This window comes from Lupinus angustifolius, unplaced genomic scaffold (assembly GCF_001865875.1).
Source record: "Lupinus angustifolius cultivar Tanjil unplaced genomic scaffold, LupAngTanjil_v1.0 Scaffold_120_37, whole genome shotgun sequence".
NCBI classification, from domain to species: Eukaryota; Viridiplantae; Streptophyta; class Magnoliopsida; order Fabales; family Fabaceae; genus Lupinus; species Lupinus angustifolius.
The window spans coordinates 7,072-79,160 of NW_017725048.1; the positions used below are offsets into that span (position 1 = coordinate 7,072).

The following is a 72,089-nucleotide window of genomic DNA, read 5'->3' on the forward strand; positions in this document are numbered from 1 at the left end:
GCATGAATTACAAGAAAAAATTATATCTAAATTTTCATTTTCTAATTTCAGATCATCTAATTCTTTTTGTAGTCGTAATATTTTCTGATCATTTAGCAAAATTACCCTTTTTCTATCGACACTAATTCTTGCTAATTTCTTTAGTTCTTCATGCATTTTGACATAAGCATCATATAAAACATCATATGAAGGAGAATGATCAGAAGAGGATGATGTGTCAGAATATACTTCATTATCAGCATCCTTTGTACTACCTGACCCGCAAGCCTCATCTGTTATAGTCATTAGGCATAGCTTGGTGGTGTCCTCTTCATCTAAGGTGCTTGATGTCATTTCTTCCTCCGGTACATCCCAGACAATGTAAGCTTTCTTCGATTTGAAGTCCCGGGAAGTGCTCTTTTCGGAATCAACTTTCTTCAGGTAAATGGGACATTGGAATTTCATGTGACCCGACTTACCACATCCATGGCAAGTGAAGCGCTCTTTATTCTCGCCTTTTCTTGTTGATTCTCATGCCTCTTTCTTTTGAAAACGCTTGAAACCTCCTTTCTTCTTCAAGAATTTCCCAAACTTTCGTACGAGAAGGTTTAACGTTTCTTCATCAATGTCAAAGTCAGAGTCATTATTATCTATCTCTTCACTATGTTGTAATGTTGTAGCTTTAAGAGATATGCCTTTCTTCTTGCGGTCTTCATGCATGGTCAAACATCCAAGCACCATCTCATGCTCTTGAAGCTTTCCGAATAATGTTGCCAAAGGCATAGAATCAAGGTCCTTAGATTCCATGATTGCAGTTACTTTAGGTTGCCATCTCCTGTCAAGACAACGTAAAAATTTATTAGTTAGTTCACCTTTGGAAAAGATTTTATCAAGGGCAACTAGATGATTACGATAAGAGTGAATCGTTTTTGCATATCGCTAATTGATTCACTTGGTAACATACGAAATAATTCGTATCCATGTGTTAGCACATTCAGCCTTACGCGCTTGACCTCGCTAGTGCCCTCGTGAGTCACTTGTAAAGTGTCCCACATATCCTTGGCACTTTGACACTGAGATACCCGAAAGAATTCGTCATATGATATGGCCGAGGTGATTATATTTTTAGCGTGTAGGTTGTATTGAACCTTTTTGCGCTCCTCATCGGTCCACAAACTCTGAGGTTTTTCTTTCGGTTGTCATCCACTAAGTGAAGTGGGACGAATGGCCCGTTGATTATGGATTCCCAAATGGTCGAATCAATGGCCTCAATAAAGATCTTCATCCGGACTTTCTAGTAGGCGTATCCCTCACCAGTGAATATGGGAGGGCATTTAATGGATGCGCCATCACCACCAAAGGGGTTGGTGGAGCCCATTTTAGTTCCCTTAGGATCACGCGGATACGGTTGAGCTAGCACGTCGTACTAGCTCTGATACCACTTTTTAGGTATTAGTGGCCTAGACACACCTAAAACAGGGGGGTTGAATAGGTGTAGCAGTTATCAATCACCACTTCCCGCACCAAAACCCACTTCTGGAAAATAGCCCAGGTAATCGATTAACTAGTGGGCTTAATCGATTAACTCCCAACAGAAACAGAATTACCAGATCATCTTCTTGCACAATTATTTACCAACAGATAAGTAGAGATACAACAAATATTTTTATGCAATACTAACAAGGATATATCAAGGTATTAGTATGCAAAATATCAGCTTCAAACATGAATTAAAACACTGAGAATTATAAAAGAGATTAAGAGAGAACAACTTGCACAAATGGATTTTTATCCTGGTTCGTTTGTGGGTCCACTTGCAAACTACATCCAGGCCTCCCCTTCTGATCCCGAGAGATTTTCTTCACTAATATTGAAACGAATGTATTTTTACATGCACACTTCCAATACACACACTTAGACGCTCCCTTCTTGAATCCAAGAACCCACTTTCTTGGTTTGACTCGCCTGAGAAAACCTTTCTCGCGATCCAGCCCCAACCAAGATCCTTGCTCTAAATTCAAGACCTCCTAGCATTGGTGAAGATTCACTCTATCTCAATGGTCGTAAGACACCAAGAGACTAAACCCAAAGTATAAAAACAGTATACAAAAAACGAGTTTTACCAAGCACTAAAATTCTCAAATTACAACAAAGAAAAACTCAAAGATTAACACACTCTCAAGTAACACAAGCCATCATGCATATGTTAGTTAATACAAAACAGTATATACAAAATATTTCTCTTAAAATCTCTAACAAGAATGCATGAACATGCAAGAAAGAATGGATGAGATTAAGCATATGAAAACAACATGTAATACACCATGAACAACGTCAACTAAGCATGTTAATCTCTCTTCCTCACACATGCATCTCTCTTCTGCCTCTTATACAGTAAATCACAAAAATATGCTCTCTAATCAATTCTAAACAATAGTATGCAATGCTACACGTTTTTGTAATTTGCCAGAACTTATACAAAACAGATTTGACCCTTCAAACCGTTGCATTCAGTTATACAGTTAAAATAGAAAACAGTTATAACAGAAAACAAACACGTTAATTGATTAAATCACCACGTTAATCGATTAACCAACATATATTAAAACGTGATTAAATAAATGGTAAACTACTTATACGTTATGCTTGACTTCTATACATGTTTTAGTAATTATATTATGCCTAATATGCACATATAATATGTATGATTAATGCATGAATATATAACAAACTAGATGATATGCCTCATGAATATGATGTGACAATATTAATGGCTTGTGAGACTTGCATCTAGGGTTACTTCACTTATACTCACTAACTAAGGCACACATCCCAGACTACTTAGAAATATAACTCTATTGATATAATCTAATCTAGATATGACCAATGAGTTCTATGCATATTGATTGTTGAGCCATCTTCAAGCTTTAACTAATTCTTTGTCTTCATCAAAAGATAGGCAAAATATTGCTAGTGCAATCCTTGACACTTTGCATTTTCAAGCCGTATAAAGGTCTGGCAGTGATTTACATTTCCAAGCAAAAAATTGTCGTAAGTTTGCCGCGTTCCAAGTATGGGGGATTTCTTTCTTGCTAGGTCTTCAAGCTTGTAGGCCCCCTTGTTGGTCTTGTTGGTTACTCGATATGGCCCTTCCCAATTGGGTGCTAGCTTGTCGTTTTTTTTCCAGATGTCAGCCCTTCTGAGTACTAGGCTGCCCGTTTTAAATTCTTTTAGTACCACCGTTCTATTGAATTTTTCGGTGGCTCTTCTTTTGATGACTGTCTCTTTGATTTTGGCTTGGTCTCTCTTCTCTTCGATATAGTCTAAGTTGTTCCTCAAGATGGTCGAGTTGATTGTTTCATCAAAGTGTATTGCCGCCATGTGGGTTCACTGATCTCCACTAAGATCATAGCCTCGGACCCGTAAGTAACGTTGAAAGGTGATTCCCCGGTGGTGGAGTGAGGAGTTGTATGGTTAGCCTATAGGACATGATGTAACAGTTCTGGCCATGCTTCTTTGGCTTCTTGCAATCTTCTTTTTATCCTATGGAGGAGGACTTTGTTAGCCACTTCCGCATGACCATTTGTCTGAGGGTGTTCAACCGAAGTGAAGTATTGTTTGATACGAAGGCCTGACAGTAGTTCTCTGAACTTCCGATCATAAAATTGAGTTCCGTTGTCGGTGACTATTGTAGCAGGGATCCCAAACCTTGTTATGATATTTCTCCAAGTAAATTTTCAAATGTTGGCCGCCGTGATGTTGGATAAGGGCTCAACTTCAATCCACTTAGTAAAGTAGTCAATCGCCACTATCAAAAATTTAAGTTATATGGTTGCTGGTGGAAATGGTCCCAAAATATCCATTCCCCATCTGCAAAATGGCCATGGGGCCATTGTTGTAGTTAGCTCTTCAGGAGGGGCTTTGTGGAGGTCAACAAATAGTTGGCAGAGTGTGCATTTCTTGGTGAACTCAGAGGCATCTTTATCCATGGTCGACCAATAATATCCGCCTCGGATTATCCTCTTAGTGAGTGACGTTGCACCAAGGTGATGACAACTCCCTTCGTGGATTTCTTGGAGGACATACCGAGCCCTATCGGGGCCAAGGCATTTAATTATAGGAGTAGAAAATCCCCAGCCATATAGACAACCTTGCACCATAGTGAACCATGAACTATACCTGAGGAATCTTTGTATGTCCTTCTGATCCGCTGGCTAGTCGTTGTTTGACAAGTATCTGATGATTGGGTCGGTCCAGTTGTCTAGGATCTATGTTTTCTCGACGACCATGACACTTGGTCGTAGGATTGTTCCTTGAACCACTGATCTATTGTTACCTGGGCTCTTCGTGCTTGCTAGCTTGAACAAAATACCACCCCAAATATCCTGCACCCTTGGGACGTGCTAGATGGAAGTTGTTTCAAACTTGGACATTAATTCCTTAACCTTGGTAAGGTATTTTCCGAGTAACACGTCTTTTGTTTGATAGGCCCCCGTAACTGAGAGACGACGAGTTGAGAATCACTGCAAATGAAGACTTTTCATGCCCCGATTTCTTTGGCCAACTGCAAACCGGCAATGCATGCTTTATATCCTGCTTGATTATTTGATGTAGGAAAGGTGAATGTTAGTGAGTGATCAATGGTCATCCCATGACCATTATCTAACAAGACTCCTGCCTCGCTGCCCCGAGGGTTAGATGAATCGTCAACATATATGATCCATATTTGCTCGAAACTACCTGGTTGTATGGTCAATTCGACAACGAAGTCGGAAAAGACTTGGCTTTTGATGGTCGTCCTAGGTTCGTACCGTATATCAAATTGTGACAGTTCAATGGACAAGGAGATCATCCACTTGGCTAGCTCAGGCTTATGAAAAATCTATTGGATAGGTTGATTGGTTCTGACCACCACTGGATGGGATTAAAAATATTGTCGTAGTCGTCTTGTTGTCACCAAGAGGGTGTAGACGACCTTTTCTAACTTCTGATACCTAAGCTCTAGGCCTTGTAATGCCTTGCAGGTGAAGTATACTAGGTGCTGACCATCCTCACTCTCTTTGATTAGAACGGTGGCTACGGTCCCGTCTCTTATTGCCAAGTAGACATATAGTGTCTCAGAAGGTGCATGCTTAGAAAGCATGGGAGAAGTGGCTAGGTATTATTTGAAATTTGGAAAGCCACTTCACAATACTCCGACCAAATAAAAGTGTTGCTCTTTTTTAGGAGCTGGAACAGCGGGAGGGAATGTTTGGCATATGCTGGAAGAAATCTGGCCAAAGCTGCCAACTGCCTATTAAGTTGTTGGACTTCTTTAACTGATCTTGGGCTGCACATGTCTATGAATACTCGGCACTTTGTTGGGTTGACTTCAATACCCCGACTTGTTAATAGAAATCCCAAGAACTTGTTGGCTTCGACTCCGAGTGTACAATTTTCTAGGTTGAGGCGCCTATTAAACTTGTGTCGTCGGCTAAAGACGACATTCAAGATAGTCACATGATCTTCCGTTGGTAGACTCTTGGCGATCATATTGTCCATATAGACTTCCATGTTCTTTCCAATCTAATATCCAAAAATGGTGTTCATCATTCTCTGGTATGTGGCCCCTACATTTTTCATACTGAATGACATGACCGTGTAACAGTAAGCCGCTTTGGGTGTAATGAAGGTGGTCTTGTTTTGATCTGGGGGTACATGAGAATCTGGTTATATCCCGAATAAGCATCCAGAAATGACAGAAATTGGTATATGGAAGAATTGTCAACAAGATGATCGATGTTTGGGAGGGGGTATGGATCTTTTGGTCATACTTTGTTCAAGTCTATATAATCCACACACATCCGCCACTTTCTAGATGATTTTCTGACTAGCACAACATTTGACAACCAGGTAGTATATGTTATTTCTCTGATGAAGTCGGCCTCTAGCAGTTCTGAGATCTTTTGAGTAACCTCAGTTGTTCTTTCAGCGCCCATCTTTCTTTTCTTCTAGGCCACTGGCCTTGCCCATGGATTTGTCGTGAGTCGGTGGCAGGCAACTGAAGGGTCAATTCTGGGCCTATCTGCAGTAGACCACGTAAAAAGATCTTTATTGGTATTTAAGAATTTGATCAGTTTGGACCTCTGAGCTTCGTCAAGTGTACATCCGATATACACCAGATTTTCCTTTAAGGGACCGAGTTGAAGGGAGGTTTTTTCTCTTTCTTCCTAAGGTCGTAGGTCTTTTGTATCTGCCCTAGCATCTAGCTCCACTAAGTGCACGCTCCGTTGTTTTTTCTTGGGGGTGGTGCCCGTACTGAAGTGTGGTTCGGCCGAAGACTCATCTGATAGCAACTTCTTGCACTCTGCTGGTCTCCCCTAACCGTGCATACCCGGAGGTCGGATGAGAGAAACTTCATGCAAAGGTGTGGGGTTGAGACTATTGCTTTGAGATGGTTGAGTGTTGGTCGACTGAGTATGGCGTTGTAAGCCGAGGCACAGTCGATGACCAAGAACTTTGTTTGAATCATTTGGGTTAGAGGTTGTTCTCTGAAAGTCAGCCATATATCAACATAGCCTCGGGGGTGGTTCCTTGTCCAGTGAAACCGACAAGCTGTTGATCATATGGCAACATGTTTATGTCTTTGAGTTCCATCTTTGTGAACAAATCTTGAAACATGAAGTCCGTTGAACTACCTTCATCAACAAACAAACGTCTGACCTTTTTATTATTCATTTTGGCGGTGATGACGGGGGGATCGTCATGACCGCGAACGACGTCTTCATAGTCACGGTCGTCGAAGGAGATAGGGGGTGCCGCCTGGTTGCCCTGATACTGGCGAGGTTTGCGGATAGTTGATTGCATGACCTCCCAGACATACCTCTTCAAGGTTGGCCTTGATGTACCACCAGTAGCGAACCTGCCAGATATGGTGTTGATGTCCACCGAACTGTGTTGTCGCCTGTTGTTGGAGCGATAGTGGTCTCTCTCTGGTATATGTTTGGAGGATGTTCCTATTGATTGGGGGGGCGTCTTCAAGGAGGAAGGCGGTGGTCGCTCTTGGTGAGTCCGAGCTATAAACTTCTGGAGGTGCCCGACTTGGATCAGGTCTTCGATAGTGTCCCTCAGCTAGGTACACTCTTTTGTTACATGGCCAAAGAAGGTGTGGTAATCATAATATTTGGAGCGGTCTTGGGTCCCTAATCTTCTGCCTGAATTGGGTTTGAGGAGTTAGACTAAGTGGGTGGCCATAATTTCTTGGAAGATTCTAGTTCGGCTAGCATTGAGAGGGGTGTAAGAGTTGTATTTAGGTTTTTGGGGTTGTCGGTGTGGATCATCTCGAGGGTGTTCGTGTGGTTTTGGTCGTTTGGCTTCCCGTGAGGGTAGTTGGTATTCTCTATGCTTGATGGGTGGGCGGTTAGGATGAGTTTCTTCCAGATTGATAAATTGTTGAGCCTTAGATCAGAGTTCTTCCATTATGAGGTCTGAATATTTATCCTATTCCTGCTTGAAGAGGCCACCCTACAAGCCTGTCACTAGAATATGCACCATCACCTCTAGGCTTAGGGTGCGAACCTTCATGACCTCCGACCCACATTGTCTAACATTAGAATAAAATAGAGTCATTATTATATATTGGCCTCAACCCAACCTAAATGTTCCTAGAAATTCTTGCTCCAATTGGACTATTTGTATCTATATGCATTAGGATCCCGATTCATAGATCACACTATTACGATTGCAAAAATAATGAAAGAAATTGATTCAATTGTCAAATGCTCCTATAAGAAATAAGATTGACTACAGATTCAAGCAATAACACATGATTTCAGAAAACCGTACGATTTAAGAAATCTACTTATCCCTAGCTGTAAGTGACTTTTAAATATGCACTCGATTTTATTATAGTTGATATATTCAAATAATTGTATTCACCCATTAATACTAGGCACATGACTTATTTGACTAATTTTGAATGTTAACAATGAGATAAAAAATTGTTCAATAAAAGTAGATCATTTCATGTACTACTCATTCTAATTTATCAATAAAATATTAATTTTTTTATATTTGAATAAATTAGTTTTAAATTATATTTTTTAACAATTAGAAATAGTGTCACAAAGTAAAAATATTTTAAAAAATGATTATTGGGTCAAATGGACATCAAAGCCCACCACCTACCAAATGGGTAGGATTGGACCTAAAACCAAAACGAAACCTAATTGGGTCGAGTTCCATACGACGTCGTTTATCATCCCCTCGTTCTTCTTCTACCTGCCCTATTCATTTTGCCTTTGACGTTGATAACGACTCAACTACAAACTCCAGTGTAAATTTCTCAGTCACAAAAATTTCTAACTCTCTTCTTTTCAGGTACAAATGTACGTGGAATAATTCTTACATTTCAATGCTTCATTTGCATATTCTTTTTTTTTCCCACCCTAAGTTCGTGTTGAAGAATTATGGGTTGTCTTCAATTTTCGATTTTTAATTTTTGATGTGGTAGAATCTCTTTATATTGTTTTGTTTGCTATTTCTGAATTCAATTTTGCTTACCTAGCTAGAAATATTTTGGATAATTATGAAGGAGCTATAGAAATGGTGAAGTTTAATTCTCCATTTTGTAAATGACCATAGTGCGATGAGAACTCCTTTACAATCGAACTCACATACAAGAAAAATACGTAGAAACTATTTTCAATTTTTTTTAATTATTTATGTGTGAAAATTATGATTTAAAATAATAAAATTTGAGTTTAGTTGATTTATTTGCTGTTTGTTAACATTTGTTGGGTGTGTGAATTTAAATGAGTGTAATTTGATAATGCCAATTAAGAATTGATACTAGTTTGGTATTTGTGAGTTTCGGGAGGCGAGGTTATGGAATTGGTAACTAAAGCTTGTACTTTTAATCTAATATTTGTAAATTTCTTGAAGTAAGTAATAGCAAACTATTAATTTAAGTAAATTTAAGGCTCATTTAGTGCTATTGCTAGAATACAGCAATAAAAGTAGGGTTGATGTAGCCCAAATCATGAATAGCTATTTCCTGGTTGATATATTCTTATTAGGCTTGGAAGCTGTATGTGCTCGGTGTGATTATCAAATTTTATAAAAATGATTAACGTCAATAAGGTAGATAAGAAGTTTTACTATTTTTAATCTCTAATACTCTTTGGAGTTCAGCGCCGTCCCCTGCATGAATGAAGTCAACGGATGCCGCTATAGTGTTTGGTGGGAACCATTAAATGTAGGATGGAGCTATATGATAATGTAGAATTTACTTTTACGGAAAATTATTTAATGCGTTGTTACAAGTCTACAAATATGGTATATTAAACAAAAAAAATTTGTATAAATTCGATCCTTAGTTTTAGAGTAGTATATATTTTATCGCTCTTCATTATGTATTGGCGTTTGTTGCTTATTGACTGCTTATTTTTATATTTGCAGCTTTCAATTTGCCTTTGGGTGGTGCCAAATCATTATTTATTCTGCTCTTCGGCAAGTTCAGGCCTGTTTTGCTTACTGATTGGAATATTGTGGTATATAAGTTTGTGCAGCATTGAAATTCTGTCATTGACCTTGTGCATTTGAGTAATTTTTCTGGAGGAACACAATCCTGATAACCAAAGTCCTTTGACAGGTGGACAAAGTATGTGGTTGCTTGAAGTTGAAATTTAAATTGCTAACTCAGGTCATATTGATATCACCAAGAAACTTCCAAGATCCTCATATTTTGGCTTTCAATTTGATCCAGATGTCAGAAATTGACACGGCGGTTATCAAACCTGAGGTATAATACCTTTATGTATAAGTTTTTTTTATATTTTAACATACATCATCAATAGGGCGCTATAGCGATATAATCATGCCAGAGCTGACCCTGGGTGCAACAGGGTGACTTGTAGTGTTGTGTTTTAATATGATGTGGATTGCAGGCACTTTGCGACTGTCATGTCCGTTACACCAACAATGGGAAAAAACCCATCTCTAACCATGCGTTTCAATCCCATATTCATCCCTTCCATCACTCTTCTTACCAGCCATGTTCATGCCTACTTGAATGGCATTTAGGCAGCCGCCTAAGCCCCCATCTATTAAGCATGGGTACTTCTAAAATGGTGTCGATACGTATCATGTACTGGCACATGTTGGGTACTAGTGGGTATGTACCAGATTCGTACCAAGTTTTATAAAAAGAAATAATGTATTTATAGACATTCAGTAGGACAGGATACTCATTTTGTGTGGATCGTTCCAAAACTGACATTTTATGCTGGAAACCTTGGGCTTTTCCCCTTTTTCTTATAAGCCACACATGATACTGAATCTGGTAGTCACATTAATGAGTCTCTCATCCTCATATCTCAGCCGATTGTGGGTCTCAACATCTCCTCTTGATTCTGAGACACATCCTCTGTTGGTGTTGATCCTCTATACCTTTCTTACATATATTTGTTTACTTTTCCCATACCTAAGGTTTTTGATAAATTGCATACCCGTACCCATATCCGTACCGGGTAACAGTACCATTCTGTATCCATGCAACTAACACCCATACAATATCCTTGTATTGTTAGTATTAAATATTAACGAGTTACACTTGTTAATTTACGTGATAAGTTATACATGCATAGTTTCAGTCACTTGGGTTTGTTATGCTATTTTAGAACAAATTCGTCGCAAAATAATAATTGCTATCTATTCTTAGTCTCATCTTTAAATTATTTCTATAATTTCCTTAACCAAATTTATAACTTAATAACTATATATTTATTGTCATTTACAAGCATTGTTTCTTGGAAAATAATGATTTTCTTCCAGTCATTTCTATCTATTCCTAGACTCAATTATTGCATTATATGATTATCAGCATGCTCAGATTATTTTTTTGTTTTCTTACCAAAGCAGGTGGATTTCATTTTTCTTTTCTAACTAGTAACTACCTTTCCTAAATAAGTTGTTGGTACAACTGTAGAAGTTGTTACCATGTGACTAAGACATCACAGGTTCGAGTCGTGGTATCAACCTCAAGCAAATGCATGGCCCCCTACTATAGACCTATGTAGTGCGTCTGACTCTAAACATGGCCCAGTGTCCAGCTACATGTTTCTGGCCAAATCTTGGTACCTGGTTTTTCGACCAAGATCTCCCTTTCACATGTGACCTAATCTGGTCTTTTCAAAAGATATTTATCACTATACTCACTTTATTTTTTGTTTTCTTTACCACAACAAATAAATTTCCTTTTTTTCCTAACTCCTTAACCCAAATAAGTTGCTAGTGCAATGATTATAGTTTTTTTGGGTACTACCAAGGGTATCCCCTCACCCTTTGGGTAAGGAATTAATCCCTTTCAGAATGCGTGACTGTCCCTCCCAACAAGTGTCGTTCATATGAATCGAACTCTTGACCTTGTGGTTATCCTGGGGATCTAGTGGGGCCATATAGCACTAGACCAATACATTGTTGGTAATGGTTATAGTTGTTATCATGTCACTAGGAGGTCACAAGTTCGAGTCAAGGTAAAAGCCTCTCTAAATGCAAGGTAAGGCGGCCTACTATAAACCCACATAGTGTGGCCCGTCTCTTCAATGGAGCCTGTGCATACGAGCTTTATAGCACCACATCACCCTTTTTTATTTATCCCAAACAACTTTAGTCTTTTTTCTCCCAAGTTTCTTGGCCATCTACTTATCTCCTCTCTCCTCCTGCCTTTGCATTTCTTATTGTCCATTTCCATATTTATTTAGACTAGGTTCCTTAAAACTAAATCTCCAAGGCCCTGAAATATCTAAACATGGCCCAGCGTCTAGCCACGTGTTTTCTGCCAAATCCCAATAGCTGGTTTTGTAACCCAGTCCTCCCTTTTTCTAGCCATGTCCCACCATGGCTGAATGGCTTTGTTACAATGGTAGCTTCTTGAAGAAGCCTTTCCTCTTTCACATGTGACCTAATCTGGACTTTTGTTAAAAATAAAACTTGTATTCCTAAATGGGAAACTTATTCTAAAACAAAAAACATCACTGCCATATTTTAGTAATAAATCTCTTACTTTACTTTGCATAATGCTGTTTCTTTTAAGACTTAATATTAGTACTTAAAGTTATTCATAATATGGCTAATATAAATGATGATTTTTTATTACTGAAACTCTGTTGATGGTACTAATTTCTTTAACCTTTACAATTATCAATTGATTATATATGATGAATGTCCTAAATTTTGAGTACTTCTGTGTTGTGAATCTTTATCGGTGTGCATTATAATTTATTTATATTATATACAGTTGTACACAATCATAGGTATAGCTACCATCCTGGTACTTGCTATCCCTTTGAAGTGCTTTTTGGATCAATCGGTCCACACTGTGACCCGAAAATGATAACTATAAATCATCAGCTTTTAATATTTCATTGAAGTTGTAGTCTTTTTCTGTAATAATATGCTTAAGTGTAATTTATTCATTTGACCTTTATTCGTGAACAACATATTTTCTTATGTATGGTTCATTTATCCATTTCGAGGAATATTTGATACTGTATTGTCACTGCTCTATATTCTGTTTTAGGTTTCGTATGAATTGGAATACATATGTGCCTCTATAGGTTTAATTCCATTTTGTTACTTCTACAAATTGGGTTCCCACCCACACGTCAAATATCACAGCTTTTGAAACTATGGTGGATTAAATTTGTATTCTATGTTTAATGTGTTATTGTTGACATTTGAAACTTGTGAATTTATCATAGGAAATTGTGTGAATATAAAGTGTCCTTCAGTTTTCGGTCTTGGTTGTTTAATATTGAAATGATTCTTTGATCTAGTTTTCAACTTTAATCTCTTTAAGGGTGGAGAACTGGAAATTGTCGGAACTTGGGATAGATCATCGATTGAAAATTGATTATGTGTGCATGCATATATAACAGGGACTCAGGAGTTTCATCGGTGTATCTTTCGTTCTCTCACACACCCACACACTCCAAATTTCAAAGCATATGACATGCAAATTCTTCTTGCCTTGTGGCTTATATAGTTATACGTATCCTTGCATTCTCTTTTCCTTCAATCCCAAATTAAGTTTGTGTAGTCTTTTTTTACTTTCTCTTGTCTAGAATATCAAGATTGTATATGCTTTAGTCCAAGAAAACTTTCATGCTAGAGAATTAAGATATTGCTTTACTTGCTGTTTATACTGAATCTGAAACCATTTTGTTCTTTATTTCATTTTCAGATGATGAAGCCCTATATCTGGCTCCAAACTTCTGATGGTTCAATCCAACAAGTGGAGCAAGAAATTGCAATGTTTTGCCCGCTAATATGTCAAGAAGTAATACAAAAAAACATGGGTTCTTCTAAGAATTGTGCAATATGTCTTCCTCAACAAGTCAATCCTGCTATGTTGAGCTTAGTTCTTGACTATTGTCGATTTCATCAAGTACCAGGCCGATCAAATAAGGTATGGGATATCATCTTTATACAAGGCAAGTTGATCTAACTCCAAATTATGAATGTGAAAGGGTTATATGACTTGGAGATTATTCTTTCATTTAGGAACGAAAGTCTTATGATGAGAAATTCGTTAGGATGGATACGAACAAGCTCTGTGAAGTGACGTCTGCAGCAGACAGCCTAAAGTTGAAGCCACTGGTCGATCTTACCAGTCGTGCACTTGCTCGAATAATTGAAGGAAAAACACCAGAGGAGATACGTGACATATTTCACATTCCTGATGATCTTACAGAGGTGTCTAGTGCTTGTGAGAACTCTGTATGCCGATTATGTCTTCTTTAATTTTCAATTTTCATTTCTTATACATTATTCTTACCAGGAAGAGAAGCTGGAGCCCTTGAAAAACATAACTGATGACCCAAGGATCAGGCTTTTGAATCGATTGTATGCCAAAAAGAGGAAAGAACTAAAAGAACGTGAAAAGTTGACGGTAACAACATCAAATCATTTCTTACTTTATTTTTATCACATTTTATCCAGCACACTGTCAACTTATTCTCCAGTTGGGTATTTGTGATTGATGTTTATGTTGATAAGAACAGTGCTGATATGTGTTGTCCTTGATGTATGTCAGCCATGAAAGCAAACAAAGAATCTTTGTAGTTTTATGTTGGCGTCACCATGATGAAGCATGATAACCACTTTCGATAAAATGTTAATACTTTGTTTTTATAAAACAACAATTTGATAATGAGTTAACGGCGAAGAAAAATAAATAACTTACAAAGAGCTATTATCTTTTCAATTTCTAAATCAAACTTAATATAAGGAAGTTATAACTTAGGAGTGCCAGGAAGCCTTTCATTGCGAAACCTTTCTGTAGTAACAATAACAAAGATAGGATGCAGATTATTTTATATCGAAGAACAAGCAGAGGCACTGCAACAGAGTATCAGAGTCCACTAACAAAAAAACTGGCATTGAAAGAAGGTAGTAGGTAAAGCTGAGATGAATATTACTTGAAGAGAGTTTTGTACAGCTCTGAAGATTCCACTGATGTTGAAACTCCATGGAGCTTAAACAGTGAAATATCTTTGGCATTTTAGCCTTCGTGTGAGGGAGTAGGTGATAGGAGACAGGATAGATATTTAGATCCAATTGTTATTTTCAGCCACAGACAAGGTTGTTGAAGGATCCAATTTTTTTGCAAGTTATGAGCTCATTGTTTAAAAATGTGGAAAAATGACTTATTTATCTGTTGTCTGTTGCTGTTTCTGGGATGCCAAACCCCATTGACACTACTTGACATCACTCGCATTGATGTATTGTTCTGTCCTTCGAATAAGTTGACTTTAATTCTATTGGTCCTTGCATGTTTCAGAATGTTGAAGCTGAAGAACGTGTAGATGAGCGTTCTGTTGATGACCTTTTGTCTTTTATTAATGGAAAGGACTCGGGTAAGTTGAGCATATAATCCTCTTTTTATTGTGTTTACTTCATCTATCTTTTTAGGTCCTTGCTAGTGAATCCCCCCTTTGGATGAGGGACTAATCCCCTTTGGGGTCTTATGGCTGCCCTTCCCAGAAAGTGTCACTTTGTGGGATCGAATTTACCTACTGTCTAGCTTTGCCTAACCGCTAGACCAAACCTTGTTGGTTCATGCTTTTCTGTCTATAGATTGATGAAATTCATAGTATCTAATCCCTGATTGGTGAATACTTTCCATTTGATTTTACCTGTTGGTTAAAGTTTTAAAATTTGAATACTAGGTAGGATAGATAGTTAACGGTCCAGTAAGGGTGGTCTATAGGTAAAGATGGTGGCATTCTAAAATTGAGAGGACAACCTGTAGGCTATAGCATTTTTAGATGATTAATTATCACCGTCTCCGACAGGTTTATCACAGACTAGCCAAAGTATCCTGAGTTAGGATGGTGCTAACATCTGCCTCCTTTTCTATATTAGAATTATTTTACCCTTTAAACTAATTTCAAAATAGAGAAATACTAAAACATTTCTGCAAAATAAAACTTTATAATTTCATGAAATTGCCGTAGAACATATTTGTGAAATGTTATGATTAATCCTTTCAGATCATAATTACTAGGAAAAACAACAAATTATTCCAAAACAATTAACTTAGTTCCTCATAGGTTTGAATTTTTATGTTCTTGGTGCTGAATTCCATTAATGATGTGACAATGGCACAATGCACATATATCGTCACATTGTTTTCTTGGGTTAGATTGTCTGAGATATATAGCTTTTTAATATTTCTCTTCTGTTTCCCTTTTAATTTTAACCGGTGGTGAATAATCTTGTTTCAGATCAAAAGGGGAATAAAACTTCCAAAAATAAAAAGAAGAACAGGCGGAAAAAAGAACAACAGAAGAATTCTTCTCTGAAAGAAGCATCTGAACTGAATAAGGAGGTTGTTGTAAATACTCAATATTGAATGAACATAGTCATTGGTTTCATTAGCAATATCAAGTATTTATTGCCTTTTTCTTGTAATAGGAGGTAAATGGTAATAATATCAGACACCAAGGTTCTGAAGCAATTAGAATCGGCCAGACCTCAAACTTAGACTATACAGAAGATGGGACTTTTAATGATATTGTTGACTTTGATGACGGAGATATAGATGATGAGATCGATCCTGCGTTAAAGGAAAAAATTGACAGGTAGGGCTATTTTCTTACTCAATGTGTTATGCTATGTTGTTTTAATTTTTATTTTTTGGTGGATGGTTATCATTATCTATAGCATAGTTGCAATCTTAGGTCACTATCACTTTTATGCTTAGTAGCATTGGTGCGTAGATTTTATATGTACAGCATCATATGAAGGAGATAAGGCACAAAAATAATTGAACATTATCCTTCTCTCTTTTATGGTATAAAAGGAATTGAACCTCTGACTTCTGAATCTAGCCACAATGTTCAAGACTTGACTTACCTTTCATTTTTCCCTTTTCAGTGTGTTTACGCTAATATGCTTCTAAATGACGCACACTAAAATTTTATTTGAATGGATCACCTTTGATTCAGGGAAGTGGAAGATTTTGCCCGCCGATTGAATTCGAACTGGCCAGAGAGGATGCAAGACTTCTTATCATCGGGGCGAGAAAGGAATACAACACTTTTGACTACCGACAGGACTGGTTTTTTAAGTCGACATGCATGTACGTTTTTCTGTGTTTCATTGTTTTCCCTTATCCATCACATGCTCTGTAGTTTAACTATAAATTTCATTAGTGCAAGTTTGCTAAAAACGTTTTATTTCCTCGTTTATTTGAAGTATATCTGAAAAATGTAGTTGCATAATAGATATTTGAGGTCTTTGATTCTCCATCTCCCTCTTCAAAATTAGTCTTTTTTTCATTCTTGTTTCTTTTTGCACCTTCTGCATTTTGGTATATTAGTGTTGATGACATTTTTTCACATTTTTTATGTATATACTTCATGCTTTCAATCTGTTAGTTTGTCTTTACAACTTTAGGACCATAATCTGATACTATTGCCAGAAACATTCCCATCTCACCTTTATGAATTGCTTAATTTCTAATTTTTTTGTGTTTATTTGAATAATGCTTGAATTCATCTGATGTCTGACTTGATTTATAGTATAAACACATTCGTAGTGATAATTTTTTTTATATGCTACCAATGGTATCCCGCCACCTTTTGGTAAGGGCCAAGAATCGAACATTTGAGGCTTTGACCTTTGGTCGTTTTGGGGATCTAACAGGATCTTACACTACTAGACCAACGTCTTGTTAGTTTGAATAGTGATAATTGCTTCCCTGTTTTATTTTTGAGAAATTATTCTCTAAATTCAGTATACCTATTTCATTCCAACCATTGTAATTTCTATTAACAACTCATGAAATATCTTTCTTTTATCAGGACTGGACTCAGAAAGGAAATGAATGTTTACAAACCTGCCTAGACGGTAAATGGTTTCAACAGTTTTGAGAGATGCTGACAAGAACTAAGAAAAATGTTGCATCTCAGTTCTTTTTTTTATTTTTGTATTTTCTCTTTCATTTACCTTGTTTTATTTAATTCTTGGCAGTTTATTTATGGAGTTTGGCCCAGGCACAATTTTACTCTGGGTTTCTCTTGTACTTTTTTGGGTACATTGTAATATTTTTGGTACATCTTTTGTTGTACTTTTATATAAAAAAAATTAAAAAATAAAAGACTTGTATGAAATACATTATTGTGCATTTACAATACTTTGTAAGGAATACAATGCCACAGTACTTTGATTGCATGAAGTACATATACTGTCCCACAAAGTGTGTCACTTGATTGATTAGTTGAAAAAATATACATTTAACTTAAAAGTTTAATAATTGTTTTTTTTCAATTATATCAAGTAACATGTGAAGTAACACATTTTGTGGGACAAAAGATGTGCTCTCATGGTTACTTGTGATTGTGCAAGTTGCTTCTGTTGGGTTTTGCATTCTTCATTAATGCATTGTTTGGTTTAATAGAGAATGCAAAGAGAGAATATAGAAAGAAAGAATCAGGGTAGAGAATAGTGAGAAAGATTACGTTTCAAGGGTGGCTTGACATTATAGTAACATGGAAGAATTTGAAGAAATAAATGAGGTTTATAATAGACAATTATATACCTAGTAGCAATAATAAATTGTGCATAAAGATAAAGAATTCTAGTGAATGTATATAAATTAACACTTTCTTTTCATTTCATCCATTCCTTTCTCTTCCTCAAAACTGAAGAAACACTGCCTTTTCCTTGAATCTTCTTCAATTTCTTTATTCTCTTATTGGTGTGGATCCATCAGATTCTTCAAGTAAAGTTGCTTACAACCATGTGAACCAACTCAGGCTTACACTTCATGGTTTTGGAATCTTTTGCTTCGGTTAGAGGGATAGTATTGATTTAACAGTAGGCTTGCCTGCTTTGTGACTTGAAGGTCGAGTTCCAATCCTGAAAAGTCTATTCGCTTGTGAGAGTAAAATTATGCTATCTATTATCTCTAGACCCCACTAGTGGGAGTTTCATGGATTAGGTCAATCTATATAGTTACTTATTTGCAAAGGGTTGAAATTGGTCCAGAAGCATTAAGAAAATATCCATGTATGTAGGTTCTTCATTTTGTCAAAAGTTGGGTTGGAACTAGTTTAATGTTGCTACTGGAAAAAGAATGTAATTAAAAACATGGGTCTGTTTGTTCAAGATTCTTAAAGTGATTGTCCAAAATCTATTTTGATAGAAATATTTTTATGAGATTCAGCCTCTTCTAAGAGCTGATTTCCAAAACAAAAATGAAATGAACACTTTTATTATAATAAATACTTAAGCAAAGGCTGTCACATGTCATTTTTAGGTGTAGGAAAAATAAGTGACTCGGCTGTAATAAAAAGTACTTATTTGGGTTCATTTTTTTTGTTGGAAGATTCATTCACATATTCATAGGTAAATGATAATTGACTTTTAAATAAAAATAATAATGTAAAATTTTTTTTACCCATCATTAAACTCTCCTTGGTATACTAAAAATGTTTATCTAAAAAAGTGAAATTCAAGCACAAATGTTTAAGCCGAATGTGTCTAGAGAATACTTATTAACGAACGGACCCTATTGAATCATGCAATGGGGAATGATAAATTGAACCCATATCAATAATAATTTTCAACCAATCCACATAATTAACAATTCAACTGAGCTACAAAATAGCACCATCATTAATTTTCTTATAAACGTCAATTGTATTTATTTCTTCTGCATGTAAATATGAAATCAACAGTTTTAATCATTGAAGCAATTTCACACAACCTTGAATATGAGCGATATTATATAAAAGGATTTAATACATATACACTAATAGTGTAAAAAAAATTACACTGTCAACAAATCATCTACCATTGATTTATTAACTATTTTTAACTCTTAAACAAAAGTAATACAAATCAATGATGGATGATATACTAAACAGAAGCCTCCTAGTGTTAATTAGCCAGCTTGAGTCAAATTTATTTTACACGTATTAGTAATAATAAAAGTAATAATTATAATTAGAAAACTTGGAGTCAAATCTAATTACACTGGAAATAAAATTAATACAAGTCATTAGCTATAGTAAACAGAAGCCTCCTAGTGTTAGCAGCATAACACTTTGCTCATTGCATTTGCTTGGCAAAGACATGATTTTGAGGATGCCCTTTATATTCTAAGCTGCTAATTTAATTCCATACTATTATCATATATGATTTGGTTACAAATGTTGCATAATAATCTCCTAAAAATTACTCTCACTCTCATGTAAACTAATACTTATGAGTTATGATACAAGTTTGCTAGGGTTCAATGGTTAAGTAATTGTTGATCATCTTCAATATGAGGACAAGCCCTTTTTGGTTCTCCTCTGCTCCATAAAATCTTCAGCTCCCCTCTCTTTACTCCCAATGATATAAATGTCCCTGCATTTATCATATTACATAATGAAGTTTCATAAAATGGTCCTAACTTTTCACTAATAAGATCTTGAATGGAATTTCCTATTTGATTTATAGGATTAGATTATAAGGTTGAGTTCTCTCCTTTTTTGGAAGAGAGTATTCCCTAACTGATTCCAAATCAGTTCCCTTTTCTTATTTTCTTCCAAAAGTCACTACCCCCACTACTCTATCCTTTATTTATAGACATACAACTAGGACTGACAATGAACCGAACCAATTCGGTATTCGTTCGAAACTCGATTCGTTATTTCACTCGCTAAACTTGGTTCATGAACCAAACGAGTTGAACTTGAGCTAAAAATTGAGCTCGTTAAATAAATGAGCCGAACTTGAGTTGAATATAGTTTGACTCATTAGGTTCATGAACTGACTCGATATATTTATATATATATATATATATATATATAAATTAATTTTTATGTTTATATGACCTAAACATTATTTTTTATATGTATAAACAAGATTATGATTATATATAAAACATTTTGTCGTATTTTTTAAAATTTAATTAGTTATTTAAGTTGTCTAAATGAACCATTCAAACTGAACCGAACAGTTCGCGAACTTTAACCGAGCCGAATTCAAACTAAAAAAATAACTCGTATCGAGTTTTGAGCTGAACCAATCCTTATCGAGCTGAACCGAAATGAACTCTGGTTCGACTCGATTCGGCTCGATTCCAGCCCTACATACAACCACCCCCTTAACTCATTATAACTGACTATTTTTCCTCTTTTATCATTTTTCTCCTCCTCACATACATTTTTTATAGGAGGTCTTACTCTATTCCAATCAATATCCCCCTAAAAGAATTATCTTGTCCTCAAGGGGAAAAGATGGGAATTTCTCCTGCAACATTGCTACTGTTTCCTAAGAGTTGTTGCAATCTGCTAGATGTGCCCACTTGACCAACACTTCAACTTGCCCTTGCTGATCTTCTTTCCAATCAACTATATCTTCTGGTTCTACTTCCAATTCATATTCCTCATTTAGCATTGGAGGGAGCGACTAAGGATTATGACTAGGCTTTAGGGCCCTTTTAAGTAAAGATACATAGAAAACCGAATGTATTTTAGCATGGCTAGGGAGCTCCAACCTATAAGTCACTGGACCGATTCTATTCAACACCTTATAGGGACATAATATCTTGCTGTGAGTTTAGTAAAAGGTCTAGACGCCAAGGATTTCAATTTATAAGGTTGTATCTTGAGGTACACCCAATTCCCCTCCTGAAACTCCACAAGCCTTCTATGCTTCTCAGCCATTTTCTTCATCTGGTCTTGGGCCCTAAGTAGGTTCTATTTAAGCTCTTCTAGCAACAGATCCCTTTGATGCGTCAACTGATTCACATCTTCAATCTTAGATGAAAACTCTCCAGCTTTGAGTAGCATGGGTGGATCTCTACCATATAAAGCCTTGAAAGGAGTCATACTCGTAGAACTATGATGGGTAGAATTATACCAGAATTTTATCCAAGACAACCACCTTAGCCATTGTTTGGACTTAGAGCCTACAAAACTTCTCAAATAATTCTCCAACCATCTATTAACAACCTCTGTTTGGCCATCAGTTTGAGGATGGTAGGCAGTGTTGAGTTTCAATTGAGTCCCAGCTATTCTAAAAAGTTCCTTCCAAAATTGACTTAGAAAAATGGGATCTCTATCTGAAACTATGGATGATGGAAATCCGTGAAGCTTAACTACTTCACTTACAAACAGAATAGCCACCTCATTGGCAGTGAAAGGGTGACCCAATGCATAGAAGTGAGCATACTTAGTGAGTCTATCTACTACTACTAGTATAGTATCCTTATCTTGTATCCTGGGAAGCCCTCCAATAAAGTCCATAGAAATGTCCATCCAAACTTGTGAGGGAATTGGTAAAGGTTGCAACAGTCCTGCTGGTGTTAATGTAAAATATTTCACCCTCTGGCACACATCACACTCTTCCACAAACCTTTTAATATCCTTCTTCATACTAAACCAGAATAAACACCTTGCTATCCTCTTATACGTTCTAAAGAACCCCGAGTGTCCCCCCATAGGAGTTTCATGGCATTCTTTCAGAATAAGAGGAATTTTGTTAGAGTTGCTAGATACCACTAACTTGCCTTCGTGCAATAACAATCCTCCTTTGAGTTGAAAGCCTTTATGAGCATCTGGTGCTATGATTAGATCTTGGCAGATCTGTTGCAGTTTGGAATCTTGCTGAATTCCTAAATTCCATTCTTCTATATCCCTTACTGAAATCAAAGAAATAGATGCAAACATTCCCTTCCTAGATAAAGCATCTGCAACAGAATTTTCTCTTCCAGGCTTGAATTGTACCTCAAAATCCAGACCAATTAGCTTGACTGCCCATTTGAATTGTTCTGCCGTGAATAATTTCTGATCATTAAGGAATTTGAGACTCTTTTGATCAGTTTTGATGATGAAATGTCTGCCCAAAAGATAATGCCACCACTTCTGGACAGCTTGCACCAGGGCCATTAATTCTCTCTTATACACAGACTTCTTTTGAGCCCTCCATGATAAACCCTGACTCTAGAAAGCTAAGGGTCTACCTCCATGCATCAAAACTGCCCCCAACCCCTTGTTAGATGCATCTGTCTCCACAACAAAAACTTGAGAAAAATCTGGCACTGCTAACAGTGGAAGGTTAGTCATAGCCGTCTTGAGGCATTCAAAGGCTTCACTAGCTTGGTCATTCCACTTATAGCTATCCTTTTTTAATAAGACAGTTAGAGGTTTGGCTAATTTGTCATAATCTCTAACAAACCTTCTATAGTACCCTGTAAGCCCCGAGAACCCTCTCAATCCTTTGATATCCTTAGGCAGTGGGCAAGAACTGATAGCCTCCACCTTGGACTGATCCGCCTCCACTCCTTTACCTAAGATAATGTGACCCAAATACTCTAGTCTTACGTGAGCAAAAGTGCATTTTTTTCTGTTGGCTTTGAGGGCATTTTCTTGCAATACATTCAATACCTACTGCAATTGTGCCACATGAGTAGGAAGATCCTTGCTAAATACCAATATATCATCGAAGAAGACCAAAGCAAATTTTCGTAGAAAAGGCTTCAATATGTCATTCATCAAGGCCTGAAAAGTAGAAGGAGCATTGGTGAGGCCAAAAGGCATGACCACAAACTCATAATGCCCCTCATGAGTCCTAAAAGCCGTCTTTTCTATGTCCTCTTCCCTCATCCGGATTTGATGGTAGCTTGACTTTAAATCCAACTTGGAAAATATCTTAGCCCCACCCAATTCATCCAACAATTCCTCTATGTTAGGAATGGTGATTTTGTTGAGGGCTCTATAGTCTACACAGAATCTCCATCCTCCATCTTTTTTCTTTACCAGGATAATGGGGCTGGAATAGGGGCTGATACTTGGCTTGATCACCCATGCTTCAAGCATCTCCATCACAAGCTTTTCAATATCAGTCTTCTGGTAGTGAGGATACTTATAGGGCCTCAAATTTGGAATATCAGCACCCTCCTTCAAGTGTATGACATGATCATGCCTTCTCCTTAGGGGAAGGCCTTGAGGATCCTTAAACACTTCTTGATACAAATCTAACACTGTCTCTATCTCTCTGGGAATCTCCTGTTCCCTGGACTCCACAAATTCAGCTTCTACATACTAAAGCATCCAACCGTCTCCCTCTTCTTTAAGAATTTGCATAAGGGCCCCTAGAGATAATTGAGTTTTAGTTAATGGTGGATCTCCCCTAATTGTATTTGTAGCCCCATCCTTGTTGAAAGTTAATTCAAATCTACCAAAATCTGCTTTAATTTCCCCCAAATTTACCAACCATTCCAAGCCCAATACCAAATCCACCCCTTTCAAACCAAATAAATAGAATTCTTGAATTATTTCCAATCCTTGCAATAGCAGTTTCAATTGAGTACATTTTCCTTGACAATATATTTTGTGACCATCCCCTAATTCCACTAAATACCTAGGGGTAGGTTGTACAAGAAGTTCTAGCTTGTCCACCAATTCTAAAGAGATGAAATTGTGGGAAGCCCCACAATCAATTAGTATCAACACCTCCCTGCCTCCTAGATTTCTAGAAACCTTCCAAGAATTGGTTGAAATAAGCCCTGCCATAGCATGCAGCGATAATTGTAAGGATTGCAAGGTGGCACCTACAGATTCTCCAATTTCTTCTTCCCCTCCTTCCTCCTCCTCCTCCTCCTCTTCTAACAGAATCACTCTAAACTGTTTGTTCTTACATCGATGTTCCCTGCTATAGGGTTCATCACATCTAAAACATAGCCATTTTTCTCTTTTTTCTCTCAATTCGGCTCCTGTAAGATGTTTGAAGGTTCCTCCTCTACTCTTGGAACTATCAGTAGTATGTGTCATGTTCCTGTTCACTGATGCACTTCCCACAAAGGATTGTTCATTCCTCTGTTTTGCCCCATATTTGTTCTCCATTGTGATGGCTTTATTAGGGAAACTACTTCTAGTAAACGTGGTACCTCTAGAAGTTTGGCCCGAACGTACCTTCCCTTGTAATATGGTATTCTTCTATTCTATCATGATTGCCTTTTGGATCACTTCAGAAAGATTGGGATGTTTGTAAAGTCTCACCTCAACCCTGATTTCATCCTTGAGGCCATTCAAAAAAATCCACATATTTCTCAAATTCTTCAACGAAGTCCACCACAGTCCCCGATTGCTTTAGTGCTAGTAATTGCTCAAAGAGATTCTACACCATGGACGGTTGAAACCTTCGTACCACTGCCACTTTGAATCCTTCCCAAGATGAATGAGGATTGCATTTGCTCCACAAATGATACCAACTGAGGGCTTTTCCTTCCAATGTCAGCAGTGTTGCCTGCATTTTTTCTGCATCAGTGACCTCCTTCAATTGAAAATATCTTTCAAGCCTATGAGTCCACCCAAATGCATCATCCCCCGAGAAAATTGGAATTTCCAATTTCCTCCACCGTTCCCTCCCATGGTTACCACGAATTTCATAATCCCCTCCAATTCCACTGGCTTCATCATGAGAATTGGTCAATTGAGCAATTCCCTTCTCTAATCTCTTCAACCTTGCTTCATTCAATTCCAACCTTATCCTTTGTTCCTCTCTTTCTCATCTCATCTCTTCACGTTCTTGGATCCAATCCTCAGCGTTTCTAGCCATTTCTCTTGTAGACACCATGCGCAATCAGAAGATAGAAGATAAGAAGATAAGAAGATATAAGGACAGATTCAAGATCAATAAGATCTTGAATGGAATTTTGTATTTGATTTATAGGATTAGATTACAAGGTTGAGTTCTCTCCTTCCTTGGAAGAAAGTATTCCCTAACTGATTCCAAATCAGTTCCCTTTTCTTATTTTCTTCCAAAAGTCACTACCCCCACTACTCTATCCTTTATTTATAGACATACAACCACCCCCTTAACCCACTATAACCGACTATTTTCCCTCTTTTATAATTTTTTTCTCCTCCTCACATATACATTTTTTATAGGAGGTCTTACTCTATTTTTATCAGATCCTCTCCAGTACTAAAATATAATGTAAAAGGGGATTTTGTTGCTTTTAAATTTATTTGTCGAAAATAATTCAAAATTAGGACTGGTAGATATTTTTTGGGTGCCACATTATAGTCATCTTCGTCCGGTACTAGAGAATATCTGTACTTCTCTTTCACATGTCATATGCTTTATCCAAATGTCTAATAGTTCACTTGTCCTCATAACCAATCAATTTGAGCTCACATGTTTACACTTTTTTTCTTCTTAAAAAACACTTTTTTATCAAAAAATAAATAATGTCTGATACTTATATTGTGGTTTGGTTAGGTTTTTATTAAAAATGTTTATCTAAAAAAAGTTGAAATTCAACTTTTAAGAGAAGTTGAGCATCTCACATAAGCATTTGTCAAAAGAGTTTAACTACTTTTTCTTAAAGCCTCAACAAATGAACCCTTTATCAATGGGATGTCATGTTAGTTATATGGTCCTATCTACATTATTGTGGTACAGTCTATCAAAAAACTATACTTTCAATAAAATCATTTCACTTATTTGTCCCACACCCATATAAGAAAATGTGACAATCCTAGCCTATTTTGCAATCTAATCAATTAAGTGAATCTGATAATTTTACTTACCAAGTGTAAATGGGACTATGTAAAGCAAAGCTGGTTGACCATGCCCATCCATTAAGTTTAAGGCCACATATGTGACAAAGAGACCTGCACATGGAACAAGTTCAAGGAATGATGTTAAAGAGAATGGTGATGGCAACATAAAGATGTCACCGGATATTGTTAAACCAAAACATTGTGCAATTGGATCTTTATTATATATTTTCGATGAACTCGTTCTTTTCTAAGTCAAAGAACATGATTTATGATATGACATTGTTCGGTTCATGTAGCTGACTCCATCTAGTGGGATACAAGGCTTGGTTGTTGTTGTTGCTGCTTATGCTGACATATTAACTACCTCCAAAATCATAGATATCATACCTAAACCATAAGCAGTCATTGCCCACACGAAGTATCCAGCCCGGAGATTCTTCTTTGCCAACCAATCATACCTGTAAAGTTGTTGATATTATGAAATATTTAAGTTCATGAACTGTGTTAACATGATACAAACCATTCTCTTCATCTGCCTAACGAATTGGCAAAACAATTCTTTACAAGGATATACTATGTATTTTATGAATTAAAGTTGAATATTATTCGTATAACGAACATGAAAAGGGGAGGGATGTATTGTAAGATCCATACATGACTTCTGATTCAACGTTACCTCAGTGAAAATGCTACTAGAAGCCCTGGTAAGAGTATGTCCCCAAAACCGATGATGCTGTAACCGCCCCAGGGATCAAACAAACGCGGAATCTTGAGTAGCATGGGGATACCATCTTCTCCACTCTTGTCACCTCGAGCTACCTGACAAAGTGAAAATGTTAGGTTAATTTAGATTATAAGATGTCATGTTTACAAGGCGAAAATTAAGCTTTTTAAAGAATGGTAGAGAACGGAGATTTTTCTTCCGAATACTCACCACTATCATCACACTCTCATGGAACCACCATTTAGAGACAAACACCCAGCAGATATCATATAAGAAAGCACAGCTGAGAAGAACAGTTCCAACCTGATATAATAAAGAAATGTATACATTAGTGTGCAATTGTTGTTCAGAATAAAATTCGAATACTATCGGGCAAAGCCATCTTCAACAGTTTCACCTATATATATATGCCCCATTCGTGCATCATATCTTTAAATTCACAAGTATCATAGACATGCTTTCTGATAACCAAAAAACACTGAAAAAATCATCTATCGAGAATTCTTTACCTTGAGATTTGGTATGCGGACAATCTGAAGAACTGTAATTATCAACGTGATACCCTGAACGGAAGGAGGTAGAAACAAACGGTAAATATGTTATTATTTCACCTCATAGTTAACGTATTGAAAGTTTACAAGGTTGCCACTGAGTAAATTAAGTTTTATACAGAATTTCCAGGTTTAAACCGAGATGTGTATAACTAATAAGAAACCCCAAATAACATACATTCAATTTCTATTTGAAGCAACATTACAAGGAAGCATGAAAATAATTTGTTTAACTGAGAAAAGCAATGTGGACGTGAAACAGTGACATAAACAGGGAAATGAAAACTAATAGTACCTGCGTCAATGGGCCTAGAATAATCTCCAATCATCAGTGTAGTTTCATATATAGTATACTTAACACAGATACAAGTTCTTAACAATTTTTCAGTTGAGCAACAGCAATATGATGCTCTGTTTGATTCTTAGTTCAAGACTCCACTTAAGCAAATTGCATGTACACTCACTTGGTTCTTAAGAAATGATCTTGAAAATGAATGACTCAAGCTTATGACTCCACTTAAGACTCATAGCTACATTGCATGTAACACACTCGAGTCTTAAGCTAAGACTCTAACGAGACTAGGGATGAGAATGCCCTTACAAGAATGTCTTGACCAATCCAGGCGTACGATACACGGCGATAAACTGCCCAAACCACAGCAAATACTATGCAGAAAGGTGTAACAGCAAGTGCAAGATATGGGACAGCTCCAAAGAAAGGTATCTTCACAAATGTTTGTGCCGCATCTTGAGACCATCTGAAACTATAAGCACCATGCTGTCAATTCTGTATCATAAGGAACCTAATAGAACTCTACAACCACAACTTCAAGCTAAGTCTTTTGTTTTTCAAAGAATATCGATTTATTGTAAAAAGGACATTACGGGAAAGCAAGAGAACCCTTGCTTATGTAAAAAGTATGTAAAATTAAAGTTTGAGAAATATCGTGTCTTGCCAAATTTGATCGTTGATTCTATTAAACTAGTTGATTATCTCTTCACGAGTAGTTATTTATCAAATCCTTCCCTAGCCCAAACCAATTTTATTCATGGACAGGTTAGGTTTTATTTCGGTAGCAAACGTTTACTCATAAAATTATGTAGGAAAGGAGGAGAAAAAACTTACCATGATAACAGTGCCACCAAACAAGTTTGCAGTCCCTGAAAACGCATAAAGAATATAAATAATTAGCTCCTACATATCAACAAAATCATGCTGCACTCCTTTGACTGAACTCCAAGTAACTATGGATGCATGGATCATCAAATTACCATGGAAAAAAATTAAGTGCGAATCCACATGACAAAAATAATAATTTCAAACAACCGAAGGGAATTCATAATTAGGTGGAACTGGGATTTAAGATTTATCATATTGCCCAATTTTAAAGGCTATGGCTATTGAAATTATTAAAAAAATGACTGACTTATTTAGGATTTTGATATAACCGAACATTTTTTTCTTCTTTTTTTCAGCCTTAATATTTAGTATTTAACTTACGGTTCTTGTATTCAAAGTAAGCACTAGAATTTCCTAGGTGGGCCATTTAACATAAATAAGTTAAACTACTTTCATCTAAGGCAAAGAAGGCTTGAAGCACCTCTTAGAATTCAGTGTCTCTTTCAAACTTGTAGTAAGACTCAGTTCTCCGACAAGATGAAAATCCGAAAAATGGTAATTGAGTCTCTGACAAGCTCGACTCAATATTTATAGGTTGAGCTCATGAGCAATTGAGTTGAGAAAAAGCTAGAATTTCAGGCTCACTTAAATTATGAGCTAAGCATGCAATAGGGAATTCTCAACTCATTTGCTATTAAAGAAAGAGCATTATCCTACTTGGTGTTCTTTTATTTTCCGAAAAGTCCCTTTGTTCAATCTTATTATAACCAAAAAGGAGAAGAGATAAGTGTCAATATACATCAACCACAAAGGGACCACCATTAGCAGATGCCTTAAAGAAGATGCAAATTGCAAAAATGGTGACGTGTAAAGCATGGTAATCTTCTTGACCAGTAAATTTATTACAATCAATATCGTAGTAAATAATCATCAAGAACCAAATCCGGAACAAGAATAAACTCACCTCTACTCCACCGATGCAAAACAGAACCACCAAAATTTCAACAAACCAGTATGACATTAATTCGTAGAGCATAACCAAGAAGCAAGAAGCAAACAAAACAAATAAAATTGCTGATGCAGTACTGATTTCCACATAACCACTGGATCCAACATTCTCTGTACTAACATATTCATCTGAAGCATCCTGCAGGTGTAAAGGTTAATAAGACTTTCATAGTTTCTTCACTCAAAATATATTTCTAATTTTATCAGGAAGAGAGAGAGAGAGAGAATAAATTGGCACAAAAAGGAACTAGGTAACCTTTAAAAGCTTCTCTTGCTCAATAGCTGCTTCTCGGGCAGTCCAGGCAGACCAATAAGAAGCACATAAAATTGTTCCAACAGCCATAAGCCACAGAAATACTTCGGCAACATCAACCAATGGACGGTGTGGAGAGTATAACTGTATGGACACTGGAGAGCAGGAACCGTATACGGACAAGTGTAAGGATACCAAGTAAGGCACAAGACCAGATCAGATATAAAAAATAAAAGCAGTCATTTGAAAAATTAAGACTATAAGAGAAAATGCAATAAAGAAATGACAAAATAAGAGGCGTAAAAAGTCAAACACACCTATGGAGTAGTTTCTTATATGCTTTTCCAAGTTTATTCCAGCATCTTGTGGAAGCATGACAGCAGGTATTCCAATATTAACATCAGTTTCATTATCTTCACAAACCATCTTGAAAAGTTCTGCAAAGTAAGCAAATACAATAGTTGCTTAAATCAAACAAGATATAATAAAGCTCTTTTTTAAAATAAATATTTACTACAACAGCTTATTTCAGAATTTATTTGCTTACTCTAACAACAAATAATGAACAAAAAAACATTTAGTGTTATATGCAACTACGATTCTCAAGAACATCTTTACCACAAAATAGACTAAACCTCTCAAAAAGCAACTTAAAAAATTACATGTAAACACCTGTTTGGTTGTTTATAATGATGATGGCTGAAGCACCAGCATCCTCAGCTATATTTGCCTTGGTTGTGAAACTACATTTTCCTCGGTGTACCAAAATGATCTCGCTGGTGAGCTAACAATAGTGCAAAGCAACACAAGTTACAGGTGAATAAATATTAGTAGGAACTAGTAGAGCTTTTAGTCCAGAAATGCTTCATAAAGTTGAATATGTTAAGTTCTATAGCTTCAAATTAATTCAAATACCTTATTCTTAGGCTTGCTACAACAATCAGGAGGATCAGCCAAGACAACTCTAGTGTGGCTGGCACGTTTTTCTTTTGATTCCAATGTAGGGCCAAATCTTGCACCAACACCAACATACTCACTGTTTTCCACCCCATCAACATATGTGGGGACTTTGACCTGGCAAAAGAGAAGAAGTTGATAAAGCTGTTAAAGAAAGTACACAACGTGTATCTAGCAACACACGATATAACAAAATAGCAAAGAACCACATAGCCGTATACCGGAATCCTTTGAGACAAGCTATAAAGATTAGTAGATTTCGTTTTTCAAAGTCATTTCATAAAGTTAATCCTTCCAAAAGATATAGCCTCCATCCCCTTGTTCTTAGTTAAATTTGGGATGTATTAAAAATGGGAAAAAAACCTCTCTTTCCACAACTAAGCAGACCATGAAGGAGAGTCAATCAACAAAAAAGCACAAAAAAGGAACTACAGAAATTTTACATGAAAGCATAAAGGGTAAAAGTATTTGAAGAAGAATATGAACAAACTTAGTCTTTGAGTAGTATCTATACAACTCCACCTGAATCAACCTAAGCGTCTGTTTTCAAGTTGAATTTTGGAGGGGAAAGAATGAAAAAAGAAAGCTTAGGAACTATGAAATACACTTGTGAGATGGCTCTGAAGTCTTTTATTTCTTCCCCTCCAAAACTCAACTCGCAAACAGATCATAAGTGTCAACTATGCAATTTGGCATGATAAGAGTCATATGCATAAGAAAGTGAAAAAATGATAATGAAATTTAAAAAAAAATCATTATTATATAGAAGATGTTTTCCAAAGTACGCTTACTTGAACCACATAACATAGATCTCCTCCCAATTTCAAAAGCAAAACAATTACTACCAAAAAGAGCAATTCTATTAACATGATGCAACCTTAATAGAATCACTTCAGTGTTACTATTCTTCTCTCTCCTCATATTCCTCATTTTCTCAAGCAGGCTTAATACTTAACAAAAAAAAAGAGATTTTTCTTATGTTTTCCAAATCCCCTTATAGTTCCACTAGTTTCCAAACAATTAAAGCATGAAAGTAAAGATCAAAAGCAACAAGATAACATTTGAGTAACTAGTTATGGAATTGAAGGGAATAATAAAGTGAAGAATACCAGAACAAAGTTGTTCTCACAACCAGGCCTTGTAGGAGCAACATCATCATGATGAACTATATCACCAGCATAAGCAAAAGTGAAAGCAAACAGAAACATCATAGTATATATAGCAGCTCCATGTGAAACCATGCTGAGAGATTGTGTTATGGAAAGAAATGGAAATTGAGGAAGAAAGAAGAAAAGGGGTGTTAGAGAAACAAAAAAAGAAAGGTTTTTTTTTGTTATTTGAGAGAGAAAATTAGGAAGGTACGGAGGAATTGGGTACTATGAAGGTTGAGTGAAGGTGGGGGTGAGAGAAAGGTGCTTATTATTAAAATTATTAAAATACGTAAACATTTATACACCGTAACAATTCTTATATCATTTATATTTTTTTTATAGTTTGAATAGTCAATAATAATAAAACATTAGATAATATGATAATAATATATAAAACTCATACATTATTAATAGATATATTTTTTCTGTTATTAAAATATGTATTTTCTTATCTTATCAGTAGGGACTAATCTAATCTTATAAGGTACATGAGTCCTTTTATGTACTTCTTCTTGAAAAAATAGTTTAATTTTTAGGTATTGTTTTATTCATCCAAAACTTTTGAATATAACTCCTCAAATAATTATTATTATTAACTTTTAAATATTAATTTTATTATTTTTCACAAAACATCATTATTTTTTCACACATTTTTCTATTTTTTATATTTTTTTCTTCAATTCTATATTTGATTAATCTTCTTATATATTTGGTTTCTATTAAATTTATATGTAACAATTCTTATGTTAAATTATTTTTCTTTACAAAATGTAATATAAAAATAATATATATCAGAAAAATAAGAATGTTTTATAGGCACGAAGTGTCGATCGATACGCTAGTATAAATAAATTAAAAAGTTAATAATGATGTAAAAATTGAATGATTGACTAGAATAATTCTATTAAACTGTCATATATTTCCCTGAATGAAATTTATTCAATTTCAATATTTTTTAAATGTTCTAATACTTATTCTAAAGAAAGAATAATACATCGAAAATAAAATTAAATTTAGAAAAGAACGTGTGGTAACACAGTTCAACTAGAATTTTGTTATGATGGGGTACAAGATCCACGTGTTTTTATGTACTATGTGCATTGACACATTACTCAAATTACCCATTATGTTGTTACTTTTTATTCTTTTTGGTACAACATAATAAAGTTCCTTGTTTCTTAGGACAACGGTGAGATAACCATAGTTGCTTATTTGTGTTGAGAACCGTTTCTTTACTTACAATTATCACCAAATGTTTTTTATTCCTTATGGGTTAATCAGAATATTATTTTTTATTTTTAAAAATTAAAAAAAATTTGTATAAAAATATATATAATATATCATATATATATATATATTATTTGTGCTATCATTTAAAAATAAATTTAAATTAGAATTAAAATTTTAATATATTGTCAACATTTTATTGGTTATTTATATATATACACGTTTTTATACAAATCTTTCTCTTAATTTTTTTTTTTCATGTGATAATATTTAATGGTAATGAGACATGTTTGAGGATGTATGATATCTATTCTATTTTTACATGATTGCTTAGATGTAGGTGATATATGCTTATAAAAACTTGTGAGGAGACCTATGTATGTTAGCACATTAAAAATTTAATTTTAATTAAAATTTAATCATACGATAGCACTAAAAAATATAAATACATTTATCTACAAATTTGACATATTATATATGACTATGCAAATTAGGTAGTTGAGGACATGTTCTTTGATATAATATTTAATTTAGTGTTAAAATTTAATCGATGAAAAAGAAAGTAAGGGAGTACAGAATACATACTAAATATAATATTATATTATTGTAAAATAAAAGAATCTGATAGCTAGTGAGATATATTTACGAGTGTTTGAGTTGCAAACAGAGGTAAGATGTTAATTATGTTTCTTAAACTATAGTAAGATTTGAAAAAAATATTTTAAAAAATGTTGCCATTTACATAATAAAATTGGGTTGCACGAATATTTAAAATACATTTTTTTCTATTGAATCACATATATCGGATTTAATTTTGTTAAAGTCGACCATGAGAACTATAGGAGGTTAAAATCTCTATACAAAATATAAATGTAAGTGGGTTAAACTATTTACGAAATATTTGAGTCTGGCTCGCTAAATACTCCATAAAACATGTTTATTTGACTAAACAAATAAGCTTAAGTTTGGTGTTAGGCACAGTTATTTAATTGAGTCAAGCTTAAGATTTATAAGCATCACATTAATAGCATGTGCATGTATTAGTAATATATAGTATTTATTAACAATCTTGTGTATACAAAATACATGATGTGTATTTGAGTTTGATAATCCACTCCCTTCAAGAGTGTATGCTCTTTTTATAGCCTCAACATGCATGATCCAATATTAAAAAAAATGTTATTGGGTGTGACATACCTTCTCAAATTTAAAAGGAAAATGAACCAAACATCAATGGTTTCACTCTCAACAATAGCAAAAGCTAATGGAAAATGTTGTCATCCTCATCTTGGGCAATCACCATCAAACAATGTCCCTTTGTACTTTCCATATAACCATGTCATGTCTACACGGTCACTCGGACAACACTCTTTCAAAAATACAAACTCATTGATACATCCCTTAAATGATATAAAGTGTTTATAGAATGAACAAAAATTTCATGTCTTAAAAAAATTATTTCTCTATAGTCCTAGTCAATCAAATTACAACAAATAATATAAAAATGTTATTTTATATTTTTATAATTTTTTTAATTGAGTGTCACTTTCCATTCTAGCTATTCCCCAAAGTCATTCACGGGCTTGATCACCTTTTGCCTTCACAACCACATTCTCTTATAAGTGATATTTACACATACTCAATGTTATATGGGTAATCAAAACAAGTATTGTAACTATTGAATCTTATTAAAGAAATGAATAGAAATTTTGTTTGACTAGGTTGGAATCAAGCTTAATAAGATCTTAATTTATCGTTGCGCATGGGCATGTATGGAGTAAGACTCATCTCAAGTAATGGAGAGACAAGTGACTTTTTCCTTTGTATTTTAAGGGTAAAAATGTAATATCGTTTTAAATAAAAAGGATATGAAATCAATGTGTGTTGTCTTTTCTTTACTTTTATATAGCATTTGTCTCTCCATTAATGGAGAAGAGTCTCATTCGCATGTATGAGGCCCCTCCAACTTTATGTTAAATTTCCCAAATTTGTTTACTCTTCATTAGTGTTGCTTTTATCTTCCTGTTGAATTAATCCTTTCATGTTACACAACATAATACTTGTTTGATTGCGATTCTATAAGCTTCTTTCCGATCTATGTGGTGTCCAACATGGCCTATGAGCCATACGCAATATTTTTTTATCCTCACCTTTTTGGGCCTATGAACCATACACAACATTTATGTTTCCAGATTTGATACCGACATCGAATGAGACTCCTCTCCAGTATTAGAGAGGTAAATGATGTCAAAAAACAAAGAAAATATTGTATACAATTGTACTTGTATCCTTATGTTTATTGGTTTCCCATAGATATCCTCGCACTGGAGGCAATCCTGTCCGAGCCGGGAACATCCACAGGTAAGTGGGTTTATGTTTATTATAATAAGAGGAATCAAGCATGTACTACTTGAACCAATGCCCGTTGGTTTATGTTTATTATAATAAGACAAAATTACCCTTTAAACTATAGGGAAAAATTGTATTCCTCTCTTCATTAATATAGAGGAGTCTGCCCCATTTTATGATGTTTTTAGTAGCTGTTTAATTTTTTTTTGAGTAAAGATATATGTTGGTTCCTCAATATCAATTTGGTCTATAAAAATTTGAAAGACTTAATTAGAATGGTTACAAAAAATATTAAATGTTAGATCAAATTAATATATTTTACTATTTTTATGATCTCTAACAAAAACTATTTTGACCAACATTTATTATCCTTTGATACGAGTTTTGATTTTTTATCATTCCAAGAATCAAATTGATATATATATATAAGGACCAAAATTAGTATTCACTATATTTTTTACAATATAACTTTAGCCAGATGAATCATAGAGGGTTACCGAAGACATGCAAGAGATGTCTCATGGATGAAGGAAGCACTTATAAAGGTACTTAAAAATTACTTACCAATGAAGTCTAATGAAATTCGAACTCGCATCTTTTTTGTGAAATATGAGATGAATTCTTACCAACTAAATCATTCTTTGTGGAGTTTATGTTTGGGCTTTGAACTTTATGTTTTAAAACTACTACCTTTGATCCCTTCAAGAAATGTGTCTACATTATTTTCTTTTTTATCACACAAAATATCCTTATTAATTGAGTGAAAATAAAAAGACAAATAAGTACTTAAAACCATTAATCAAGTAAAAAGAGAATGGTAGTGAGTCTCAATAATAAAAGGTAGGCGTGAAATATATATATTGCTGACAAATTTAATCTTGATAATTATATTAACCGACTTTTTTTATTTACATGAAATTGTTGGTGAAACACTTACAAATCCGGAGGATGCAAAAAGTATGAAAAATATTAATCCACCCAGATATATTTTAATAAAGTGGGTTATAAAAAGATTGGAATGAAGTAACATTAATATCTTAGTGAGCGTCAAGACTTAAGTAGTATAATCAACATTATACATAGTTATTAAGTCATTTAAAAAATAAATAATAATTAAATATGAATGATAAATAATATAATAATAATATATATAACTTATATATTATTAGTATATAAATTTTTCACTAAAACAAATGAGTTTAATATCTTAGTAGTATCTCTATATGTGGATATTACATCTAACACAGTCCTACATATTCCATCAATGACACGTGATCACCATTATTATGGAATCCACGTGTACATATGTACGTATGAGATAGACATATTCCACTCAGCTCACGACTTTGGTTTTAGCTCATCTTTTTATTTTAAGTGCTTTCTTTATGCTTTTCTTCCTTCTCCCAAAAATAGTTTATGCTTTTTCATACCAAATATTAGTTCATGTGTATATCGTTATCATAAAACCATCGTTCTTCTTTCCCATTAATAACCGGTGATATAAAATACCACTTAACAATTTGTTTCACATAATATATTTTTTAGCAAAGTGAGCTTTTGCTTTTCTCATATAACTTTTACATGAGAAAGTCTTTAGTTCAAGCATTGACTTTACAATATTGGTAATATATATATAAACTTCTTTATATCCATCAGTGTTTTTTCCACTAGTATATGGATGGTAGTTTCTCAAACATAAAATTAGATGTATTTTTAAGGTTAATCAAAAGTATCCACCCACGAAATGGATGAAGATCTCTATCGGAATACATGCATGGAAAATAGATGTAATTTGACGAAATACTGAACTCACTACAGGAGCACTTAATATTTTTTGGTACATAGAGGAGCACTTTATTAAAGTAACATTAAATCTACTTAAGATAATATATACTACATAAAAGGTACAACCCAATATATGAGGCTTCATGTATGAGAATGATAGAGATATAAAAAGAGAAAGAATTTTTTTAGTGAATATCAAACTTGAAACTTTTCCATTCAGTACTTGGTGCAACAAAATCACTGAGCTGCATAATTTGCTATTCTATTATAATGTCCATTGAAGTAATATACTAATGCTGCTGTCAACTTTTTTAATAAATATTATCTAAAGTCGACCGCTCTAAAGTAAAATTGTATATTTCGAATTGGATAAAATATACTATCTAGGATGCTCTTTATAAGACTATTTTGACTAGTTTTACATGAAGCATGAAAATTGATTAATATACTTAGTAATATTAAAATGTTCAGAATTATACTTTATTATTGAAATAAGCTTTTGAATATGGGAGGTTATTCACACTTATTATGAGAGGTCATTTTGAGCATGCCATATTAAACTTTATACTAAAAGAGGTTAACAAAGAAATATTCTTAACTTCTTCATTACTTTCAGAATTTGTAACAGCATGCCAAAATGATACATATTTTATAAGAGAAAATTATTTATGCACCTACGTTGTATAAGTTTTATATATTGTTACTCTATAATTTATCATCATTGACTATTAAAAAGATAATATAAATTAATGGTAATGATATATTGACTGTGTATAAATCTTTATATGCACCAACAGTGCATAAATATTAAACGTGAAGATACAAAAACACATAGGTATCAACTATCTATACAACATGACTGCTATGAACTGTGGTTCCATATTTGAAAAATCTGTAAAAGAACAAAACTGACATAATGAAAGAAAAGACATGTACATACAACATTATTTCCTACTACAAACTTAGTATTAACAAGTACATCTGAAGTTTAAAACAAAATGGACATAGAACCATAATAAGTTTATCCATCACTGAGTTTGAAGCCAGTCCTGAATTGCTGAGTGAATAGCACGGTTTGGAACAATATTGTAATGTGAAAGCTTAGAATTTGTCATTGGTGAAGTGTCATGACCACTTTCTAGCCATCCTTTTATAGCCTCAGCTTCATAGGTAAAACCATCTGCAGCCACATGTGGATTGGACATGATTTCCTGCAAAGTAGGAACATAATGTGAGGTAACTTTCTTAGATAATTTCTTTTGCATTCAACTCTCTGATTGTTGTTAACCAATAAGACGTTGGTTCAGTAGTGTAAGGTCTCGCTGGATACCAAGATAAGCCAAAAGGTCAAAGATTTGATTCCTGAGAGCGAAACTTATTGGGAGGGGCAGCCACTCAGCCCGAAAGGAATTAGTTCATTACCACACGGTGAGAAGATATACTTAGTTATACCAGAAAACTCTCTATTGTTCCAAGATGCATGGATTTGAAAAATATTAGTAAATGGTGCTAATAAAGTTAAAAAAAAATAAGATTAAGAAAAGGCAAGATTTCTATTAAATTTTCGATGAAAATTGAGCATTGGGATTCTTGTCATTGGCTTCAAGTGTTTATTGTTCCAAGAGATCCTTAAAAGATCACAAGGATATAATATACTATTTTGAATGACCCGAAACTGAAAATGAAGGTTTGAAGAGGAAGTTACCTGGAAGATTGGACAAATGAAACATGCAGGAGGTTGGTGAAACCCTTGAGAACCTAGTCCGAAGGTGTTTGCGCCTCCATAAGAAGCCCTCATCAACTCCAGCATTCTCCAGACATCTGAATGCAGGTCTGGCCGGCTATTACGATTCATCTCACAGCACCTCAAAGCCAAGTGAGTCAGCTGTTCGGCTTGCACAAATGGCCAGTCTCCAGCCAAAGGATCCAAGAGAGTTTTCAACTTTCCAGTATCTAATGCATATTTGACTTCCTTCACTATTCCCAAGGCTGATCTCCCGGTCAATATTCTCAACAATATGATTCCAAATGAATAAACATCGGATTTGGGAGTAAGTTCCCCCGAAGCAAGGAATTCAGGATCCATGTAGACAAACGTTCCCTTCGGATCAGTTTTCCAAAACTGGGTATTATTATTACTACAACTGTCACCGCAAGATAATATACGACAGATTCCAAAGTCACTAAGCTTGCTAACAAGGTTTGCATCAAGGAGAATGTTGGATGGTTTTAAGTCACCATGTACTATGCTGTGAGGTTTACTGGAATGGAGAAAGATGAGTGCAGAACACAATTCTGCAGAAATGCGAATACGAGATTGCCATGATAATGGAGCTGTATTATCCTTGCAGCAGAGACGATCTTCGAGGCTTCCATTGGGTAAAAACTCGTAGACAAGAGTCCATGATTCTGGGCAGGCTCCTATGAGTGTGATAAGATTGGGATGCCTTATCTTGCTCAATACATCAACCTGATACCAAACCAAAAGTGGGGTCAAGTTACTTGTTTCACGATAAATCTGGACTAAAGGTCAAACTCATTTCATAGCTTCACATGTAACAACTTACACACTACAACTCATAAGATATTTCAAATTTTAAAGGCAAAAGGCAAAAAATGATAGCTGACGAAAAAAGGGCGATGTTGAAATTATCACACAAAAATCAAACCATCCTACCTCCTGCTGAAACTCTGACGGTCCTTGCATGCTGTCAGCGTGCAAAACTTTTATAGCCACTTCTGTATGACGCATGAGGCCTTTAAATATACTTCCATATCCACCTTCTCCTATCTTCAAGTTTGGGTCGAATTTACGAGTTGCTTCTTCAATCTCTAGAAAAGAGAATTCGGAGAAGAATTGAAGCACTTGCGTGCTCGAGGACTCTCCTTGTTTTCTCCTCAACTCCTCAGCCTCTCTCAACGCGTTATCACGCTGCATTTGTAATTCATCTCGTTCGTCCTTGTAGTCTCGTAACAGATCCACAGCAGATATAATCTTCTCCTCTAATTCCTTTATCATAAGTTCATTTGATGTAATTTGGCTCCCGAGTAATGACTTCTGATCTAGGACATGTTGGAGTTCCTCCTTGACTTTGTCTCTCTCGCTCTTCATGTTATCAAGTTCTTCTTTTTCCTTCTCTAGTACTTCCTCTAACTCTTTCCTCAGTTTCAGCTCTTCCTTATACGAGATTTCAGTGGTTTTAACCTGTCAATTGTGTGGTTCAAACATGATCATTACCGAAGGTTGTATTAAGTTGCAATTTCAGCAAACGATAAAATAAAACAACCACAAGTTACACCTAACCATACAAAATGATCTTATTTTACATTTTAGATTGATAAAAGCTTTACAACTAAGAAAAACTTAAAAACAACAAAACTGGATACAAACTATTAGAAATTAACTATTCGCATCATAAATGTGATCATGTAGACATTCCATAAGGGCTAAGAAGGCCTAAACAAACAAACAGTTACCTTGCGTATAGCATCAATGGCCTCCTTTTCAGCTTTTCCGCGCCTAACAATTTCGTGATATGCATCCCGCCTAGCATTCTCTGCCTCGGCCATAACTTGTTCAAGTTGATCATAGAGAGTATCATATGTTCCTCCATCCTGCTAGTGTTCAATCACAGTTTTCAAAACATTAGTTATAGCTTGGATATTCAGACTATTCGTCAAATGCAAAATTTGAAAGTAAATGTCTCTTCATGAATTCGAAATGTCAACAAAAAAAAGCACATCTTCCCTATAGACACAAACATTATCATTTTAGAAGAGAAAAAATTATGTGTACCAGTATACTAGGAGGTGATGAATCATGAAGATCCAACGAAAAATTACTCAAGGTCAATTCTACCGCATTTTCACTGCCTTCAATAATCAAATTTGGAGTCAATACTGGTTCAACTGAACAATTGTGAGAGCGTGTTGAGGAAATTGAAGGACTCCGTCTTGACAGTCCATCTGACTCATGTCCATCATTAGATGACCGTACTCTACGAAATAACTCTTGAGCTGGATTAGTCAGTTTTACGAAGTGATTTTGACCCAGCTCAAAAGATTGAGATCTCAACTGAGGCAAATGCCCAGCTCCAGAGTTCGGCACTTCCTGCACTGAAGGAGATGTGACATCTACATTACCTCCATCCGAATTGCGGTTCCTGAGTTGATGTGGTACATATATCAGTAACCAACATAATATAACCAAGTGCGATGGTAATCCTATTGATAACCGTAGAGAATTTTGACAGCACAAAATAATACACTTCATAAGATAAATCAAGAAACAAGCTTTCTGAAAGTATTAAATGCTGAGCTTTGTATTCCTAAGCAACAAAACTTCCTTCAAAATTACTTTTATCATCACGTAATGTTACACTACATTCTTCGTACATCATCAGCGTCTATGATGCAACATACCTTGTATGAATAAGGAATCCTTTGCAGATAAACTGTATACGACAAGAAGTTGGAGCTTGTTCACATACATAGATGGCTTTCTTAGATCTGAGGTCCATCATTCTCCTGCAATGTCCAAGTGGAGCTCGTTGAAAACATTATATTTACTTCACCAAAATTTATATAGGGATTGTAATATGTTCAAGCTGTGAATAGCATATCATCAGGATTTATGAAATAAGGCAAAGATAACCGAAGTTGCAACTGGTTATGTGTTACGGCCAGTGGAGTGTGGAAAGACTCAAATGAAGTAGCATATGGGCTGTGAGTGAATGCCTCTCACAGACCTAAGGCTTGACAGGTTTACGTGACGAAGGATAGAAATGGAAAGGGAAGGTGAGTTTTCAAGTTAGTCCAAATTTGGAAGGGCAATGTTGTCTTCATCTAGCCAAAACCTTCCGGGGGGGAATAAAATCAAAGAGAGAGATCAAGGTTAAGCTTCACAGCTAAGAAAGTCGTGAAATGGTATTTCAAAACTGTGAAAATGTAACATGTTTTACAGAAAAGTTCCAATCTCCGAAAAGAAATGTATGGTTGCAATAACGTGTTCTGATTGTTCTGGCCATCAGAAGTATTTTAGCTAACTTCTTACCTAGAATAATGCTTATTAGACGCTGCTCCCATAACAAGCTCCTGAATGTTATACTGAGAAATGAGTTCTATAATTCCTTTTTCAATGCAATCCATTTCAATATGCAGCTTCTCTGCCCGCACCTGTATTAATTATTAGTCGAAAATTAAATAAGTTTTGAAATTAATACTGCACATACTTGGATAGAGTAATGAGACCAATTACCCCCATCTGTTGACAGGTACGAAGATATTCGTCCAGAGTCTTATGCATGCTTTGCCTTTCAATTTCCCGATATGCTTGAACTTCCTGCTCTTTCAGTGAACTTGCTGGAAATTTCGCTCCCACTATAGAAAACCAAATTAACAAGTTAATTATCGTTATTGGACAATGAATCTGATACGGATGATAAATACAGCGCGGTAGAGTGAGCATATTCAATGGTTATTATACATTACAGCTAAATTTGGTATTTTAAAATAATTGCTCTAATGATAAAACATACATCAAATCACCATGTTGACAAAAGCAGCTCAAAGAACATCATATATAATTCAAACAAACCTTTAAGCATTAGAATTTAAACAAATAAAAAAGATATGAAACTTATAACTATGTTTTAAAAATAGGCTTCATTATCTTATGAGCCTTTCTGCATTTACTTCAGATCACCTTGAAAATTTTAAAATAGTATTGATCAAGACAGCATATAGGGGCAGAACTAGAAATTTTTTGTTTAGGGGCGGAAATTTAATACACGTCAAACAAAATCTAAAATTTCCAATAAAATCTAAAAAAAACCAATATAATAACCCTTCACATATATTGGTTTTCATGCAAAAGTTAAATTGTCCTGCAAGAGACGTAGTAAAGTGGCGATATGATCACACATAATTTCACTTCAACAATCATATAATAGTATATAAGAAACTGTTTTTCTTGTTTGGTGGGGGATTCGCCCTTTTTCTACAACCTACGTCCGCCTCGGGACTTCAATTACAGTTGGTTTGCAAACAAAAGAATCATACAGTTAGGTACCAAACAAAAAGTTCAGATAGAGAAGTATATAGGCACATGTAGCAAACTTACTCAAGGGGATCATTGCTGCTGGCACATGAACATGAAGGATACAAACTTTGTTCCCTCTAGAGTTCTGTAATGCCCATATCAGATTTAATTGACTATCTTTTACATCTTTAGCCACAGCAACATAGATTGTATCATTAACAACATTTATAGAAGGCTCCTCTACAATTTCTGTGATACTGGTCATGGTTCCAGGAACCCCAGTATTGCGAACCGACCCGGAAGAACTAACATAGATTGTCATTGTATCATCAACCACAGCCATGCTAATAGAAGCTAGATGGTTGAATTACACACAGCCACCCTTAAAAGACTTTAGTCACCATCTAAATCATTGTTCTCTTTATATATGGGAAACCCAATTCAATTATTCTATCTCTTGGCTAAAAAAAAATCAACTTTCTCTATCTTCTAGCGAAAAAAATCAACTTTAACTATTATACACCTTATCTCAACCAACCCAGAAACTCAATCACCAAAGTCTCTCAAACCCAGCAAAAAAAACTCTAGAACTCAAAAAATCTGATTTAGTCTATACTCTCTTCAATTTCACACACCCAAAAAAACTTAGACATCATTCTTAAACAAAAACAAAAACAAGCTTTGTTGTGTATATGAAATTTGCAAAAACCCAACAAGACAGTGAAACATGTCTCTCTATTTCACTCCAGACCAGACAAAGAAATAAACAACATGGGGACTATGATGGAAAATAATCATGGAACGATGGAAAGCCATGTTATGAAAGAAAGTGATGAAAAAGGTGAAGGCTTTTTCAACAGGGGGTTATGAAAAGAGGATCCTTGTCTTAAGCACAAAATCATTGTTAGAGCGAGTACAAAAAGAAAAGACACAGAAGTAAGTAATAAATAATAATTGTGGAATGAGAATGAGCCTATGAAATTACATAAACAATTCTATTGTGGGTTCCATCTTGTAAATCCACTCTTGTGTTGTTAATTCTCTCTCCTTAGTTGCCACCTTCAACGACATTTCCTATGAAGACTATGGCGGCTAAGTGGTCCTTGCATGAAAATTGATATCCTAGCCCAATTTATCTCCTTCCGTCACAATACTTCTCTTTTGTTTTAGAAATAATTTTATAGGAAAAATTAATTAGCTCAAATGTTATGATATTAATGGCAGTAGGAACTTATTTACTTATAACCTAAGATATATTACCTCTATAATAAAAAATACTTCGTAAAATATGGTAATTGAGTCAGTACATCATTCAACATTGATTTATTAACGGCTTAACAATAATAATATAAAAATTTATATTATATTATCAATTCTTCATTCATTTGTATTCCTCTTTTTAAATAATTAAGGATGATATAGTATAATTGCATTCATTTTTTTCCTAATTCCTATAAAAAAGAAAAGAATTAATATAATCCGTACAAATATGGCAATTACACATATGTATAATATAATACGAATTATGACATAGTCTATGAAAGAGCAAAAATATAAAATTTAAGAGATAAATATTTAAATGGATTAGCTACTAAAGTTGAATGGGGTATCAGCCTTAATAATCCAAGGTTTGAGGCTAAAACTTGAAGTGCAACAACAACAAAATCACAAATAAGTGGAGGTTGGAGAACTAAAGCACGAAAGCAAAACTAATTTGTTTCTTATGAGTTAAGTTATTTTCTTAAGCTAAGATTAATTACATACTCTAATAACTTCAAAAAACTTAATTCACATCTAAATTATTCATACTATTAATAAAATCAATTTTTTTAAATTAATGAGTATATTTGAACCAATAGATTTTTATATAATGAATGACTAAGATGTATAATGAGTTTTTTTAATTTACTTCTAGAGTAAGCGGATCTCCTCCCAATAAAAAATATACTTAATATGTTTAAAAATAATTGTTCACTTAAATAATAAAATTTTATTTCGAAATATATGTTATATCATAATTTCGAGAAGAAAAAACACGAAACAGTTAGTTTTCAATATTATTCCTTACGTTAAAGAGAGAATACACGCAAAGTGGATAAATGGTGAGAGATGTTAATAAATTTTAAATAATAAAATAAGAAATCATATATTATTTTTCTGAATTTAAATAAAAATTTTGTCTTCATTAATATGTGTTCTTTTTTTATTTTTTGTAGAGTTATTTTGAATCATATAGCATATAAGTTAACAATGAGACTTTAACATGTAGATGTATAAAGTATGTCTCTCCTACGTTATAATAAAATATCTCCTAATATTAGAAATAAGTTATTTTCTTTAGCTTCTAAAATTATAACATGTATCTTATTTAATTTATTTCTACAAAAATATTTCTAAAAACTAAATTTTTTTACACATATCATAATTTTAATTTTAGTGATCTGAAATATAATTTATCAATACTTTATTTTCCTCAATTTTACAAAGACCATGGCAAAACTTATCCAATAGATGTTTTTTATTTGCAGTTTTGCACTCACGTCTTTTGAAACAGTTGTTTAATTTAATCTACCCAATTAAGAGATACTTAACTTATGGTTAACCAATTAAGAGGCATTTTGTGCTACCTAAAGTACAAACATGAAAGGTCCAACGTCTTAAATACATCACTTAAGATGCGGTCTCTATTGTATATAGTATGGTCATTTTGTGCTACCTGTTGTTTATGGAATTATTATACGAAAAAAAGATGTATATATTGATAATGTAAGAATTTTTACATTATCATTGTATCATCTATCATTTATCTTTTAATTATTATTGACTTTTAAGTAAAAATAATATAAATAAATGATAAATAATATACTAACAACTGTGCATAAATTTTTACGATATCATTTATTTATTTATATATATATAGGTTACAGATTTGGTCAAGAGGAAGAAACCTATAATATATATCCATTAAATATTACATAATTATTGTTTCAGAAGTCGTCACTCTCTCTATTTTGGAATATACCATATCCGCTTGATTTGGAAATAGAACCCCACTTTGAAAAATGTGCATTCAATTCAAACTGCAACGTGGAAAAAATATTCAAACTTTATAAACCAAAACAAAACCAATCACAATAGTTCAAATTGTACATGTTTGATTCTCTTTAAGTAAGGTCTCAAGTTTGAGTCTTGTGAATAGAAAAAATGTATACTGAGAAAGTTAGTCCCACATACCTATAAATCTCTCGGCTCGGATAAGATTACTTCCAATATGGGGATACATGTGAGAAATCAAAAGAAGACCAACACTAAAGGATGAGATGAAATGATAAAGAAATAAAATTCATTTTACAAGAACAATAATGTTATGTACATTTGTATATCTAACTTGGGCATCTTTCTTTTATAAAAAAAAATATGAACAGTGTTGACTATTGAATACTTCCATTCATATATTCTTTTCGTCTCTCTTTAAAGGAAAGGCATCAATTTTTAATATATAAATTAATTATATACATTTTTTCTTTCAAGTATTGTGAAAATTGATTTGTGTCGATCGTTCAACTGATAAACCAATGAACTCGTCCCAAAATAGGTAGAGTATAATAATTATGTTGATCACACAACTATATCGATCAAAATTGGTCATATTTGTTGATTTTCAATTGAATCATACTAGTTATATCGGTCAATTTTATTTAATTTTTTTTATGAAAATAAATTATTTTTACCAAAATATTAGTATGAAGGATCAAACACATAACGACTATATTTTTTATACTTCTAAAATATGGTCTATCATAAATATATTGGTCAAAATTGGTCATATTGATTTTCAATTGAATCGTATTGGTCATAATAGTTAATTTTATTTAAAAAATTTAATAAAAATAAATTATTTTTGCCAAAATATTAGTATAAAGGATCAAACACATAACTACTATATTTTTATATTTCTAAAATATGGTCTATCATTAAGTAATACATTTTTGTTTTAACAAATAGTTAAATAAAAGTTATTATTGTCTTCTTAATTGATATTTTAACATTAATATTAGAATAATATATATATTTAACTTCACAGGAGTATTCTAATCGGTTTGAAAATATTAATAACACCGGTGCTCATAGGTGTTAATGAAAGGAAGGAGGAGCCCGCGAGTTAATGAGGTGAGGAAAATTGCTGCCCACAAGATGAGTTGTCGTGAGGAAGTAGAATGATCAATATGAGTTGTGTGGAATAAATATATGTTGTCTCAAACCATATCTAAAACAATATTTAAAAAAATTGAATATTTAAATTTTTTTTAATTGATATATATTTCAGTTGACGTAGACAAAATTTAAAATATAATTTAAGACAATAAAATTCTATTCCTAATTAGTCACATCACTAATATGGCTCTCAAATAATTATGGTTTGCCATCTTCCCCAAATAAGTAGTTAGATTGTGACAATTTTGTTTCCAACTGAATTAACTAAAACCCTAATCAAATGTCAGTTTACACCAAAAAATAAAGAAATGTTATTCCAATATATTTAGATACAATTATTAATATTTATGCAAAGTTAAACATAATAATTATATTATTTACTATTTATTTGGATTATTTATATGAATAAGAATTAAATATAAATGATGAATAATGGAGTGAGAATATATATATATATAAATAATTATAAATAAGATGTCATTTGTTCTATGACCACAATGTAACTAGTTAAACATTATTCATAACTTCTTCCAATTCTATCTTTGGCTAGAGTTTCAAAACATGCTCAACACTCAATGAACAATAATAGTATATGATTGATAGACAATGCAAATAGTTATATACTATTGATTTATTATAATTACTTCTTTATAATAGGATAAATTAACCTTAATTCACAAAATTTCTATGATTAAAATGATGTGAAAAAAATGTATATACTAACAATATATGAGTTTTTATATATTGTTACTATATTATTTTTATTCATATTTTATTATCATTGACTTTTCAACAAAATTAATATAAATCAATGGTAGATGATATACTGATTGTATATAAATTTTTATACCAAAATGCATATATATTAAACTGTAAAATGATTAGTCTGAGTGGTTTGAATTGTTCTGAATTTCAAAATGTAACTAGTATACTACAATATAGATATAAATGATATTAGTTAGATAACTATAAGAGTGTGGGGATTTTGGTAGGTTATTAATAAGAAATATAATAAATGGGCTTCTAGAACTACTTGCTTAATCCGACAAGAAATGTATTGTGTTTAGAAACTTGATGATGAGAATTTTATCACAATAGTGATGGTATTCAATTTGAGAAGAATTGCAACTGGTAAGTAGAAAATAATACATATGATTTAGACACCATAATAAAATGTATTGGTTTTGAGAATTTGAAGATCAATCTTTTTTAACCAAACATTTTTAATATTAAGAGATCCCGTACGGGCTATCTTGCAACAAATCAAACCAATTTATTAGTCTGATATATTATTGTTATTAGGTTTTATTAACAAGTTTTATAAATATATTAATGAAGGGAAAAAACATTCTATTCACAATCGTAACTTGTATACTCTTAGGTCTCTTTCGGAGTTAATTTCATGTGTCTCTCAAAACTTTTATTTATTTCAAAGTTCAACTCACACACAAATCATCAATGTATTTAAATACATTATTTTAATGCGATATTTATTAATCAATATACTCTTATATCAACCATTATTATCATTCATCTTTTCATTTTGAATAATATTATATTCTTCTACCCACAAGAAAGTGACACATGTCACTTATAAATCAATCATTAATAAATAAAGTATTTCCTTAAGAAAATAATTAGGAGGATGTAGTAGGAAGATATATCATTTTCCTTTTATTTTATAATTTCATGATAATAGGATAAATTTACCAAAAAAACTCTATCCTCCAATAAAGTGAAGTAAACACCTAATTAATTTTCTTTATCTTATAATTTTTTTACACACAATAATAATGGTTGCACTTTAGACTTTTCAATTTTCATAGATATTGTATCCGATCTAGGACTCTTCCATAGATTTTTATTGTCTCTTCTGTCTTCAAGTCTTCGTCTTCACATTAGGCTACCCTCATCCATTAATCATTTTAGTTGACAATTTCAATTCATTTTGAGTATAACAATAATGATTAAATATGAATGATGATAATTATAAAATGATAGTGTATAAATTTGTACATATTAATACATGCATTTTTTCTCTATAAAAAATTTGAATACTTGTATGTTGATTATTTATTTTTATTTATCATTATATAAACTATGGACTAATATTAATTTTTACTATTAAATATTATTGTGAAAAGTATCTACTTTGTGTTGTGATCCTCTTTAATATATATAAGGAGAAATATAACTTTTTTATTAACAAATAACTAAATTAAAATTATTAAATATATTTTTATCACATAATTCGATCCTTATTTAATATTAGACTTTGCAATACTGAATAATATCTCTCTATCAATATGTTTGTCTTCATCTTAAGCCTGCTTAATATTTAAGGAAATTTTTTTATATATTTAAACCACATACTTTAATGGAGGCAATTGTGATAGATTCGACTATATCATTATGGGTGACAAAACAAAGTTCTTCCTAACATTTCATATTTTTTTGGGGGGAAACATATAGTATCCTACTTGATATGTCACAACCATGTTCCACGATTCTTTATTGGTGAGAAAATATCTAATATCATACTTCATATGATTATTATAAGTTATAAATTTATCTAGTAGTGTAAGACGCTGTTAAATATCTAGAAATAAATATTAAAGATTCAATTCATATGAGCAACACATGTTATAATGAACATTCACATACTTTAAAAATTAGCTTTTTATCACAGAATGACGATACCTACAGTAATACCAAAAAAAATATTTATTTAGTTAGCATAAAACAACTATATAATAACAGTTTATGCATGTGATTGGTCAATAATATGTGCTGACAACAACAAAGGTAGAATAAGAATGTTACACGCATGGAAAATACAGGTAGAGATTAGCAGAATATTCCAAGGAATATGTTTATGACTTATGAAGAATGCTGCAAGAGTTTTTTGTTATTATTTTCTTGGTCAGCGTTGTGAGTAGGAGAGGAAATAAAATAACACTAATGATATAGACATGTATCAATGTACAAAATTATTAATAACTTACAAGTACCACAAAAATATAATATATGTATGTCACTTATAAACCAACAAACAATAAGAAAAGTGCAACTTGCATATGTCACATTCATATTTGTCTAGAAGAATTTATAAACTAACTTTATATGATAATATATAAAAAAAAATTACAATTTCGCTAGTTATATTCTCTGGAACCAAAGATGAAAAAAATAAAGGTTATTTCTCTAAGTTAAGAACCAAACAAAAAACATAAATTAAAGAAAGAAAAACATTAATGTTTTGCCCTTTCAAATTTATGAACACATAAAGGAAAATATTTTATATGGTACATAAAAGTAAGTAGACATAGCAGCATATGCCATGAAAAACTTAAGTTGTTTATTATTTCAATCCTACTTGAATTGTGGTTTCAAAGTAATGCACAATAAAGATGTTAATTATCAATATAAATATAAAATAAATATTTTGGTTAAAAACTTAAAATATTCTTAACCATTCATATTCAGTTCAGTTTAATTTTTGGTGCACTTTAGTGACCGAACCGATAAAAATATATTCGATTCCGCTCAATTAACCGCAAATTTAACTATAAGAACTAAACCAAACTGAACCGCTCTTGAATGATTCGGTTCAATTCGGTTCCACGGGTTTTCCATTTACCTTTTTATAAAAAATCTTGCATCAATTGAAAATTCAAAATGTATTACAAAAGATATTGTTTATCCATAAAAGGATAAACATTACTACTATTATTATCAAAAATTATGAATCATATATAACAATACAATTCATGATTAGTAACATATATATATCAATTAGAACAATATATAATAATTACATTTATAACCTTACATTTCATAATTAGTAACACGTCTAACAATACATGTATAACAATATATGACATATATGTTAGTTTCAAACTCAATATCGCACAAGTTAAAAAATATGTTCCAAATCATAAGACATAAGGAAACAATTTAGTAACTAATAACATATATAATGCTAACTTAATAACAATTTAGTAACATATATAACACTACAATTCACACAATTGATAACTTAAGCTAGAAAATTGGTTAAAGAATTTAAACAATAATAAAACATTATTCCTTAATCCCTAGTATATATTTCTTTAATATGCGGTTCAGTTCCAAACGGTTCCTAAATTTCTAAAACCATAAACCGAACCGAACATAAACGGTTCCTTAAAAAAATAAATGAATCGAACCATATTTTACAGTTTAGTTCGATTCGGTTCCATAGGTTTGACAGTTTAAACTGGAACCACTTACACCCCTGCTAATTCCATCCAAGGTGACAAGGTGGAAAAGTCAACAAATCAAGGAACAAAGTATTTAATGCTCAAATAGACTAAATAATACTACTCCCTATTTAATACTACTACTAATTAATACTACATGATTCACTTTATTCCTGTATAGTTGTAATTGATGGACACAAGTTAAAAGAGAAAATTGAATTGATGGACATAAGTTAAAAGAGAAAATTGTGTATTTAGTATTGGTCTAAGCATTTTTTACATTGTTTCTACATTATTTTTCATTCATATTTAATCATTATTAACCTTTAATATTTTAAATATAAATAATACAAATAAATAATAAATGATACATTGACTATATATAAATGTTTAAAACTAATTTTTCACTCACAAAGATATTCAGTTAGTCCTTGTTTGCAACAAACTTTTATGGCCATGAAGAATGAAAGAAAATACAATTTATCTCCTTATAGTTATAAGGCATACAATTTCTAATATTTTTTATTAATTACTTAAACTGGAACATTGGATAAGAAAAAATGAAAATGATATATCCTCTTACTAATCTACCTACCCACAAGAAGATGATTTATGTCATAATAAGATACTTTAATTATTAATAATTGGATTACAAGTGACATGTGTCACTTTTTTGTGGGTGTGAAGATTAGTAGGAGGATTTAGTAAGAGGATATAACAATGCTCTAAGAAAAAAAGTAAATTATATTGACACCCTCTAAGTTTTAGTGAAATTACACAACTCACCTCTCACTTTTCTACATCTGCACAAATCCCCTAATTTTTATACTTTCATTACACTAATCACCCATTCTTATTGAGTGTAGCCAAAGCCTTTGGCTACAAGCCTAGCTTTATATATCTCAAGAGTAACATTGGCATTGTATTTGATCTCATATACCTATTTGCACCTTATGAAGGACTTATCATGTGGGAGAGGCATTAAGGACCAAGTATTATTAAGGTCGAGGGCTTGGAGTTCTTGTTGCATAGCTTGTTGCCAGCAAGGGATAGAAGAAGCATGCTTATAGGATTTTGGTTCTTGGTTGATGGAGACGTTAAGACAAAAGTGTTTGTAGTTGTTAGATAAATTGGTGTATGATAGGACAGAAGATAAAGGGTATTGGACATTGGATGAGTGAGTGTTGGGTGAGAGAGAGTTAAGTTGCAATGGTAGTCTCTAAGGTGTGTTGGGGATCTTTTAATCCTAAGAGGGTGTCTAGTGTTGAAGGGTTGAGATATAGTGGGAAGTTGGTTAGGTATAGGTTGTTTAGTTGGTAAAGGAGCAGGGGGTAGGTTGATAGGAGGTAGGTTGGGTGAGTCAGGTGGTGTTGAGAACGATGTAGTGTTGATTTTGCACATGGTTTGTGTTTTAGAGGCATGAATTTGACTAAAGGGGAAAATCTGTTAAAAAAAATGAACATGTCTTGAAATGTAAAAGTTGTGTGAGGTAAGGTCATAAAAGGATGTAACCTTTAGTGCCTTCTTTGAAACCAAGGAAGACAAATGTTCTACTCCTAGGACTGAATTTGGTTCTATGGGCTTGTAGAGTAGTGGAGTAGGCTAGGCACCCAAAGATCCTTAAATGGTCAATTGAGACTAGGTGATTGTACAATTTTTGGTATGGTGAAAAGTTATGAAGGAGAGGAGTAGATAACATGTTTATTATGTGGACAACATGCTGATTAGTGAAGTTCTAGAAGTAGTAGGGATATTAGATTGAAAGAAAAGGGCTCTAGCAACATTGAGTATGTGTTGGTATTTCCTCTCAACAATACCATTTTGTTGAAGGATTTCAACACATGTTCTTTGATGTATGATTCTCTTAGAGGCAAGAAAGTCATTCATCAAGAACTCAACTCCATTATCACTTCTCAAATATTGGAGTTTGGAATTGAATTGAGTCTCAATGTGAGACACGAAATGAATTAAGTGGTTTTTGATTTCTGCTATAGAACTCATCATTATTGTCCATATGAACCTTGTGAAGTCATCAACTAAGTTTAAGAAATAATTATGGCCAAAAAGGGTCTGTGTAGAGTATGGTCCCCATATATCAACATGAAGTAATTGGAAGGCTCTTATACTCTTAGTATGGCTATTAGGAAAAGGTAAATGTTTATGTCTAGCTAAGTGGCAAACATCACAAGGAAATAAATTTTCAAACCTTTTATTGTGAATGAAATAAAATTGTTTGCTTAAAATTGTCAATACAAAATTAGAAACATACCCAAAGCGCAAATACCATAAGGATTTACTACTAATAGTAGTAGAAAAGTGTGAAAGAGCAAAATAACTTGGTGTAATAGGTTGATAGTTGAACAAATACAGGCCTTGTTGAATTATAGCTGAACCAATCATCCTCTTGGTATGGTTCTGCAAAACCAAACACTATTTTTGAGAAAAAATCAAATGACAGCCTATGTGTTTAGTTAGTTTATTTATAGATATGAGGTTAACATGAAATTCAGGGACAAAAAGAACATTAGTAAGAGTAATAAACTGATTTAGAAGAACAGTTTCAGTTATGCATGTAGTGGCCTTGTCTCCATTTGGCAGAGTGATGAACATTGATGTCATAGAATGCAAAACATTAAAGCTGGTCATTTGGCAAGAGATATGGTCTGTGGCTCTAGTGTCAAGTAGCTAGTGAGAATTAGAATTACCTGGATTTGCCATGATTGTGTTAGTTACTGAATTTGCAGCATGATTATGTTGAGCTTTAGATTGATTAAGGAGATCCAAGATTCCCTTTACTTGTTCTTCCTTGAATAGTCTGTTTTGATCATTCACTTGAGATCCTAGTTGTATGTTGGCAGCAAATTCTTCTTCATTATCTAGAGGGAAATTGGTAGTGTGGTTCAAGATTGGTGGGGATGGGGCTGTGTTGCTATCTTTCTTGTTGTATGAGCATCGAGAAGGCTTTACCTATGGTAGGTAGGGGTTGGATTAGCATAATTTGAGAACGAACATAAGTATATTGCTCATTTAACCCTTTGAGAAAACTAATGACATAATCTTCTTCCCTGTATTATTTTATATCTTGAATGATGCCATGTGTGTAGATTTCAAGGCATGGACAACTTCTAATAGATCTAAACACTTCTATTTCTTCCTATAGAGTTTTCAATTGAGTGTGAAATTCTGCCACAGAGAGATTACCCTGGCTGAGATGGTGAAACTCTTCTTACAAGTCTGTCATCCTGAACATGTCTCCTTGAGAAAATATTTCTTCCAAATCTTTCCAAGCTTTTGCTACAGAGTCCATCCATAAATTTGATTTTGCTATGGATTCTTTGATTGAGTGTTGCACCATGGTATTGCATCTTCTCCATGGCCTGTATGGTGGATCTTATGGTTTCGGTTGAGGTAAGGTGCCATCAATGAACATTATTGTGTTCTTGGATTCAAGAGCTAATTTGAATGCCCTTGACCAAGAATGATAATTAGTTCCGTCTAAAGGAGGGGTGATGAGAATGAGGGATGAGTTCTCACTCGAGTGAAGGAAGAAGGGATTGCAATCTTGATCATTGTTGCTCATTTTGAAGGAGAAAAAAAAAAGGAAGGACGACAAAAGAGAAGAAGGAGGATAAGTGGTGATTAGAGCTTTAAAGCTCTGATTCCATGTGAATGGAATCATGCTCCAAAATAGGAGAAGAGAAGATGAAGTTTTCAATGAATAACCTCTTGAATCTTTAGTATTTAGTTGATGATTACAAAGAAGGAAAAACTAACTATTTATAGAATCAAAACTAATTGAATTACCTAACTAGACTAACTAAAAGAGAAAGGCACTAACTAAAAGAGAAAGGCACTAACTAACAAAACAAAAAAATGGATTGGGCTTCAGTTAACAAGGCCCAACAGAAATGAAAAAGAAAGCTTGAAATAAAAGAAGATGTTGAAACATAATCCTTGCTGGAAATGAGGATGCTGGAGGTGAAGGTTATAAATAATGATAGAGGTTTAACATTAACAACAATAGCAACAAATGTTATCATATTCATGTGATGGAGAGAGTATTTAATAAGAGCGAACCACGAGAAAAAAACAGTTAATACTTCTTTATTTTTTTAAGTAACATATAATATAAAGAATTATTAAAGTAACAATTAAAATGGGACTCATGCAAAATATTATTCTAGTTGAGACATTTGGGATGGATATTGCTTCCTTTTACTTATTGACTTTGCAAGATGCTAATCTTCTTAATTTCCAAAGTAAATGAAAAAAGATCTAAACCGTATCCTTAAATAATTTATTTATCTAATAAATTTTAAATCTAATTTTAATTAAAACATTGCAAACCGCCAAATGAGGAAACCGATAGAAAATGATGAAAAAGAAATACAAACAAACTTCACAGATTTAATAAACATTTCAACTAAACTGTAAATTAAATTGAAATCATTTCAACCAAGTTTGAGCCTCACATACACAATAATTAATGTTTCAGTCCATGATGATCATTGTCTAGTGCACCAAAAAGCATAGATTTCAATACCACTATAAATTTTCATATTTTCCTTTATAGTAAAATCATGTACATGTTTCGAAATTGAATAAATCGCAAGGAGTAAAAAAATCTTGCTTAAATCAAAATAAACAAATTCATGGGTTGATCAATAACTAACTAGGAACAAATTCACATCAATTCCTTACAAGGGAAGAAACCTAACCAAAAGTACGCATTTTTACATTTGTAAGGATGCTTAGACACTTTCATTGTGGTTGGGGAAGTGGAAATTCAATTTACTCCACCAAACTTGTATTTTCCCCATTTGAGTCATGAAGAGCCAAACATGAATTTGAAAACAAAGGAGTTAGAGTGATATGAACATTCAGGAAAATAAAGTTTTCACTTTGAATTTTTTTTACTCATCAAAATTTCAACCATCATATATGTGATTTATGGAATATATAAAGTTTGACGGGAAAATGTATACTCTTAAAGTTACGTTTGGTCACAAAGCTAGCTAGATGTTATGAGAATTCTAAAATAAGAAAACATATATTTTTGATATTTTTTTTTGTAAAACTTTAAAGAATGTTGGAGAGTTAAATAATGAAAAAACATGCGTAGAAAAAGTCACAATATTCTTTATCATAGATATAATGTGTGTTACCAAATCACTCTTGAACATTTTAAACATATTCTAGGGATAATAAGCAACTAAATTTCAAGAGTAGTCTACAACTATGAATCACGGATACTGATACGTGTGTCAGGTACGATACATATCCGATAAGTCGACACGTATTTTTTCCAAAATACAGGATACGATACGTTCAGTGATACACGTATAAAATAATAAAAACACATAAAATATGATAAAATTATAAGTGTAAAATATCCAAAGTAAAATATATAATGGAAATTTAAAATCACTGCTCTCCATAACAAATCTATCTTATTCTATTTTAATGAAAACGAATCTATGTTATCATGTTTTATTCGAAACGAATCTATTTTATCCTGTTTTATTGGAAACGAATCTATCTTATCCTGTTTATTAGAAACGAATCTATATGTCCTATACTTTACTGAAAACGAATCCATATATCCAATATTTTATTGAAAATGAATCGGATACGTGTCTTAATATTTATTTATTTTATTTTATTTTTGGATACTCTATGGATACGTATCTTCCACGAATTCGAACGTATCCGTATCGGATACGTGTCGGACACCAACACGTGAAGGTGATTGACGAATCCGTGCTTCACATGTCTACAAGTTGGATAGAACAATCACCCAACCAAAAAATCAAACCAACTTATTGATACATAAGTGGCAACCAAAAGTATTTCCCATATCCATGTTTTCAATTTAAAAATATATTGTTGTAATGATGACAGATATGTATGCTTGAGTTCCTTCCTTAAACCGTACAACATTTTGTGGAAGAATTTTTTTGGTAACACAAAATATATTGACAATGTGTTTTTCATTTTCATTCATATCACAATAACATATATATGATTTACTAGATCAATTTTTTTTTAAAAGTAGTAAACTTGATTAAATACCACTATGAAAAACTAAATTGTAAATTATAAACGGAAACGGACTTGTTGACAAACCCACGATCCAGCCCGTTAGATTTAAATTTAAAGTGATAATAACCCAAATAAACATTTCCGTTTTACTTTAAATTCCAAATTCCCCGCGCTTTTAACTCATTCTTCATCTCTACTTCGAATGAATGAAAATGAAAATGAAAATGAACAAAACCTGCGATCTCTCCTCCATCTCCGTTTTCCCTCCCCCTATCACTAATTCTAGGTTCATTTCTTCATTCTCATTCTCTCTCTCTTTTTTCTTCACTCGTTTTCACGCTTTTTCGTCTTCTATGCTTTACTTCTATCCATTGTTGTTGTTGATTTGTTTGAATCAAATCGAGATATTATATGCATCATTTAATTCATTTTAATATAAGAGTGTAATGTTTATTCACTGTCACCGATTGATTTATACACAGTCATTATGTCATCTGTTATTCCTTTGTATTGCTATTTTTGGAAAAGTTAATGATGAGTAAATCTGAATAATGGATTATAAAGTGATAGTATATAAAATTATTCAGTGATACATTTTTTTTTCTTTTATTATAATTATGACGTATATGGCATTATGTTTTACTTTGTTTATTTGATTGTTTTGTTTTTAAGAAATCTGAGAAGATTAAATTGTAATTTTCAATTTTATTCAGTTACTTATGCGTTCGATTCACGATGATTTTGTTTCATGAATTTATCTTTTATGCGATAGTTCTAATCTTTCACGTCTATGTAACTGTCTCGATCCAAAGTTAACTGTACTCAATTCATGCACATTATGCCTTAACTCAATATTAGATCTTCGATTCCATGATTTGTCTCAATGTTATTTATTAACGCTGAAAGGAAACGAAATTTTCATGCTATTTGGTTCCAATTTGAGTTTTATGTTTAATAGATTTGAATCAATATAAATAACACCTGGAACCTTGTTACATTAACAAATAGTAGTGTTCATAATTTTTTTTTATGTTTGTTGTGTGATGAAAAAATTGAAGGAGGCAAAATAATGTACCAAATGGATTGCCAGCACCACAGCATCGGTCACAAACATCTCAACAGTCATTTTCTCAAACATCACAGCAGCATCGATCGCAGCCGTCTCAGCAGTCATTCTCTCAGCCGCATTCATCTCAACACGGAGTGTTTTCTCATTTCTCCCAAAGCTCTCTGGATGAAGCTGTCGCAATTAATGATCAGGTTTAACTAAATCTTGTGTTTCGGTTGTGGTTGTATTGTGGTTGTTACGGATTGATTCAAGTTGTAAAATGGAGAATTCGAAGGAGAGAGAGAAAGAAAGAGAATAGTAACTAAATCTGTTTTGATTGATATTTTCTTTGATTGTTTTTTAATACACTATTAAGCTTCTATTTATAGAAGCAGTTACAAAGCATGTGACAATTACTTAACTGTAACTGCCATTCTACTAGAAGCACCTAGCCTAACAGACTAGACAGATTTAATTACAAAGCCAATAAGGCAAATCGTACATATTAAAACAAATACAAACAATTAATCTTCTAATATTCCCCCATGAAGCTGATGGTGAGTTGATGACTTGTCAACCACTTGAAGAAGCTTCCTTAGTGATAGAAATCTTGAATTAGATAGAGGTTTAGTGAGAGCATCAGTTGTCTGAAATTCAGATGGTATATGCTTGACTTGAAGAAGCTTTGATTGGACTCTATCTCTTACAAAGAATAGGTCCAACTCAATGTGTTTAGTTCTATGATGAAGAACAGGATTGTGGGGTCATGGCCACAGTGCCGAGGTTGTCACACAGAACCAGTGGAGATTGATAGGCAAAGTTAAGTTCTGAGAGGAGAGATTCAATCCAGATAATTTCTTGAGAAGCTAGAGCAAGACTTCGATATTCTGCTTCAGTACTAGATTTGGAGACAGTGTGCTATTTCTTGGACCACCAAGTGACAATGTTTGGGCCAACAAAGAGACATGCACCAGAGACAAATTTTCTGTCATCTGGGTCTGATGCCCAATCTGCATCACAGAAGGCAGTGATGGATAGAGAAGTAGTGGTGCTAGTAGGTCTAAGTTGAATGCCCATAGTGATAGACCCTTGTAATTACCTTAGGATTCTTTTAACAGCAATCCAGTGGTGATCTAAGGGATTTGACATGTATTGACACACTTTGTTGACACTGAATGCAAGGTCAGGTCTTGTAATTATCGCATACTGTAGAGCACCTACTATGGATCATATACAATGTAGGATTTTCAAAACCAGAGGATTTTCAAAACCATTGGACAAGTGTTGAACTTCAATACCCAGAAAATAATCCAAAGAACCTAGCCTTTTTAGTGCAAATGTAGTGCTGAGTTTGTCTATAACCTGATTAATGTGAGGAATGGAGGATCCAGTAACAATAATATCATCTACATAAACTAACACATAGAGTTTGTAAGTAGATGAGGTGTGAATAAACAAAGAATTATCACACTTACTGATTTTAAAACCAAATTGAAGTAAAGTGCCCTTAAGTCTTTCAAACCACTGCCTAGGAGCTTGCCTAAGACCATAGAGAGCTTTGTGAAGTCTGCAAACTTTAGTTTTATCACCACTAATGAACCCAGCAGGCTGCACCATATAAACCTCTTCATTGAGAAGGGCGTTGAGAAATGCATTATTGATATCTAACTGTTCCGTAAGCCATTTGTATGTTACTGCTAGAGTGAGTAGTATCCTTATAGTAATAGGTTTTACAACTGGAGAGAATGTTTCAGTAAAGTCAATTCCCTGTTTTTGATGAAACCCCTTTGCCACTAATCTTGCTTTGTATCTGTTAACTGTTCCATCAGGATTCTCTTTAATTCTGAACACCCATTTACAGCCTATGACTTATTTTTCTGGGGGCAAATCAACAACAGACTATGTACCCAACTGAATGAGAGCATTTTATTCTTCCTGCATGGCTTGAAACCAGAGAGGATTACTCAGGGCAGCTTTGACAGATGTAGGTTTAGTTTGGGTTAGAAGGACTATGGGAACTCTAGGAAAAAAGGACTTGTCTATACCAGATTTGGAACGAGTTTGCATTGGATGAGTAGACTTAGGAATCATAATGGTTGATGGAACAAAGGAAGACTCTACTGTAGTGGATTGTGAAAGTTGTAAAGGTATGTTTGAAGTGATAGGAGAGACTCTGTGAGTACTTGACATGGAGGTATACTCAGGGGACTGACCAGGGGTATTGATAGGAATTGGGATAGAGGATGAAGATGTAGTGTTATGAGTGCCACTAATGGAGACAATATTTTGTGGAGAATGGTGAATCAAGGTAGTAGGAGATGTCACAGGGACAGAGGAAGATTCAGAATTGTACATAAGAGAGGGTAGAGAAGTATAGGGAAAATGATGTTCATTGAATATGACATCTTTTGAAATATAGATTCTGCCATCTTCTTCCAAACACTTGTATCCTTTATGATGGGCTGAGTAGCCAAGAAAAGTGCATTCAGAGGATCTGAATTCAAGTTTATGATTATTGTAAGGTCTCAATAGTGGAAAGCATGCACATCCAAACACCTTAAGGAATGATTAGTCAGGTTGTTCCTTAAATAAAAGGAAATAAGGAGCAGACTGATGTAGTGTAGGTGATGGTAATCTGTTAATGGGATAGACTGCAATGGTGAATGCATATTCCCAATAGGACAGAGGAAGTGAGGCATGAGAAAGTAAGGTTAGACTAGTTTCTACAATATGTCTATGTTTTCTCTCAACAGTTCCTTATTGATGATGAGTATGAGGGCATGAGATTCTGTGAATTATTCCTAGTGATTTGAGAAATTCAGTGAATGATCTAAACTCCCCACCCCAATCACTTTAAATGGCTTTGATATCTATATGGAACTGTGTTTGGACAAGTTTGACAAAATGTTGAAATAGGTGCAGAGTATCTGATTTTTTCTTTAGGAGATAGATCCAGGTATGTTTTGTGTGAGCATCAACAATAGACAAATAGTATCTAAATCTTGTTTCAGAGTGTATAGGTGCAGGACCCCAAAGATCTAGGTATAATAGTTCAAATGGTTTAGTATAAGTGGAACTGGAATGAGGAGAGTGCAATTTGTGAGCTTTAGCACAACAACATGCATTACAAAAGTCAAGACTATTTTTATTATAATGTGAGATATTACATTGTTGAAGGACAATGTTTACAGCAGCCTTATGGGCATGTCCTAGCCTATAATACCAAAGTAAGTATGAAGATAAACTCCTAGAGCTAGAAAATACAATGTTGTTTGCATAAGATGGCAGTTTTGAGTTGAGATTACAATGTAAGATGTTTGGTGACAAGAGATTGTGGAAGGCATAGAGCCCCTCTGCAGTGAGAGAACCCTGAAGGAGCACTTGTTTAGTAGTCTGAGATTTAACAAAACAATGATTAGGATGGAACTCAAAAAAGCATTTGTTATCCCTAGCAAACTGTGACACACTAATAAGATTTTTGGTAATGGTGGGAACAAGCAAAAGGTTTTGTAAGGACATAGACACTTTGGAATTGAAAGGGGACTGAAAATAAGCATGCCCACTATGAGTAATATTAGCTTTGTTACCATTACCCATGTAGATGTGTTCAGATGAGAATTGTTCTGTTGGTTCTGCTAGGAAAGAAGGATCAGCAGTGAGATGATTTGTAGCACCTGAGTCAGGATACCACAAAGATGGCTTGCTGGAATTTTGATCAGTGTGTGTGACATTCATTGCATAAGGAGGTGGGTAGGCATATGATGAGTCAGGTCTGATGGTCCTTTTGAAATGCTGATTGTGAGCAGGTCTTTGATGATTGTATAAATGAAATGATGGTCTTGGTCTAGTAGGAGGAGAAGGCATAGCATATCCAGGTGTAGGAGGAGCTGGATAGTACATATGTGGATAAGTGTCAGCATAGTGATTTCCAAAGGAGTGATGCATAGTGTAGGAAGGATCATATGGTGCATAATAGCACCAAGCCACATCATGCCCATATTTGTTACAATAGTCACAAAAGTAGACAGAATTTCTGCCCGAGGACCTTCCACCACGACTATCATGCTTGTTGAATCTTCCTCCACCTCTAGAGCCATTATGAATTTGTCCAGAATAACCTTGTGTTTGTGGTATTGTGTGAACATTTGCACGATAAGGTGGTTGTGATGAAGGAAAGGGAGCAGTATGAGTTACAGAGACTAGTGAGGGTGGTTTAGCAGCAGCAACATTTGCAGATAGTGCATCAGAGACAGTCTTATGTTTGTTCTTTACCAACTTAGACTCATATGCGAGTAAGAATTGTTCCAACTCATTAATGGAAGGTGGATGAACTTGACTCTCAATTGTTGTAATAATAGTGTGATACTCCTTATTAAGACCATCTAAAACACAATCAACATGTTCCTCTAATGAAATTGGAGTTCCAACTGATGCTAACGAATCAGTAAGCATTTTAATTTTTGAAAAGTAATCAGAAATTGAACTAGATCCTTGAGAAATTCCACGAAGTTGTGCCCTAAGTTGACGACTACGTGCTTTAGTATGAGCATTACAAAAAGAATGTAGATCATGCCATAATTGAAAAGTAGAATTACAACCTATAACTCGTGGTTGTAGAGATTATGAGATGGAATTGAGAATCCAGGAGAACACGGTCTGATCCTGTTCTTCCCAAGCAAGAAACCCTGGATTTATGCGATGATTGTTACATCTGATTCTATAAGAAATTGAGGAGGAAATTCTGGATTTAATAACCTAAGAACACGATTCGATTTCAGAACTGCTATCATGAACTGACTCCACGTGAGATAGTTCTTTTCCGTAAGTTTTGTCGTTGGCACAGGAAGAGAAAGAACAGAAGCTATAGCCTGAACTGGCACTGCAGGGGAAGTATTTGGTGGCGAATCCATGGAAGGAGGAGGATCAGTTGCAGCGTTGGCCATAAAAGCTCTTGATACCATGTAAAATGGAGAATTCGAAGGAGAGAAAGAAAGAAAGAGAATAGTAACTGAATCTGTTTTGATTGATTTTTTCTTTGATTGTTTTTGAATACACTATTCAGCTTCTATTTATAGAAGCAGTTACAAAGCATGTGGCAGTTACTTAACTGTAACTGCCATTCTACTAGAAGCACCTAGCCTAACAGACTAGACAGATTTAGTTACAAAGCCAATAAGGCAAATCGTACATATTAAAATAAATACAAACAGATAATCTTCTAATAATGACAATACTTTGCATCCAACTATTTCAATGGTAATAGTTATCCTAGCTCGCATGGACCTTCTTCTCAGCCCATTGTGCATCAACACTTTGCTCCTACCATGTCTTATGTTGCTCCACCTGGGCATAGGGCTTATCAACCCAGATTTCCTCCCTCTTATAATCCATGTCCCTTTCATTTACCTTCATCCACCATTCATTCTAATCCAAATTGCAAGTCTATGACTCCTAACATGTCTTATGATGGCACATCAATCTCATTCTTATGCTATGAATCAGTGTTGCCCAATGGCGGCCATGGTGGCGCCATGGCGGATGGCGGTGGCGGAGCCATGGCAGGAATGGCGGATATTCATGTTCCTGGGCAGTTTTTTTAAAAAAATTGGGCCCAAATGTGTTTTTTTGGACCCAGTCCATGTTTTTTAGAACTAAAAAACTAATATTTCTATTTCTAAAATTAAAACCCTCCCTCTTTCAAAACTTCCTCACCTTCCTCATCTTCCTCCTCCACTGCTCCACTGCCGCCGCCGCTACCCCTGCTGCCGCTGCCACCACCACCACCATTCATAGGTTTTTTAAGTTTTTTTTTTCCTTATTTGTATTTATTTTTTTATCTAGTCTTCTCATCTCTTTATCTGAGTTTGCAGCTGTGGAGGATGATGTTGGGGAGGAGGACGGTATTTAGAAAATTATATCTTTTGCATTTTGTATTTGTGTTATCCTTTGATTTTTAGTTGTGAAAATTATATCTCTTTAGTGATCTTTATGAGACATTAATATTTAATGGTTTTTATTAAACTTTATGTTATTGTTTGATTTTTGTGTTATTGTATTTATTTTATTTTTTTCCTATTATGTTATATTTTTTATTTATTTTTTCAACCGCCATGATGACGTCCGCCATTTGCCCGCAACGCCTTCATGGCTGAATTTTGGCAGCCGCCATGGGCCGCCATCCGCCATGGGCAACACTGCTATGAATCTGATTGTTGGAAGCTATGATTGAAGACCTTCACTTTGGCACCCTGATGCAAGTGCTACAAATCATCTCATCTCATAACCCTCATTGTTTCATGAACCTAATGAATATTTTGGACCATAACACATCTATATGGGTAATGGCACTAAAGCATCTATCACTTGTAATGGTAATACTTATTTTGAATCTTCCACTAATCCATATGTAGCATGGAATTTTGCACGAATAAACATCTATGGGTGGGCCAATATTGGAGTTTGCACTGATACAATGTTAGAATAATTGAGTCAACCATCATTCCAAAAGTAGCTAATATGGGTAGAATTTCATAAGTCAGTATAAATGGCTCAACCGCTCAACTCATTCTCAACCCATGTGGATCACGCCCAAATTTATGGTGTTAAGACAAATTTGATTTGGTATTCTCCACCCTAATTATTGGATCAATAATCAATTTGACCACATGTATATCTTAGCACCATATGCAATGTCATCTTCTGTTTCACCCACTTTACCATGTATCTTTTCCTTATGTCCCAAAAGCCATGTATTAACCCAGTTCATTTCTGTTTTAGACCGGTTTGGTACTTTGGTCTACAAAGAAACAATTTTTGATATTGTGGTTAAGCTAGTGGATTAGTTGGTACTCAAATCTCAGACAGGTTGATGAAAATAAGCAAAATTTTATATTCTGATTTTGAGATGATAAAAACTAGTAAGATTAATATTGATGAACTCTTGCATTTGGTATAGATTGTGTTTTTAGATTATGATTATATATTTATTTATGATTATAATTGACATTATAAACTAAAAAACAACTCATCAAAATGAAGAGGTGAAAAATTGCTTATTTTTCTTGGTTTATAAGCTTCTTTTGTAAACTAAGCTTGTTACCAAACAAGCTAATTTTATAAATGAAGCTTATAAACCAAAACTAAGCAAAAACAATATATATCAAGCATAGGCCTCATCTCCTAGATCATTATCAAAGTGATAATGATTCAGAAGTAGGTAGAAGAGCAAAAAGAAATACAACTAGTGCCTAGAGGTTTATTCCAGAGAACCTCCTCTCACCCAATACCAACTAACTTGTTTCCCAAGATAACCAACCATCTCTCACTAAGTGTTATTTATGCAGTTGGGACTACAGCTGTCCTAACTAATCCTAATCTCCTGAGTGTTAGGATCTTGTGCTACTCTCCCAAACATCCTACCAGAGACACCTAATAAGTCTCCACCTATTGTGAACGCATTGGATTGGGAAGCTCTTATGGGTTTTAATAGTAATTAGAGGTATCAGATTTTGAATGTTGTAGAATTCATGTTTGGGAGGGTTTAGTCCTTTAATTTTGCTATGAAGAGGTCATTATCGGTACTTACTTTGGTGAACAATGTGCTTCGAGCATGTGTTAGGGGTTGAGGATCGTAAAATCGTACGATCTCATGAGTAGGATCGCGATTTTGACTAGCTTGGCTATTATGAGATTGAATTTGTTTTGGATTGGAATGAATGGTGCCTAACTAACTAGGTAATTTGGGCTCAAAACTGAAAGTAAAAATCGAAATTGGAAATACAAAATACAAAGTTGAAATCAAACATATTTTCATAACTTCCAAAACCGAAAATGTAAATGATTTTCAAGAAATGAAAAATAGAAAATGAAAACCAAATGTTTCCTGAAAGCAAACAGGCCCTACAGATTTTCCATTTTCATTTTCCATGTATTGAACGTATATGATTGAAACAGACAGAAAATGCAACAAATTCGAGCCATTTAAAAATAAGAGTTATTACTCACCTAAGAGATACTAGTTATTTTTCCTTTTCTTTTGGTCATTAAGACAAATCAATAATTTTTTTGAAACAGTAGTTAGGGAAGAACTATTTTAAATATCAGCAATACAGTACATATACCGAACATACTTTAAACACTATTGTATTACCATGTCATCATATTACCATGTCAGTCATCCTTGGTTTTAAAGTTGAATTGAAACTTTGTATACATATTTGGTAGACTTAAGATAATTGCAAGTAATAAGATAAACCTACCTCTCTAAAAGATGAACCTTTTGTTTTGGTCTATCACCTTTGAGAACAAGGAAACACGATGTTACAAGCTCCTCGATGTTTGCCGATTGAAGAAGCTTTAAATCCCTCCTCACCTGTTCCATTCAATTTTCCATGCAATCCTTATTAAAAATTTCTAACACTAATGAAATATTGCATTGTTGAATGACAATGTGTATAGTACCACCTTCAAAAGACGTTGGAAATAGGAACAGCGCCGGTGCTGGTTCTTGTTCTTGTATACCAGTCTTTGTAAGACGCCACACTCAGATTGGAGCAGGATAAGCATAGATGTTACCCTTGCCTCAATTACATCAATTTCAGTACCCATCAAGCCCCTGTGATTTCAATCGAACTGCAGAAATTACTATTAAAAATAAATAAAAATACATATGATTCATGCATTTTTGTGAAACTACCACAAGAACATAGGTAGGTGGGATTGGCTACATAGATAGAACGACATCATAATGCTCTATCATAAATCATGTTCATTAACAAAACATTGATCTCTAATCTAAGTCTTTTTCAGCCGTTTCACCTATGGTTTTTCTTGGCCTCCCTCTTCCTCTAGGAATTGGATTAACCTCCATTTGATCTACTCTCCTTACAGGGGCCTCTAGCCTAATGGTAAGACTGCCTCTTTTCTACCAAATGTTCCAGGGTTTAAATCCCATGGATGCCCCCTTTGTTCTATTTTAAAAACATGTCTATTTGTGTTTGACGCCGTAGATAGTTAGACATAAGCCAAAAGGTGAAGGTTTGTATTACGCAGTCGACAACCAACGTAAAACTTTGTCAAAACTTTATGATATGGCATTTTTGTGAAACTATCAAATCTAGAAGAAAAACATATATTTAATGCATACAAAAACCTAAGATTCAACTAGTTAAGGGCATGGAGCACTTATATCAATGTTAATAATCAAAACACAAGGCAACCTACAAATGATGAACTGTAACTCATGTCTTTTGTAATTGAAATGGACGAGTAAAGCATGACCGAATCATAATTCATTACCAATTAAAATTAATATACTACTATATAAAAGTAAAATAGTTTGATTCCTTCTCTATATCTTTCCAGTTTCGTTTTATGTTGTCTTAGTCTATTAGTCTTTTGTGATAGTTAATCTTAACCTTGTTAGTGTCATCTTCCCAAAAGTTATGTTTGCAAATTAGATCCACCACAATGATGGACAATGAAGCTTTTGGCGACCCAACAAGTCACCTTCATGTAGGAACCAACTAAAGCATCGTTTTCCACACAGTTGTGCGACATCCGCCCAAAAACCATCTACTTCGCCATTAATGGATCAACCCAATTTCTTAAAGGAAAATTTTCCAAATAAATTATTAAGGGATTTTCTAGTTCTTTTCATTATAAACTCAATGAGACAAATTAGGAAGTTTGGCCGAGAACTGAAACTACGAAGGAAAAACCATTGAGTCATGGTGATTCCGAGTTTTACAAAAGAGGTGAACCTGACCCAGATCCTTCTTGGATCTTACCTGTCATGTATGCAAATAATAATTAATGTCATAAAAAATGGATGGAAAGGACTAACTTGACTAACAAAGACAAAATAAAAGATCAAAGTGAAACAAAAAGGTTGTATAATCCAACTTTAAAAATAGAGGAAGAATCAACCTTTTTTCCCATATAAAAAACAAAGGGAAATAATCACGACTCATGCACTTGTGACACAAACTATTTTTTTTTTAAAATAATGAATAGAAAAAGATATTGAGATTGAACTACTTTAGGGTGCAGGATGAAACAACTTACTTATATTGGTGTTAATAATCGGTACACAAAAATAAATTGGAACTTGTCACAATTAAGATCGAGAAAGAATGATGAAAAATAAAAGTGTTTAAAAATGGAGTCACCACCAATCATGTATTGGGTAGGGAAATAACTAGAAAACCTTGTTGCTGAAAGAAAATAAAGAAAACAAAAGAAAAGCAATTGAAACCAACCGAAGTTCAAGAACTGATTACAAGGGTGGAAACTGAATCCCAGTACACCCTTAACAGATCCATCCTAAAATAGTTAACTAAACAATATCTATTCAATCTCCAAGCAAAGATAAGCAAATGAGGATGACAAAAACACGGTCATTTAATAATCATATGCAAATCCAAAATAATACAAAACTAAAGCTTAGAATGATATAAAAGAAAAATAAGCACCTATCACATCATTTATATGAAGCACAACTGGCCCAAAGCCCAGAAACCACAAAGCCCAGAAACCACAAAGCTCTAACCTTAAAACAACACATTTAGGAAATTTTGTAAGCAAACCAGTGAAAGATACATCAGGCTAGTTCGTGGAGAACAAACTCGCGTACTCAGCAAACAAAGTCTTCATTGATTATAAAGGTTATTGGAGAAAGAAACTCCTCAAAACATGATTTTTTTCATCAATTGACTGATAGGTAACCCCATTAGGGAAATAAGGAAGAAGGGTGAGAGGGAGAGGTAGCTAGTCATTTGAAGAGAGAATTGAAGCTTTTGGGCATTGGGAGGTGCAGACTCTCAAAGTTCTGCAACATCATTTATAATATTGGGGAGATTTTCTCTGTTTCTAAGCAATAAAATACTAATTTCTATCAATTGGTATCAAAGCACTCGATCTTGGTACCGAAATGGAGATTCCAAATTTTGATGTTGAAACTTGAAGGAGATGCCTAGTGGTGGTTGATTTGCATGGAGCAACACTTTGAGGCAACAAGAACAATCAAAGCAGAGAAGGTGATCACTGCTGAAGGGTTTGAGATGCTTGGCTCTTACATGGTGGCTCAGCTGGAAATTGAAGAACCTTAAGGTGTGGGATGACCTTCAGGTGACATGGTTGAACTTCACAAAGACTGCTCAGAATTTAAGCCAGAATTTAATCAAGATTTACAAGTCTGGATTGAAGATGAGGAAGAAGAATGAATGGAGCCAAGAAACAAAAATAAAGATGTAGGTTTGGGGATCAAGAACCATATTCTCGGGGATGAAAAGGTGGAACCAGAACCATGGATGAAGATGGAAACAGAAGAGGGCAAAATGGTGGAGATGCTCAAAGAAGATCATATGGTAGGTTATTACGATACCACAATTTTACGATTTTCCCCTTCCTCCTCATCTTATGTAAGATCTCGATTTTGACAACACTGATACATAGTACTCATATTAATAGACTTGGCTTAAATCAAAGCCCAAAGAAACAATCATACAGTGTTTTCAACATCAATCAATGCCAAAGATAAAATGTGAATACAGAGTTCAGAGTTGAAACAGAAGCTTACGTGTGTTCAGCTCTTCTCGAATTTGTCACCTGAAAGGATTAGACAGCAGATCAGATATGTATCAATCCAAGAGAAAACTGAAACCTAGACATGCAAAGAAATACAAAAAGGAACAGGGAGACCATAATACATGATCCAGTGATTTAAATTGCGGACTGCATCACCTCATGTAGACCGTAATTGCGGTGTAACTATGAATCATAATGATGCGGCCGCATCGAGCCACAATGCAACCGCATCAGACCACATTTGGATTAATCACAGAATAATTCACACCGCAACTGCCGCAATCGCAGTAACTGCAACCATTACTCCAATTTAAAACACTGACATGATCACAATAAACATAATTTCAATGAATGCACTCTTCTTATCGATAGATTAGCATCATTTGAGAAGAAATTAGCATTTGCAAGGATTAAAAAGCATTTAAAAAACCAACTTCAGTAACAGCGATAAAAAATTAATAGAATAAAAGAATTAAAGAAATATAAGCGAACTAGGGTTGGATATAATCGGAGACCTCGTCAAGAGGTTTTGCGTTGACGGCGGCAGAGGCGTGAACTTGCTGTGGAGACTGAGACATGTGCCTGCTCCTCCCGTTTCGATCTTCTCTATCTGAACCTCTTCCTCTTTCACTCACATTGCTCCTCTCGCTCTCACGCTCACGTCCTCGCTCTTTATCTGATTGAGTTCTCTTCAACCGCTTGGATCGCGGAGAGAGATAACGAGTAGGAGGGGAATGGTTGGTGGTGGTGGAGGAGTGATGGCCCATGGTTCAGAGGAGTGGTGCTATGAACAGCGGCGGCGCGTAAGTTAGACACTGTTTTTCAAGGTTATTCAGTTAATTCTATTTTAAATTCACATATTTATTATAAGGAATATCTTATTATTTTTATTTTTTAAACTTTTCTAATTAGTCCTTTTCTACTTTTTTTTAGAGGTTATTCAGTTTGTTCTATTTTAAAAACATGTTTTTTAGATTCACATATTTTAAAACACATGTGATTCAAATTCACATCTATACTAATAGATATATTTATTATAAGGAATATTTTCTACTTCTATTTGTTGATTTTATTTTTAAAGAAATAATTTTTATTTTCTTAAAATATGTTTGTTATTATTATTTTTATTTTTCAAAATCCTTCATTTTAAACTTCACAAATGAAAACAATTACTTACAAATAATACAATTCTAAATTTTGATCACTAAAATAATCAAAGGCATTGATATTATAGAATGTTTTCATATTTGACATTTGCATTTTCTTTTTCAATGGTTTTTATATCAACATTATATTTAATACTTTTAATGGATAGACTTGATGATTAGTTATCACAAAATGTACGGAATGTCATAACAAACATCATCATGCATTTGTAAGTGCCCTCTAGAAAGATAAAGTTAAAATAAAGAGTAAATATTTATTTCAGTTTCTTGTGCTTTTTTGACCTTACGATTTTGGTTCCTCAAAAATTGAAAAATCCAAAATGTTTCAAAAATTTTAAATGTGGGTCAAATTAGTTCTTTATGGTTAAATTAGAACATATCATGTGTTGTAAAACATGTTAAAATGACTAATTTGACACACATTTGAAATTTTTTGATACAATTTTTGGTTTTTCAATTTTTGAGAGACTAAACTGGTAAGGTCAAAAAACATAAGGACTAAAATGTCTATTTACTCTAAAATAAATTAATATCATACAAGTGTTCTATTATTTAATTCGGGTTATAATAACTTCAATGGGTGATAATTTTCATCCCAA

At 33.9% G+C, this 72,089-nt stretch overlaps 4 protein-coding genes across 14 annotated transcripts; 1 reads left to right on the top strand and 3 right to left on the bottom strand.

Moving 5' to 3' along the window:
- Positions 1 to 8,193: 8,193 nt before the first annotated feature.
- On the top strand, positions 8,194 to 17,636 carry LOC109339927 (SKP1-like protein 21). 8 transcript variants are annotated; one of them, XM_019577466.1, is made up of 11 exons: positions 8,195 to 8,345; positions 9,418 to 9,517; positions 9,611 to 9,760; positions 13,202 to 13,426; positions 13,522 to 13,713; positions 13,799 to 13,909; positions 14,801 to 14,876; positions 15,747 to 15,850; positions 15,937 to 16,103; positions 16,470 to 16,603; positions 17,328 to 17,636. In XM_019577466.1, coding segments are annotated over exons 3-11 (1,047 nt in total). In that variant the 5' UTR covers positions 8,195 to 8,345; positions 9,418 to 9,517; positions 9,611 to 9,724; the 3' UTR covers positions 17,330 to 17,636. The 8 variants fall into 8 exon arrangements, with proteins under 8 accessions (XP_019433015.1, XP_019433011.1, XP_019433012.1 ...); XM_019577467.1 differs by having other exon boundaries at positions 9,418 to 9,509; XM_019577464.1 differs by having other exon boundaries at positions 8,195 to 8,337; positions 9,418 to 9,760.
- A 1,967-nt stretch (positions 17,637 to 19,603) lies between these two features.
- On the bottom strand, positions 19,604 to 32,043 carry LOC109339926 (signal peptide peptidase-like 4). The gene is made up of 14 exons (XM_019577462.1): positions 31,750 to 32,043; positions 30,599 to 30,757; positions 30,356 to 30,467; positions 30,001 to 30,120; positions 29,687 to 29,838; positions 29,387 to 29,569; positions 28,429 to 28,463; positions 27,904 to 28,066; positions 27,261 to 27,314; positions 26,962 to 27,054; positions 26,704 to 26,846; positions 26,415 to 26,485; positions 26,055 to 26,138; positions 19,604 to 19,878 (listed from the first exon to the last, which is right to left on the bottom strand). Exons 1-14 carry the CDS (start codon positions 31,879 to 31,881, stop codon positions 19,763 to 19,765), a joined length of 1,617 nt encoding a protein of 538 aa, XP_019433007.1. The 5' UTR covers positions 31,882 to 32,043; the 3' UTR covers positions 19,604 to 19,762.
- A 6,004-nt stretch (positions 32,044 to 38,047) lies between these two features.
- LOC109339925 (U-box domain-containing protein 33-like) lies at positions 38,048 to 44,261 on the bottom strand. Of its 3 annotated transcripts, XM_019577460.1 has the most exons (10): positions 43,615 to 44,261; positions 43,274 to 43,577; positions 42,410 to 42,531; positions 42,206 to 42,327; positions 41,575 to 41,679; positions 40,949 to 41,315; positions 40,630 to 40,770; positions 39,830 to 40,357; positions 38,858 to 39,622; positions 38,048 to 38,363 (listed from the first exon to the last, which is right to left on the bottom strand). In XM_019577460.1, the coding sequence occupies exons 2-10, from the start codon at positions 43,533 to 43,535 to the stop codon at positions 38,181 to 38,183; spliced, it is 2,595 nt and encodes an 864-aa protein (XP_019433005.1). In that variant the 5' UTR covers positions 43,536 to 43,577; positions 43,615 to 44,261; the 3' UTR covers positions 38,048 to 38,180. The 3 variants fall into 3 exon arrangements, with proteins under 3 accessions (XP_019433005.1, XP_019433006.1, XP_019433004.1); XM_019577461.1 differs by having other exon boundaries at positions 40,630 to 40,767; positions 43,274 to 44,261; XM_019577459.1 differs by having other exon boundaries at positions 43,274 to 44,261.
- A 22,366-nt stretch (positions 44,262 to 66,627) lies between these two features.
- On the bottom strand, positions 66,628 to 71,170 carry LOC109339924. 2 transcript variants are annotated; one of them, XM_019577457.1, is made up of 5 exons: positions 70,911 to 71,170; positions 70,840 to 70,880; positions 70,317 to 70,345; positions 67,202 to 67,352; positions 66,628 to 67,109 (listed from the first exon to the last, which is right to left on the bottom strand). In XM_019577457.1, the coding sequence occupies exons 1-5, from the start codon at positions 71,089 to 71,091 to the stop codon at positions 66,993 to 66,995; spliced, it is 519 nt and encodes a 172-aa protein (XP_019433002.1). In that variant the 5' UTR covers positions 71,092 to 71,170; the 3' UTR covers positions 66,628 to 66,992. The 2 variants fall into 2 exon arrangements, with proteins under 2 accessions (XP_019433002.1, XP_019433001.1); XM_019577456.1 differs by having other exon boundaries at positions 66,631 to 67,109; positions 70,840 to 71,170.
- Between the last annotated feature and the right edge of the window lie 919 nt (positions 71,171 to 72,089).

What these genes read in the sequence shown, in the direction of transcription:
- LOC109339927 (XM_019577466.1), top strand. Translation starts at nt 9,725, where the DNA reads ATGTCAGAAATTGACACGGCGGTTATCAAACCTGAG. An exon ending in CGGCGGTTATCAAACCTGAG is followed by an intron (nt 9,761 to 13,201) that starts GTATAATACCTT and finishes TTTCATTTTCAG; the next exon opens with ATGATGAAGCCCTATATCTG. An exon ending in AAGAACGTGAAAAGTTGACG is followed by an intron (nt 13,910 to 14,800) that starts GTAACAACATCA and finishes TGCATGTTTCAG; the next exon opens with AATGTTGAAGCTGAAGAACG.
- LOC109339926 (XM_019577462.1), bottom strand. Translation starts at nt 31,881, where the DNA reads ATGGTTTCACATGGAGCTGCTATATATACTATGATGTTTCTGTTTGCT. An exon ending in AGCAAGAGAAGCTTTTAAAG is followed by an intron (nt 29,570 to 29,686) that starts GTTACCTAGTTC and finishes TTACACCTGCAG; the next exon opens with GATGCTTCAGATGAATATGT. An exon ending in TCCGCATACCAAATCTCAAG is followed by an intron (nt 27,055 to 27,260) that starts GTAAAGAATTCT and finishes TTATTATATCAG; the next exon opens with GTTGGAACTGTTCTTCTCAG.
- LOC109339925 (XM_019577460.1), bottom strand. Translation starts at nt 43,535, where the DNA reads ATGGCTGTGGTTGATGATACAATGACAATCTATGTTAGTTCTTCCGGG. An exon ending in AGCAGCAATGATCCCCTTGA is followed by an intron (nt 42,532 to 43,273) that starts GTAAGTTTGCTA and finishes GGTTTTCTATAG; the next exon opens with TGGGAGCGAAATTTCCAGCA. An exon ending in CATCACCTCCTAGTATACTG is followed by an intron (nt 40,771 to 40,948) that starts GTACACATAATT and finishes ATTGAACACTAG; the next exon opens with CAGGATGGAGGAACATATGA.
- LOC109339924 (XM_019577456.1), bottom strand. Translation starts at nt 71,091, where the DNA reads ATGGGCCATCACTCCTCCACCACCACCAACCATTCCCCTCCTACTCGT. An exon ending in ACGCAAAACCTCTTGACGAG is followed by an intron (nt 70,346 to 70,839) that starts GTCTCCGATTAT and finishes TAATCCTTTCAG; the next exon opens with GTGACAAATTCGAGAAGAGC. An exon ending in TCGAGAAGAGCTGAACACAC is followed by an intron (nt 67,353 to 70,316) that starts GTAAGCTTCTGT and finishes TTGAAATCACAG; the next exon opens with GGGCTTGATGGGTACTGAAA.